The following is a 72089-nucleotide window of genomic DNA, read 5'->3' on the forward strand; positions in this document are numbered from 1 at the left end:
CTGCACAAGGATCTCACATTTAGCAGACCACAGGCCAAGGAATTGTGGCTTTTAACAATAGTAGAGTGCTGGTGTTCTACCGAAACATCAGGTTTCAGGACAAGAAGATCTTCTTTCGTGTAGGTTAAGCGCATAAGGGAGACGGGCAGCAGTTCCAGCCGCCAGCGCGTCCTGTGCGCGAATGGGCGCAAACGGGCTTACCTCTGGCGCACCTCCGGCGCGCCAACGGCGCGCCCGCTGCGCACCAACGCTGCGCACTTGGCCCTCCATTACTATTTATCACCGTAGAGCGCGTCTAGCCCGCCAACCAAGATGGCGCCTAGTCACCGGCCTGTTTTCCCAACTAATCACCCAAGATGGCGGCTAACGCCGCGATGTAAACCTCCCAGGTAGCCCGACTCACTAAATCACACAAATGCGGGTGATTTTCCAATTATTATAGTGCAGGTAAGACTCACTATTCACACACCCCCAAAATGCAGGTGCAACTGCGCAGGTTACAGCACGAGCGCGAACAGGAGCGAGAGCCAAGCTATGGCGAAATAAAATTAGGATTCAATTTAAAAAGCTGGCAAAAGCAGTGACACGCGTGCAGGTTCAAAAGATCTACCTGCCGGTGTAAAAGGATCGCCTTAAATGCAGGATGCGAGGGCAGAGCGTGGGAGACCGCCTATGCGATCGTCTAGCCCGCCAACCAAGATGCCGCCTAGTCACCGGCCCGTGTTCCCAACCACTCACCCAAGATGGCAGCTAACGCCGCGATGTAAGCCTCCCAGGTAGCCCTACTTACTAAATCCCACAAATGCGGATGAGTTTCTAATTATTATAGTCTATCATTGTTGTGGGATATGTCTCAACCTATCATGAAAAGATGCACACAAGCAATAAATATCTCAGCCCATTGTACACAGGCATCTCAATAAAGTCCATCTGCATCATGTTGAAAGACCTCATGAAATTGCTATGTGGCTCAATGTCACTGTTGTTCTTTTCCTTACGTTGTTCAGTTGGCACACAACACATCAGTGGCATAATACTTTCACCATCAATTTGTAATTTGGATTAAACCATGTTTGGCAAAACAATCTTACCATGGTATCCCTTCCTCCAGGAGTTGGACCATGGTAATCTCTAGCCATTGGTGGACTGCCATCCCCTGAAACCCATATTTCATCCTCATCTCTATTAACACAATCTGCATTTACCCAGCTCTGCTGTTCTGCTTCTGACACCTCTTCCTGTAAACTCTTACCTTCCTCCCAAGTGTCAGCTGCTGTGAGTAAATGGTTGTAACTGGCCTCTTAAGTTCCTTTGTTTATATACTCTTCAGGAAATGTACAAGCATTATAAGCACAATAATTAGCAACTTCTGTAGCATATCTATTTCCGGCTGTCATATAGTTATCTCCCTAGCAATGTGCAGGACATTTTACGACTGTGACTTGCGCGGGCAATTGTAACACCTCCTCCTACTGACCGTTATGCCTAGTGGATCCCAATGATGTCATAAATTCCCTCTGAGACCATAACTGTCTGAAGTTGTTCACCACACCAAAGCGGTACTGACTTTCAATATAGTCACCTATAATGAAACTGAAATGCTGCATGTTTAGGTAAGAGCAATCAATTGAGACACTTGTGTGAGGACTACTCCTTGCAGCCAAAACAATTCCACTATTACTGAAGCAGTGCAAACTGCATATGCAGCTCTCAAATTTTCTATGTTATCTCTTAAACACGAGCCATTCACAAACAATACATAATCGGGTTCAGGAAGCGATTTATCTTGTATATCTGGTCTTGGCTTGATGCATAGTTGAGTGATATTGAGAGAGTCATGCTCCACTTCACCATCATCCTTGTCATAGTCAGGAAGCACTAGCAAACTTGCAGGATTCAAAACAAAACATTTCTTTAGGAATACATTCTCAACTGTCAGTGTGATTGCTCATACTTTGTCCAGGGACTGTTCGCAAGGTGCTGTGTCCTCGTTCTTTTAAACAAAATCTCGACAGAGTGAGGAACATACCCGGTAAAAGGATGGCCCATTACTATACTTTAGCACCTTTCGATGCTGATGCCTGTCGTTGCCACCACTTTAAGGCAGCCAGGCAGCATGGCAGCGAGTGTACTTAACTCTTTCACCTTTCTTAATATGGTGAACAAGACATATGACTTCTCTCAAACAGTACTGCAATATATATGGGGTACCTTCAGTTCATTTTCAGCCAACTTGTTGAACAAAGCAATAGTTTCATTTTTGCAAGTTTCCTGTGTATTTGACACAACCAGCAGGTCGTCAATATACTGGACCAGGGCAAAGTTACACGTTATATCCAAAGACGTCAAATTCTTCTCAATGAGCTGATTGTAAATGGAAAGGATCTCTGTGTATCCTTGTGGGAAATGGCACCATTCCAAAACAGGCTTCCTGAGCCTAAATGTAAAGAAGAACTCACTGTCCTCATTCAAGGGTATTTAGAAGAATTCTTGCCAACAATTATCCGATAATTGGATTCGGATTTGCCAATTTATGAGCTATGTCCTAATCATTAGTCTGTAGCTCTATTCCTTTCAGGGTACAATATATAGTGCAATTCTGTTTGCACAACAAATCACATCCTAACAAACTCACAGGACTTGAATCACAAACCACACATTGATGATTATCCTTAAAACTCTACAGGGATATCCCCAGTAATGAGGTTCTTTATTTGTTGAACAGCAACTCCAACAACTTGGATTGTTCTCCCCAAGAGGAGTAAGTTTGGGACTTCCCCTGATCTCACAGTAGAACGGGTAGCACCATTATCAACCAAAAATGATACATTATTGTCATTTACCTCAACCAAGATCAATGCCAAGAGTTTTACTTGTCTCACAGATTGGACATTTCTGGTAAGGATTATGATTCGGGGAAGCATTCTGATTCAAATTCGAAACCTGATTTGAAGAAAATGTGGGTACATTTGCAGCTGGCTGTGGCGTCGTAGGTTGTGAAACCTGCATTCATTGTGGCTTGTGACACATTAAAATTCATAGAACCTAGGTATGAGTATATTTTGTTGCTGTATTGAATTACTTTTCTGTGGTAGTACAAAACATAGATCTTTGACCCTGATCTGCAGGATTTAGACAACCTATTGCATTAGTGGCATAGAATAGACTTCTTCAGCGTTGTGACATTATTTCCAGTACTCGGATCAATAGGGACACCCAGACCTCTACTTTGTGACTGAATTCCATCTCCAGCCGGCATTGCTGAAGCTCCCTTTTGGAAACAAAACAAGTGATGGACCGAATGTGGATCAATGTCACACATTCACCCCAGTCCAAAGATCTGGGCCCAAATCCATCGGTTTTTTTTGCACTCCACACCACCCTGGGTTAGACAATGGCGATATGCAAATCAGCTCTGACCCTGTGCCCCATGGGAACAGTCCATTCCGAACTACAAAAGCCATGTCCTTCCCAGAACGGAATCAAGCATCCGAGGACCAGACCGGTTTCGAGGTAACACCTCTCATCAGCCCGGCTAGCTTGACTCCAGTGGTGTGGAGTGCCTGGGACCCACGTCTGAGCATCCCCAGCGCACTTAGGGCAGAATTGCAAACAAAACAAGTGATGGACCGAATGTGGATCAATGTCACACATTCACCCCAGTCCAAAGATCTGGGCCCAAATCCATCGTGTTTTTGCACTCCACACCACCCTGGGTTAGACAATGGCGATATGCAAATCAGCTCTGACCCTGTGCCCCATGGGAACAGTCCAGTCCGAACTACAAAAGCCATGTCCTTCCCAGAACGGAATCAAGCATCCGAGGACTGGACCGGTTTCGAGGTAACACCTCTCATCAGCCCGGCTAGCTTGACTCCAGTGGTGTGGAGTGCCTGGGACCCACGTCTGAGCATCCCCAGCGCACTTAGGGCGGAATTGCAAACAAAACAAGTGATGGACCGAATGTGGATCAATGTCACACATTCACCCCAGTCCAAAGATCTGGGCCCAAATCCATCGTTTTTTTGCACTCCAAACCACCCTGGGTTAGACAATGGCAATATGCAAATCAGCTCTGACCCTGTGCCCCATGGGAACAGTCCAGTCCGAACTATAAAAGCCATATCCTTCCCAGAACGGAATCAAGCATCCGAGGACCGGACCGGTTTCGAGGTAACACCTCTCATCAGCCCGGCTAGCTTGACTCCAGTGGTGTGGAGTGCCTGGGACCCACGTCTGAGCATCCCCAGTGCACTTAGGGCGGAATTGCAAACAAAACAAGTGATGGACCGAATGTGGATCAATGTCACTCATTCACCCCAGTCCAAAGATCTGGGCCCAAATCCATCGTTTTTTTGCACTCCACACCACCCTGGGTTAGACAATGGCGATATGCAAATCAGCTCTGACCCTGTGCCCCATGGGAACAGTCCAGTCCGAACTACAAAAGCCATGTCCTTCCCAGAACGGAATCAAGCATCCGAGGACTGGACCGGTTTCGAGGTAACACCTCTCATCAGCCCGGCTAGCTTGACTCCAGTGGTGTGGAGTGCCTGGGACCCACGTCTGAGCATCCCCAGCGCACTTAGGGCGGAATTGCAAACAAAACAAGTGATGGACCGAATGTGGATCAATGTAACACATTCACCCCAGTCTAAAGATCTGGGCCCAAATCCATCGTTTTTTTGCACTCCACACCACCCTGGGTTAGACAATGGCGATATGCAAATCAGCTCTGACCCTGTGCCCCATGGGAACAGTCCAGTCCGAACTACAAAAGCCATGTCCTTCCCAGAACGGATTCGGACTGGGTTGAGTGTGTGACATTGATCCACATTTGGTCCATCACCTGTTGTGTTTGCATATTCCGCCCTAAGTGCGCTGGGGATGCCCAGACGTGGTCCCAGGCACTCCACACCACTGGAATCAAGCTAGCCGGGCTGATGAGAGGTGTTACCTCGAAACTGGTCCGGTCCTCGGATGCTTGATTCCGTTCTGGGAAGGACATGGCTTTTGTAGTTCGGACTGGACTGTTCCCATGGGGCACAGGGTCAGAGCTGATTTGCATTTCGCCATAGTCTAACCCAGGGTGGTGTGTAGTGCAAAATAATGATGGATTTGGGCCCAGATCCTTGGACTGTGTTGAGTGTGTGACATTGATCCACATTCGGTCCATCACCTGTTGTGTTTGAAGCTCCCTTTTGGTACACTTGTTGCATTGGGGGGCATGCCCTAAAAACATCTATGAGCAACCTTCATTTGTACCACCAGTAACTTTTCTGCCTCATTTCAATCCCATCATTGCAGTATTTGCCATATCGCAAAATCTCATCAACCAACTTATTCAGCCAACAAAGCAGGTGCTGTTAAATCATCATACTAATTGTAGGCCCCAATGCTGTCACAAACCTGGACAAAAACTGTCTCATATCTGTAGGCCATTCCACTATACTTTTTAAATGCCTGTAACAATCACTCATGCATGAATCATTTTCTTCGATTTTTGTGTTGTTCAGTCAATCTTGACCCAGTCAATATCATGGGGGGGCACCTTAGACTTCAACCACGTCATCACCTGATCATACTTACACATCACTATAGATGAAGGATCATTAGTCACAGGGTCCGTTGTCAGCTCATTTTATGGCTTTTTTACACACCATTCACAATCACTTGAGACCACAATGTCAAACAAGGTATTCAGATCAGTCCACAAAACCTTCTAAAACCTCATAACTTGTTTCTACCACTCCACAGGCTTCTCTCTTAATTTAGGGAATTAATTTGTAAATGATGCATATATGTATACATGATCATGTAAGATGTATATAAGATTATGTATTATTAGCAGTTGACATAACATCTTTGTACACCAGCATAGCCCTTACTGAAGGGTTAAGAGCAATACAGGTCTGCTCAAACATACCCATGAGCTAATGTCTATGGCACAGAGATGCATGGAGGATAATTTGTTCATATCTGAGGGTGAGCTATATCAGCAGCAGTTGGGAACTGCGATGGGCCCCTGTTTTGCCCCTAGTTATGCGTGCTTGAATGTGGGCTATTGGGAGGAACATGTGCCAGGCAGGGAACACACACATGTATTGGAAAACATATAATCATGGAGATAAGGTTCATAGATGATCTGTTTATAATTTGGAGGGGCACCATGGGATCTTTGAAAATCCTAACCCTTTATTGCTTAAAGACTGGGCGGAAAGTAACTTAGAGGTTTCCATGCGCTTGGTCTGCCTTCTAGTGAAATATGACAAAATAGACAGCCAAAAGAATTTGGAAGAGATAGCCCGCATTAATGAGGAGCTGTCGAAAGATGAATACAAAAAGGATAAAGTATTTATAGAGCAAGCAAGAAAGCAAGGAGCGGCTGAAAAAACAAGAGGACTTAATAAAAACGAGAAAGGCGTACAAATTTGCCCGTGATCAGCAGGATTACGAATTAGGGCAAATTTACACCTTCGCCCGAAAAAATGACCACTTGCGCAAACAAAGAGGCACACCGGCAATGAAACCTGCTAACACAGTCCGCACGGCCAAAGCGAATTGACCGCTTCTGGCTCCGACTCTAGCCTGGTCCCCAGCGGAGACAAATCAGATGATAGCTCCACAGGTTCAAAACAAGGGGATATGGGCCAATTAACGCTGGCAGAAGAGATCGAGTACATAAGAATGCAAAGGAAAATGTCATTGCGTCCAAGGAATCCAATCTCTACTCCAAACAGCGGAGGAATGCAAGGAGACGCCAACGCCGAAAACGTGCCCAAACCAAAAGGGAGACAACAAAAGAAAAGGTTTTGGCAGAACAAGAAACAATGAATGAAAATACCATCATCAATCTGACCAATATCGAATTAGATCAAGCAGAAAAACAGTTGCTCTCATTAGGTCTTTCATACTGCCCTGAAAGTAACTTCAACTCCTGCAATACCAGGATTGACGTTTTTAAGTTTATTCATAAAATCAAACTAAAAAAGTACTATGCAATAAAAACAAGTTTGGCAGCAAAAAAAGATATATCAACCAACAAGCCCATGGAAACTAGTGGACTACAAGCCAAAATTAATGAAAGCAATGCATCAACTGCATAGAGATGACGACAATCCAAGGGGCACTCAGGACATTGCTGAGAGTGAAGGAATCAACTTAGGCCAAATATGCAAAAGTCTGTTCAAACTTCCATCAACTTTCGTTCCCAGTATGCCAAGGGACCCGATAGACATAACAGATGACCTTAAAAAGCTCCATTCCAAAACCATGAATGCACGCAAACCACCACAAGAAAAAATGAGGCCATATGAGGCAAATATATAATAACCCATATACACACACATGTAGCTACTCACCAACCCATGCAGCCACTTATACACAAAGTGAAACACTGATACAAACATTTAAATATTTAAACAATACTCGCTAATATATGTATTCACTATGATACACTTAATAAGCCAGTTAACCAATTTTTTTTTTTAAAACATCCATTAAGACACTTATTGAAACATTTATTCTTCCATCGACCTTTACATATACATATATAAAACATGTTTATTTTTCAGAAAGGCACACATTCACTGGATGGTGTCATCAGTGATGTCATGAGTGATGTCACTGACCATGTCATGAGTGATGTAATATGTGATGTCATCAGCAGTGCATTACACGCGCAAGTTATAGTGAGTCCAACTAACTATAACGTGGGAATTTCAATGGTTTTATGTCAGTAAAATTTCCAGGTAACTATAACTGGTGTGAAACCTATGTTTTTTTCAGTGAATTTAATAGGTTTTTTAAATGCTAATTCCTAACTATAACTGGTGTGAAACCTATGGTTTTTTTCAGTGAATTTCATAGGTTTTTTAAATGCTAATTCCTAACTATAACTGGTGTGAAACCTATGTTTTTTTCTGTGAATTTCATAGGTTTTTAACTGCTAATTCCTAACTTTTTATAGGGCCTCATACCTATGTGTTTTTTAGTGAATTTCTAAGGTTATTTTTTGCAAGTATCTAAAGCTCAGAAAGGTATGTTTTTCTAAAAATGAATCCTATATTGTATATTAATATAATATATATTTTTTTAAAGTATATTCATTTTTTTTTTATATTTCACTCTGGAGCGCTCCCAGGGCACGTACCCGTGAGCGCCCCGGTGCGCGTACCGGGGCACGTCCCGTCAGCGCGCCAACAAAAAAAAGAAAAAAAAATAATGAAGGAGTGAGAATGAGGAATGGGGACAAAGAGAGTGGTGTAAAGAGAAAGAGAGCTAGAGGGAGAAACACAGAGGGACTGTGTAATAGATAGTAAAACAGAGAAAGGGTATAGGAGGAAGTAACTTAGAAAAGGAAAATGAATAAGGTAAGGGAGCAAAAGAAGAGAAGAAAGAGGAAGAAAACTAAAGCAGATGTTCTGGGAGAAGGTGAATGGGTGATGAAAGTAAAAGGAAGGAGAGTAAATGATGGGGAATGACAGGTAGTGACGGAACCAGAGAAAAGGAACAGTGGTGACGGAGGGAAAGAAAATAGCAGTGAGTGTAAGTAAAGAGGAATGAAAGAGGGTGGATAAAAGTGAATAAGGGTAAGACATAGGGAGTACAGAAAGAAAGAACAGAGAGAGTAAAGGAAGGAGTGTCAGAAAGGACTAAGTGAACCAGAAAAAAAAGGAAAGTGAGGGAGTGTGGGTGAGCAGGGGCACTGAAAGAAGTTGAATGTGGTAGGAAAGTAAGGAAAAGAGAAGTAAATATGGAGGATAAGAATAAGTGAGGGAAGCAGAGTAAGGAAACAGGGGTGAGGTAGGGTGGGAGAACAGTAGTGAGTTTAAAGCAAAGGGTGATGACAAACTACATTTTGTAGTCACATTTACCATATAATTAATGAAAACTTACTTGCATCTTTAAACTACACTTTGTATCTGTGAAAGACAAAAGAAGAAACAAGTTATAATTAGTAAAATATATATTTTAAAATAGAAGAAACAGGTCAAGAGGTAAAAAATCAAAAAAGTGTACTAAGAAATAAAGCAATAGTGAAGGATACAAAAACAGAAATAAAGTAATGTAGAAAGACAAAAAAAGAGGGAAAAAGAAATAGAAAGAGAACAAATTACTGAAGATAAGTAAGATACTAAAAGAATGTGAGATACCAAAACGAAATCAGGAAAGAGAAGAAAGTAAAAGGTAAATGAGTGAAAAGGAAAGGAGTCTAAATGAGGATCCATTAATAAGAAAGAGGAATGGAAGATGACTGAGAGTGAGTGAAGGGGAGTCACAGAGTGAAGGGATGAAAGGAAAGACGTTAATATAGAATGATAGAGGAAAAAGGAGTGAGAAAGTAAGTACACAGAAAGACAATGGGAAGGACTAAGTGAACTGCAGTACAATGAGTGAGACAGGAAAAAGAGTAAAGGAGCAAAAGAAGGAAAGAGAGGGGAAGAGAACTAAAGCAGTGGTACTGAGAGAATGTGAGAAAGCTGAAAAGTGGTGGAAGGGAGAGAGGAAATGCAGACAGTTGAAATTGGATTGAGGAGTTGTGAAAGAAGTGGAGTAAAGGAACAGCGATGAAACAAAGTGAAAAAGGCAGTGTAAGTGAGTAAAGAGAGCTAAATAAGGGTGGAAAAAGGAAAATGAGTGTGAGACAATGGGAATACAATATAAATTACACAATGCAAACTATAGAATGACTTATACAATATATTACATTGATTATTTTTGCTGTTCTCAGAATATATTGAATTTCACTTAAATTAGTGAGTTCAAACTCTTCATCATATAACAGCGGGAAAAAAACACAATCTAAAAGATCGTGTTTAAAAAAAAACATAAAAACTTACAAATCATATATGTACACTAATCTTTGATTCACTCACTTTTCCTTGAGGCCAAATAGAAGATAGTGAAGGTCCTTTTGGTGGAAAAAAAAGTCTGCTGTTCTCTATAACTCCCATTTCATCGACTTCCTATGAAAAAAGATCTAAGAACATCATACCTTACACTTTCCTTACGGCCAAATCGTGTCAGATATATGAGTATTTTTTACTATGAGATCCACTTACAGTACCTATATGAGATAAATAATTTGAAACATTAGACTAACTAACTAACTAACTTTTATTAACTACTCCCTTCTTCAAAGGCCAATTACCTTTACTAAAACTTTGGTTTTAAAAACACTAGGTAAGAATTTTTAAAGTCATAAAGCAAACGTTGTTTATAAGTCAAATGAGAATCATTGCAGTAACTCCAACCTTGTTGACATTTTAAGTAGCATGTATAATGTCCTGATGTTGTCGAAGGACCGTCATGATAAATAATAGCTACAGTTGTAAAGGTTCTTCCTGAAATTGATAACTGAGAAGCCACAACATTTTTGATACAAGTTGTCAATTTAGTTCCATCAGGTCTACATTGTTGGAAAACTAAAATGATGTACTGACCATAACTTTGTATAAATAATGTGGATAGCATTGGACACTTACATTGGGTACACACCATATTATGATCTGCTGCTTTAACTAGATTTTTAAATGACACTGATTTACAGTCTGGTAAAGTCAAATATATAAATCTTTCAGTGTCTATTCTAATAGTACTTGATGAACTACAGTTGTGGCAGTCATGCTGCCATTGATAAGAAAGGCTAAAAAGATTATCTACATCTACACCTTCATCTTTCAAAACACCAAACATATACATTAAAAATTCCTGACAATCCTGCTGAATGTTCTGTGAAAATTTATCTTGACCAGAACACACATCTAAAATATTTCGAATTTCTGTTACACTTTCTATTTTGCCTCTATCACTGCTACATTTCTCAAACACAGAATTCAATAAACCACACAATCTTTGATCCCGATTTTCTACAATCTGTTCTTGTAAAGTTTGAAGAAAAAAAACAACATTAACCACTACATTAGCATAGCAGTTGACACCAGAACTGTTTTCAAACTGAAATCCAACAACATTTTCATCAGAATCCTTTTTCTTTCTGTTTTGAATAACAGTTTCATCTACTTTTTGTCTTTTTGCTACTACCTCACTGCAATTATTCTCATTTCTTCTTTTTCGGCCTACCACACGTTTTTTAAACAGAGGATATTGAGGCAAATGTGGGGCATACTCTCTTCTTAACCTATTGTATTCTTTAACACAATGTAGATCTGCACAAATCTGTGTCTCATCACACTCAATCAAGTACAATCCTGATAAAGTTCTGACTCGTGATAATGCCACATATGCCATACCCTCTTTAAACACAGATCTTCCAATGGTCACCAAAGCACTATCTACACTTAAACCTTGAGATTTATGAGTTGTCACCGCATATGCCAAACAAACAGGAAACTGTTTTCGGCGAACATATAAGTCTTTTAGAAGCAAAAATCTTGCAGAACAAAGACTAATTTGTTGTACTTTCTCAATACCATCAAATTTTATTTTTAAAAATTCAACTCCATCTCTATTTCTATAATTCACAAAATCAACAACATAATCAAATGCTCCATTTACCAGACCTCTTTCAACATTTAAATTCCTTCTCAAAATGATACGGCAATTTAAAAACACATTCAGAGTCTTTTCAAAACCAGCTGTTTTAGAAATACTTTTCTCTAATGAATCCAATTTTGTTTTCAAATTTTCTGACAAAACAATTGTTGCACCCATATGCTCTATTTTATCTATTGCTTCCAGTTTCCCAATTTCTTCATTTTCTAACTTAAACATTTTGTTGTTGAAGATGGAACATTCTTGCAGAGTTGGCATCAAACATATGCCAGATTTCTTCTCAGTCATTTTTAAAAAATATTCTCTGGAAGAATGTTTTCATTTGGATACAAATTTTTAATTAATCGAGAATGTAAAGCTTCTTTCCCAAGCTCACTTACTTTTCTGATTCTTACATCTTGTAGAATATTTTTATAATCTTCATCCTTTGCCTGTCGCATATTTTGAAGCAGTTCAGCATATTTAAAATGTAACCATATATTAACGTTTCCAATGCTTCCAAGGGACTTCCTGGTATCTTCATGCGTAAGCATTTTAAACACTGGTTGTCCTTTTACTGGAGTCAACTGCAGTAGATCTCCAAAAACAATAATGTGTTTTCCTCCAAATAACACATCATACTCTGTTCTAAGAATGTATTGCATTCTCAAATGCACAAATGCAAGCATTAGATTTGAGACCATGCTTACTTCATCAATGATAAGAAGTTTCATTTTCTTCAAGTCTCTGGAAACTTCAGAACACACATCTCCAGATAGCTTGTTGTAATGCAATTTATTATCATGCTCAACTGGCAGCCTCCGTAAACGATGTAGAGTAATCCCTTTAATGTTATGTGCTGCCAGTCCAGTTGGAGCGGTTACAACACAAGACAGCGGTGATTCAGTCCTTTTCTGCAAATAAGTTGCAATGGCTTTAATTAGAAAACTTTTTCCTGTTCCCGCTTCTCCACTTACGTACAGTCGAACAGGCTTAAATGATGTACATGAGCACACTTTTTTCTCATGTCTGAATCCATGTTCAATCTGTTCTGTAACTTCGTCATATATCTTATTCTGCTCAACGTTTAGTTGCTTTACCAAGTCTTCTAAGTTAACTCCATCCTCTTGAGCTTGTTCCATAGCTCTTTCCACCTCATCCATGCAAGTTGCAGCTTCATTTTGGATAATTGGTCCTCCTAGTGGATCCTGACTCAATGAAGTAGAACTCTGACTGTCTTGAGAAGTGTCTCTAGCAATCTCTTCAGCAATTGTGGTTTCTTGCTCTATTTCTTCGTTCAACATTTGCAGATAATTTGGAAAAACAGGACATTCTATGGTATCCTTGGTTGCATTAAAAGAGTCTTCATAACAGAGAAAATCTCCAAGTAGTTCCTCTTCTATACGCCATGGCTTAAAGAGTTGCAAAAGAGCTAAATAGTAAAATTCTCTTTTGTCTGGAGCTTCGCAACTCAATTTTCGATGATTAATCAAATGGCCTTTTCTCTGCTTCACTAGACATCCTTCATACCCAATGACAGCATATTTTCCATTATTGATATCTTTTGTGATGTTCCTCTTATAACTGTAGTTTTGCAGAACTTCATACAAACAAGTGTTCTCAAGGTGAGTACTTCTATTTGGATAGTATGTATCCAACATATTTGTTTTCAAAATATCTGTACTATTTGGTTCTTTCTCCGCCAAATATTCAATTTCTTGTACAGATTTCAAAACTCGGTTTTGTGTTGCAGCAAGACCTAGACTCACCCAAATGATTGTTCTTGATTTGGCATAGAGACTTGCTGATGATAACCGATCAGAACATTCATATGCTCCATTTTCTCGATGCGACAACATCTTCAGACTGAAACTGTATAATTTCTTGCTTAGACTCTTTTCATGTGAAATGTCCTCCCACATTTCCTTCAGTTCTATCTTTTCTTTTTTTGTGATGTAAGATGTCACACATCGAGCCACAGCAATAGAGTTGTCAGCAACGAACTGAATATCCATGTCAGCATTCCACATGGACAAAATCACTGAGTTGTAGTCGTTGATGTACTTGGACTCTTCGTTTCTTTTTAAATTATATGTATTTTTGGGTGATTTCCTTGTCATAGTATGTCGTAGAGATGATATCAAATTATTTACTCTTCCCTTAGAAATCACTGGTCGTGGAAACACAAAACGACATTTCGTGTAGTACTTTTCCTTGTTTTTGAATTTTCAACGACAGTACTTTCCACAACGATGAGATTGAAAACGTAAAACTTGTTGCCTTAAACTGTTTTCTTCAGTAGTTTTCGGAACAGCACATGTTGAATACTCTTCAATGAAACTCATCACTGTTTCATCCGAATCTGATCCAAATTTGGGTGCATCTTTAATCCATAACAACATATGTATATGAGGAGCACCTCTCGCTTGATATTCCTTCCTCCAAAAGAAATCCAAAACCTCTCAGGGGAGGATTTTTTTTGTTGGTAATAAAAGACATCATAGCTTCAAATCTATGGTTAAAATATCTGCAAACATTCACTGGATCCAAAGAACACAGTTCTCCAGGTGTTTTCAATTCTATATTTTGTATGTTTCCATTTGCCTCTCGTAGAAATTGAAGTAAGTCGTCCCATGCATACTCAGCACAGCTAAGAGTGAGGAACCATGTGGGAGTTCCAAAGTTTCTTAGCATACATTTCAATTCCCCATGACGACGGAACCAATACTCGTTTGTTCCACGCTGACATGCCATGAGATTGATTAGCTGAGATTCGAAAATACTGTCTTGCAGATTGACTTTCTCCATAAAGTCCCTCGCTGAAACATTTTGCAGATGAGCTCCACTTTTCAATATATTATTAACTGCATAAGAAAGCCCAGACAAATCACTTTCATACAGTAGATGAAAGAAATACGGAATGCATTGCCGAAACTTTGGATCTTCAGCATATAATCTTAAAGTCCGGTATTCAGCTGCAGGAATTTGAACTGGTCGATCGTCATATCGTCCTCGCCCTGTTGGAAATAACTGTGGAAAACAACGGGCTTCCAAACTTTCTTCCCATACACTAATAGGACTTCCTTTTGCTGCTTTCATTTGAAACAAGTCAATCGCATTCCCCATTACTTCTTTGGAATGCAAAGGATGAACAGTATAATGTTCATATATTTCTTCACTTCTAGACACATCAACTTTTTCAATTTGGCCAACTGAACAATCACTGTCTTCTTCTGTAGCTGTTTCCTCTGCTCCAACACTTACATCTTTATAGTACTCATTGTTTTTGACCAAATACAACGTTGCCTTTTTGACTTTCTTAACATCCACTAAATCTTGCCAGATTTTCTTACTCTTTGTCGGAACCCCATTAACTAGAATAACCAGAGGATCCTCTTCTATTCTTTCTACACCAATTGTATCAGTATTTTTCTTGACATCTAGAGGCAAATAAACAACTCTTCCCTTTAATCCTCTTTGTAAATCTGTAGGAGGTAATTTCCCTATCTTAGGCTCCATGCGAACAATAGCTTGAAAAGGATGGACACATTGAATCAAAATTGATTCATAAGTATTTAAATCCATCAATTCAGAAGGAATACCTATTAACTGAAGATTATTATGAGCAGCTCTAGCAGGCATTCTATTTTCATTTAATTGTTTTCAAACAATAATTACAAATACGCTGATCAAAACTCAAATCAAAAGAATTCTCAACCAACAAATAACTTACAAAATCCTTCCATTCACTATTATTTTCCAATTCACATTTTGCATATAAATCAAATAACCTAGTCTAAATCTTATAATGAGTCCGTCGACAACACACACAAGTTAAATTAGGCCTTTCACTTGATTTCACCTTAAACTTGGTTTTTTCTCGTCAAACTTTTCTGTACTTGAAATCTGTACATTGTCTTCCACATTACCATCCATTACTATATCCATTTCTACACTGTCCTCTTTGTTCCCAAAATAACAAAACTCAATTTCTTCACAAATAGTCTTCACATCTACTTCAGATCCATGCAAAAGAGCACTGTTTAACTGTTTAAGCTTAAGTGCTGGACTTTTTGCATAATACAACGTTCTCACTAATTTCCTCACCTTATTATGATGCACTGCTAACATCCTAAAATGATGAAAAACAATCTGACATACTTTTCTAGAAAGATAAGCCAGTGAATGCCCATGCAAACCTGTGCTTTCTCTCACTCTGCAAGGATCTAAGTCTTGCAAGATCTTCATTTTTTTGTTTCAGACTTTTCTTACTATATGTACGTAAGAAATTTCGAAGCAAATCGATTGAATCCTGTCGCACACTACAAATACTACTGCACTTCCATGTGTACACTGGACCCTTAGTACGTCTCCCTAAAACTTCATCAGCTAACACCTCTTCTGCATCTCTAGACACAAGTTTCTCTTTTTCCATCACACAACCATCTTTCACCTCATATGCTCGACCACTGGTGTCAACTGCATGCACCAAATCATTTTCCTGACAGTAACTCTCCTCATTAAAAAATGGCTCAGAACTTGAACTATGCATCCATTCTCCAGAAAATACTTCACAAAAATTAGTCCGATTAATTAATATTTTCCATCTACTGTTCGATTTGAAAACATCAATTGCCTTATTAAGTATCCTAATTATATTGATTACTAAAATAAATAATTTTTTCTTAACTTTAAAAGCCTGATCAACAATCTTCTCCACACGTTTTTTTTAATTGTAAAAAGCAGCTCTCTGTTTACCTTTCTTTTCATTTTTTAGCAAAGTTAAAACTACCCTATTGTGAAACATTCGTCTATGAATGTCCCTAAATTGATTTAACCTTCTATTGCTATCCATATTCTTCTCTCCTGCTCCAATAGAGACATTTTTTGAGGGCCTCTCCTTCCTTTTCAAATTTGTTCTCTCCTTCTGGATCTTCACATTACGGTTAACATTTGTTTTTGTTTTACAGATGTTGAGAAAAAAAGACTTAGTTGTCTTACCAGGACCTTTTTGGGTGTTTTTTGAAGTACTTGTTGTAGAGGATTCTTTTACTTCCGTTGCTAATTTTGTAATTTTCCGTATGGTATTTTTTCTTCTTCTTTGCCATGACGTCATTTTTGCTAACTTTTTAAATGTTGATTTCAATCTGTGGTAAAGAAAAAAATAACACATTACAGACCACTATTAGCAAACAACAAAGCAATCACAATAAGCAAACAATATAAACACTAATTTGCAACATATCTAAGTTTATACCACAGCAACTATATAACTAGGAGTAAGACACAAACCAACAGCAAAGAAACTCAAGGCCTTATTTATGAAGGCCTTCCGCCACCGGTACGTCACTTTTTTCCCGTGTTAAAAGTGACGCACCGGCGCCACAAGGCAAACATAAATAAGGCCCAAATGTAAATACCATTAATTGGCCACCAAAATCGTTTTTGGAATAACATTTAAAAAACACAGTGCAAAACCTATGTACAAGCATTCAATTTCACTACTGAAACCTCACTGTTTCACAAAATACAAATCCACTATCTTACAAATGTTCATAGCAAGCATTATCAAAAAGCAAGATACAAACCAACAGCAAAGAAACTTAGGGCCTTATTTATGGAGGCCTTGCACCACTGTTGCGTCACTTTTGTCCCATGTTAAAAGTGACGCACCGGCGCCACAAGGCAATCATGAATAACACCCAAATGTAAATACCATTGATTTGCCCCCAAAATCGTTTTTTGAATAACATTTTAGAAACACAGCGCAGGACCTATGTACAGCATTCAATTTTACTACTGAAACCTCACTGTTTCACAAAATACAAATCCCCTATCTTGCAAATATACATCGCAAGCATTATCAAAAAGCAAGACACAAACCAACAGCAAAGAAACTCAGGGCCTTATTTATGGAGGCCTTGCGCCACCGGTACGTCACTTTTGTCCCATGTTAAAAGTGACGCACCGGCGCCACAAGGCAATCATAAATAACACCCAAATGTAAATACCATTGATTTGCCCCCCAAATCGTTTTTAGAATAACATTTTAGAAACACAGCGCAGGACCTATGTACAAGCATTCAATTTCACTACTGAACCCTCACTGTTTCACAAAATACAAATCCCCTATCTTGCAAATATACATAGCAAGCATTTTCAAAGAACAAGACACAAACCAACAGCTAAGAAACTCAGGGCCAGATTTAAGGAGGCCTTGCACCACCGGTACGTCACTTTTATCCCATGTTAAAAGTGACACGCCGGCGCCACAAGGCAATCATAAATAACACCCACATGTAAATACCATTGATTTGCCCCCAAAATCGTTTTTGGAATAACATTTTAGAAACACAGCGCAGGACCTATGTACAAGCATTCAATTTCACTACTGAAACCTCACTGTTTCACAAAATACAAATCCCCTATCTTGCAAATATACATAGCAAGCATTATCAAAAAGCAAGACACAAACCAACAGCAAAGAAACTCAGGGTCTTATTTATGGAGGCCTTGCGCCACCAGTACGTCACTTTTGTCCCATGTTAAAAGTGACGCACCGGCGCCACAAGGCAATCATAAATAACACCCAAATGTAAATACCATTGATTAGCCCCCAAAATCGTTTTTAGAATAACATTTTAGAAACACAGCGCAGGACCTATGTACAAGCATTCAATTTCACTACTGAAACCTCACTGTTTCACAAAATACAAATCCCCTATCTTGCAAATATACATAGCAAACATTATCAAAAAGCAAGACACAAACCAACAGCAAAGAAAGTCAGGGCCTTATTTACGGAGGCCTTGCGCCACCGGTACGTCACTTTTGTCCCATGTTAAAAGTGACGCACCAGCGCCACAAGGCAATCATAAATAACACCCAAATGTAAATACCATTGATTTGCCCCCCAAATCGTTTTTTGAATAACATTTTAGAAACACAGCGCAGGACCTATGTACAAGCATTCAATTTCACTACTGAAACCTCACTGTTTCACAAAATACAAATCCTCTATCTTGCAAATGTTCATAGCAAGCATTATCAAAAAGCAAGACAGAAATCAACAGCAAAGAAACTCAGGACCTTATTTATGAAGGCCTTCCACCACCGGTGCATCACTTTTTTCCCATGTTAAAAGTGACGTTCCAGCGCCACAACGCAATCATAAATAAGGCCCAAATGTAAATACCATTGATTTGCCACCAAAATCGTTTTTGGAATAACATTTAAAAAACACAGCGCAGGACCTATGTACAAGCATTCAATTTCACTACTGAAACCTCACTGTTTCACAAAATACAAATCCCCTATCTTGCAAATATACATAGCAAGCATTATCAAAAAGCAAGACAGAAACCAATAGCAAAGAAACTCAAGGCCTTACTTATGAAGACCTTGCGCCACCGGTGCATCACTTTTTTCCCATGTTAAAAGTGAAGCACTGGCACCACAAGACAATCATAAATAAGGCCTAAATGTAAATACCATTGATTTGCCCCCAAAATCGTTTTTTTTTTTTTTTTTGATGAACCTTTATTTGTATTACATGTGATTACAGGTATGGGCCTACAACCATCCCGGCCGGCCGCTAGACAAAACTAAAATACTGCAAGCAATTTGCATAATTATAACAGTTCGGAGCCCAGGAGAATAAAATAACAGTACATAGTTTGTAAGCGGACACAATTATTATTATTATAGAATTTTGTACCGCGCACGGTTACCCTTGGGCATCCCAGCGCTTATAGAAACCCAGAGCAGGCTATTAATAGAGAGCAGAGGAGCTACAGTTATTCTGGAAAAAGATGCGTTTTCAGATGTTTCCGGAATCTGAGGAGGTTTGGTTCGGAGCGCAACGAAAATGGGAGGGAGTTCCATGCGCGAGCTGTATGGATAGAGAAACTCCTGCCCCCTGAACGGGCTCTCCTGATTCTCCTTATCTGAAGGAAATGTTTGTTGTCAGAGCGCAAGGCTCTAGTGGGCTTATAGGGGCGAATCATGTCCTTCAGAATAGCTGGTCCTTTCCCCTGTATGCTCTTGTGGGCGATGCACAGGGCCTTAAAGGTAACTCTCTCTTTGACAGGGAGCCAATGGAGTGCTTTTAAAGCAGGCCTGACACAACAGCTTGAATATGGATTTAAGAGGTTCATTTTCAAATAAAGAACTAAGGAGAAGTGTCGTACGGTCGCACACAGTCCCGCGATAGTGTGCAATCAGGATATCTGGAAACAGTAGCAATACGGGGGAGCATCAGGGGATAAATATACAAAACAGGAGAAGTGGAGGCACAACCCCATCATGTAACAAGTCTAACCCCCGCCCCTCAACACCAAACATACCGCAAGGAGCATAAGCGACGACAACACTAAAAGAGAAGAAAGACTAAAGGGCCATAGAAACAAATACTGATCTAACACCCATCCCGCAACCCCCCACCCTGCACACCCGCAGAAGGCCATGGCCTACCCCCCGCCGCGTACCTGTCGCCCTAATAGAACCCGAAATATAGAAGATAGGGGGAAAGAAGAAAAGAAGAGAAGATAAGCGGAGGAGGGCCCTCATTGTGCCGCCCGACCCCGCCCTTCACCCCTACACCACGGAAATCCCAAAAAGGAAATAATACCATAATGAAGAAGAACAAATCTCGAACACAATAACGATGAAATATCAATCGAATGTACCCACTGCACCGTCTGCCAGTAATAAAGCCAATAGACCACAAGCCACCTCATCCCTGACCCTGTCTGGCAGTAGTACCGCCAGAAGTCCTCTCGTTAATCAATGTAAAGCACAGTCCTGAGGGTCCAAACAGTATGGATGGGCCCGGACTGGGCGTAGCCATAAAAGAGCATAGTAATCCAAATCCATCCAAATATAAACAGCAAAGATCAGGCAACATCAACGCCGGTCCCATGAACCTCCCAAAGCTGACAGTTAATAACACCATCCAGGAGAGGAGAGTCACACAGTCCGGCCACCGCCGCGACACAACCAGGCCAGTCCAAAAGGAAAACAGTGCTCCACCCCCAGCCGCCAGTCGGACATGTGTCCCAAGGATGCATCCACACGAGCAATCAAATCGGCCCGCGCGGGCACGGGAGCAGGGTCCTCAAGCGGCCCTCTGTGTCCCCGGGGTGCCGAAACCTCCTCCATGGACTCAGCAGCAAGTTCATCGGCAGACCCCTGGAATAGGACGGTGGTCGCCATAGATGGCGAAACAGCAATAGCGTCCATCCTTGCACCCAGGTCTCGGACATGGCAATCCATGGTCTCGTGCAAAACTGTTAGGGCAGCCAACACGTCCCAGGATGTGAACTCCTTCATGCGTTGCGAACATCTCGGCCCCATCCGTGCAACAGTCGGCTGACCTGGACGTGGGCCGTGAAGAAGGACACCAGCCGCCATCTTAATCCAGTCGGCCCGGCCCTCTTCACCATATTCAGGGACCAGGCCTTACTGTGAGGGCGCCGCGGGATGCGTCCCCAGGCCAAACAAACTGTGGGGCAGGGTCCAGAAAGGAGAGCCACCAAAAGGCTAAAGACCCGCCGGGCCCCGGGAGTCTCCCGCCTATGTCGGGGGTAGTCCTTGGCTATGCCCGGGCAACAAAATTTGGGGAGGGGGCAGGAGTCATGCGCCCCCTCCGATCCTGTGCCACCACACTGCCCCTCAGGGGTCACCGACAAGCGTATCGGGTCTTCACCGCTAGCAGCGGTCCTTCATATCATCGGCACCCATCAGCAGGCTCCCCACCGCCATCAACGGCCATTGGTGCTGCAGCTGTAGCCGGAGGCCCCGCCCTCATCATCGCGTGGGCCGCAGAGCAGTCGGAGATAGTTCCCGGGATCGGCTACACGCAGGAGCTCCGGGAGCAAACGGTAGGTGCTCGTTTTCTTTCCTCTATCAAAGTATGCCTTCGTGGCTCAGGATAGTCGTCAGGATAGACATGTGGGGCGAAAGGGCTTACGGAGCCGAGCGACTATGCGGCCATTTCGAATCCCTGCTTGGCTCCTCCCCCCCAAAATCGTTTTGTGAATAACATTTTAGAAACACAGCGCCGGACCTATGTACAAGCATTCAATTTCACTACTGAAACCTCACTGTTTCACAAAATACAAATCCTCTATCTTGCAAATCTTGATAGCAAGCATTATCAAAAAGCAAGACACAAACCAACAGCAAAGAAACTCAGGACCTTTTTTATAAAGGCCTTCCACCACCGGTGCATCACTTTTTTCCCATGTTAAAAGTGACGCTCCAGCGCCACAACGCAATCATAAATAAGGCCCAAATGTAGATACCATTGATTTGCCACCAAAATCGTTTTTGGAATAACATTTAAAAAACACAGCGCAGGACCTATGTACAAGCATTCAATTTCACTACTGAAACCTCACTGTTTCACAAAATACAAATCCCCTAACTTACAAATGTTCATAGCAAGCATTATCAAAAAGCAAGACACAAACCAACAGCAAAGAAACTCAGGGCCTTATTTATGAAGGTCTTGCACCACCGGTAAGTCACTTTTTTCCCATGATAAAAGTGACGCACCGGCGCCACAAGGCAATCATAAATAACACCCAAATGTAAATACCATTGATTTGCCCCCAAAATCGTTTTTTGAATAACATTTTACAAACACAGCGCAGGTCCTATGTACAAGCATTTCATTTCACTACTGAAACCTCACTGTTTCACAAAAGACAATTCCTCTATCTTGCATATTTTAATATCAAGCATTTCCAAAAAACATGCCACAAACCAACAAGAAAAAATCTCAATCTGCTTCCTAATTTGAGGTAACGCAGGTGACAGAATTCTAAAACATTCAAATATATTTCTTTACAGAGGCAGACACTATTAATTGCTTCTCAAAAAAATAAAAGCCACTCTTATACCCCAAAATCGTTTTTTAAATAACTTCTTACACACACAGCACAAGTCCTATGTACAAGCATTCAATTTTACTACAGAAACTTTAGTATTTGCTTCCAAATCTTCTCCGTATAGCAAATAAGTCTCTATCTATGAATCATTACTTACCTTTACAAATGCTTTGGGAGATTAAGAACAGTGTCAGACACACCTACACACACACACCATTTTTTCTTTAGCAGAGCAAAAGGTGTGCGCTCAATACACTGAAACCAAGACTAGCATAGAAAACCTCTAATTCTACACACATATGCCTCATTTCAAAACTCTTCCCTCACTTTTTTCAAACCAACACCCTACCCCCTCTCAGACCTTTCTATCTGTTATTTATTTATTTAGTGTGTCTTTTATAGCGCGCGGCTACCCCAACGGGGTGTCCCGGCGCTTCTGAGAGTGTAAATAAGTCTTACTCCTGAAGGGATCAGCAGAAAAGGAAAAAGCATTTCCAGACCAACCCCAGTCATAGTGCCCAAGTCATTTCCTCCACAGTGCACTATTAAGAGGTCAGGGTTTGGCAGATGCAAAAAGGTTTTCACCAATTCTATCAATTGATGACATCTCAATCCTCTCTGGCCAATCCACTTAATTTCCACATTTGATAAATCGAGGTTGTGATAATTTCTGCTTGCTGCATACCTTTGAGCCCAGTGGATGTAGCTATGTCGAATAATCCATACAGAATACATGATGTGAGAAGGTTCTGGTGCAGTCAGATGAAGTGTGGGAATGAATTGGCAGTTGGAACAGTAGGAGTTTACAAAAAAATAATTGTGGAGTTTCCCTGCTGTTGAATCACAAGCAATGATTGGTGGATTCAGTTAGTTGAAAACAGAAAGTTAGGGTGCATGGTTGTGTTGTGTGTAAGAAGCAATTTGAATGGTTAAGAAAAAGTCACTAAAAGCAATAATGCCCTGGATAAGCTGGTGTATTGAGAGGTCAAACATCCTTGCTGACTTAATTTGCAACATTGTAGAATAAACTTTTGAACCTGAGAGTTCAGTTTTGAGGGAGTTGCTATGGTAACAGATAGAAAGGTCTGAGAGGGGGAAGGATGTTGGTTTGAAAATAGTGAGGGAAGACTTTTGATTGGTTGAAATAAGGCATATGTGTGTAAAGTTAGAGATTTTCTATGCCTGTCTTGGTTTCAGTGTATTGAGTGCACACCTTTTGCTCTGCTAAAGAAAAATTGGTGTGTGTGTCTTACACTGTTTTCAATCTCCCAAAGCATTTGTAAAGGTAAGTAATGATTTATTTAATTTAGATAGAGACTTGTTTGCTCTATGGAGAATATTTGGAAGCAGATAGTTATGTTTCAGTAGTGAAATTGTATGCTTGTACATAGGTCCTGTGTTGTGTTTCTAAAATGTTATTCAAAAAACGATTTTGGGTGCAAATCAATGGTATTTTCATTTGGCCCTTATTTATGATTGCCTTGTGCAGCCAGTGCATCACTTTTAACATGGGAAATAAGTGACGCTCTTGTGGCGCAAGGCCTTCATAAATAAGGCCCTGATTTTTTTTTGTTGTTGGTTTGTGTTTTTGCTTTTTGATAATACTAGCTATGAACATTTGCAAAATAGAGGATTTGTATTTTGGGAAACAGTGAGGTTTCAAAAGTGATATTGAGTGGTTGTACATAGGTTCTGTGCAGTTTTTCTAAAATGTTATTAAAAAAAGGGGAGCGCTAACGAACCTACCGGATTGCCGCCACCGCCACGAGAGTCAGTAAGCAGCCAGCAGGCGCAGGGGAACGTCGCCATCTCCGCCGCCACCGCCAAGAGTCCCAGGACACCGGACTCCGCGCCGCCGCTCCGGGAGACCACAAATCCCGGCAGGCCTCGCGGCGGCGCGTTTGCAGTGACGCGGGTCGCGCTGCTGAGGGCGACAGAGCCCTACAAAGGGAGGAGAGCCCCGGCAGAGCGGGGGGAGCGCTAACGAACCTACCGGATTGCCGCCACCGCCACGAGAGTCAGTAAGCAGCCAGCAGGCGCAGGGGAACGTCGCCATCTCCGCCGCCACCGCCAAGAGTCCCAGGACACCGGACTCCGCGCCGCCGCTCCGGGAGACCACAAATCCCGGCAGGCCTCGCGGCGGCGCGTTTGCAGTGACGCGGGTCGCGCTGCTGAGGGCGACAGAGCCCTACAAAGGGAGGAGAGCCCCGGCAGAGCGGGGGGAGCGCTAACGAACCTACCGGATTGCCGCCACCGCCACGAGAGTCAGTAAGCAGCCAGCAGGCGCAGGGGAACGTCGCCATCTCCGCCGCCACCGCCAAGAGTCCCAGGACACCGGACTCCGCGCCGCCGCTCCGGGAGACCACAAATCCCGGCAGGCCTCGCGGCGGCGCGTTTGCAGTGACGCGGGTCGCGCTGCTGAGGGCGACAGAGCCCTACAAAGGGAGGAGAGCCCCGGCAGAGCGGGGGGAGCGCTAACGAACCTACCGGATTGCCGCCACCGCCACGAGAGTCAGTAAGTAGCCAGCAGGCGCAGGGGAACGTCGCCATCTCCGCCGCCACCGCCAAGAGTCCCAGGACACCGGACTCCGCGCCGCCGCTCCGGGAGACCACAAATCCCGGCAGGCCTCGCGGCGGCGCGTTTGCAGTGACGCGGGTCGCGCTGCTGAGGGCGACAGAGCCCTACAAAGGGAGGAGAGCCCCGGCAGAGCGGGGGGAGCGCTAACGAACCTACCGGATTGCCGCCACCGCCACGAGAGTCAGTAAGCAGCCAGCAGGCGCAGGGGAACGTCGCCATCTCTGCCGCCACCGCCAAGAGTCCCTGGACACCGGACTCCGCGCCGCCGCTCTGGGAGACCACAAATCCCGGCAGGCCTCGCGGCGGCGCGTTTGCAGTGACGCGGGTCGCGCTGCTGAGGGCGACAGAGCCCTACAAAGGGAGGAAAGCCCCCGCGTCGCGGGACGCGAGCGGGACGCCCGGGGCGAAGCCCGGGCAAAGGGCGGGCCCTCTGAGGCCCTCAGAGGTCAACAGTGGTCGGGCGGGCCACCCCACCAACATTTCTCTATAAGGTTAGTCCCCTAATAGGTTTTCTACAATGGTTGATTGCACCGCTACAAGTAACAATGTTGACATCCTTACCCAGGACGCAGAGTCCCCTGTAACATTGCTAACGTCGTTTGAGGCATTGATAGACACCGCATTCAATGAGATTGTTGAGACTGAAAGAAGATTTTCTATGGGTCCTATGAGCATTCATCAACCACAGGCCATGAGCAGTCTCAATGGTAATACCCATATAAACCCTGAAGTAACTGTGGTAAAATCCTCACATCCCGCTGTTGATGTACCAATTGTCTTAGACGATGATGACACTGTTACGTACATAGCACCAGAAGTGGCTCTTGGCCATGCCCCTGTAATAACATCTACAGAGGCCATTAATAAGGTACCTGATAAAGTTGTAGCCAAGAGAAAGAGGGGCCCTGCTAAAATAACCCACAACAAACGGAAGCAGCCACCAAGGACTGTAAATCAACCTACCCCACAAAGTATGTGGAATAAGGGGAAGAGACAGAAGCTGGTCCAACATACAGTACCTATACAGGAACAACCGCATCTGGGTGACGTCGTTGTCATAAACAACGAGGGGTCAAATTACATATCTATCTCCACCCAGACTGAATCCCCCTACGGAACTGACAAACCCAGTCATTATTCCAAGTCAGAGGGGAACCTTATTGAGACTATTGCAGATACTATTTTTAATAATTTGGAAGGTCAAATGATCAAACAATTTAATAATATTTTTAAAAGACTTGACAAATTGGAGAATCTAATTAAAAACGAGGATGCAAAGAGGAAAGGTATAGCGAACCTGGACAAGATGAGAGTAGAACGTCTGCTTAAAGACCTTGAATCCACTACCCGTGTCTCCACTACTGGTGACCATGGCATCATTAGGGCTGTGGAACAACAAGCTACTATTAATCTAATGCAGCCTGTTACACCTAAGGTGACTAAAAATAAAGGCACGACAGGCAGTAATCCGCCTGACCATTTAACTAACACCCCCTTACTCCCACGCAATCCTACACATGGACCTGTTACTTCATCCAAACCCTCTGTTTCTGCTAATGCTGTAAGCGGGTCATCAATTAATTCTATTAAAAAGAGCAACACAGCGATGCAGTCCACCTTAGCACAGAAGGGCCTTGCTAACTCCAGCCAGCACGACAAAAAGACCACGCATGAGGACAACAGGCCTATCAAACATCAAGGCCCTGCCCTACACCTTCCACCTGAGGCTTGTCCGTATGTTCTCGTTCTGGCTGGAATCCCACCGCTTAGGGAAGGGCAAGGAGAATCATGGGTTCAATTGCACAATAAGTGTATAGATTGGTTAACAAAACACAAGGGGGTGGGTTATGATATTTCAAAAGAGATCATAACCACACGGCGAGTAACTTGGGTCGGTCCCCTTTACAAAAACATCAATGGGGACTGTATTGTAATTAACTTTAGAAACCCGGGCACTGCAAAATTCTTGTTGAACTACAACTCTGGTCGACACGGCCCATCTACTGTGGTGACCCCTCTACCGTTAAAATATTTCTACCGTCCTCCCCACAAGATGATGCAACCCCCTCCAGTTTTTCCATTACAGAATAGGTTTGGAATATTCCAGGACCTGGACACATTGGACTGACTGCCCTCTGAAAGCACCGAACGGCCTTCTGTGTGCTTTGAGGCAGTCCAGCTAGTGGAATTATCTCCAGAGGCGGGCCCGGCAACATTGGAGATCTCTCCACCTAGTACACTATGCGATCAACAGGGGCATGTTACAACTAAATCCGCCTCAAGAATTAACCAGGGTCCCTGTTTGAGGAATAATATCAACTATAACCTAATAATCCTCAGTTGGAACATTGCGGGCCTGAAGTCCAAGATGGGAATTCCTTCATGGAGGGATTGTGTCAATTGTTACGACATATTAATGTTTCAAGAAACTTGGTGTGTTGAGGACCTGTTGTTCGAGGGGTATAGTTGCCACAACAGGACTGTTTCGGCCCCTCTGTCTGGTCGTCCTAGTGGTGGTTTATCCATTTGGATAAAAATTTCTGCAGAAGCAAAAATTGACGAACTACAAACTAATTGTCCTAGTTTCATGGCACTCTCATATACCCAGAGGATAAAACTGTGTTTAATCAACTTCTATAACAATGATTTTTTGTCCCAACCTAACCCAAATTTTATTCTCTTATTTGATTTTATTAATGAAATTATGGATGGACAGGTACACGGGAAATTTGATGGCATTTGTTTAGGGGGGGATTTTAACGCACATGTACATTCAAGAAATCCCCCATGTAAAAGAGGTATAGAACTGTTAGATCTTCTTGCTACTAGTGAACTTGTTAATTGCATGGAACACGCAGGTATGGAAAACCGCGTATCTCCATTTCCCACCTTTATTGGACATGGGGGAGGTACAACAATCGATTATGTTTTCGTTTCACACGCTGTTGCAAAGGCATTAATAAGGGCAGAAGTAGTATGTGAAATTTACAGCGATCATTACCCAATTGCCATCCACTTATCGCTGCCGAGGGGTAAGTGTCCAAGACATGAAATAGGCGCAAGGGGTCTGGAAGTCTCGACAGACAAGTTGAGGGTAATCTGGAAGGGAGCAGACAATAAGGGAATCCTGGCAGGAATTTGTAAAAAATACCCAATTTTGATCAAAGATTGTCTTACCACCGAGGACCATGGGGCTAACGTGATAAAATCTTTTTCCGAACTTTGTACCGTTATCAAAGGTGAGATTTCCAGACCAGCCTCTAGTAAGGCTGAGGAAATGCCTAGATGGTTTGATGCCCCATGCTCAAAAGCAAATAGGATGCTTAGAGCTGCCTTAAAAGCTGAACCGAGGGATATATCACGAGTAAGGCTGCTCAGAGCAGAGTACAAGCGTGCTTTACGCACCAGATCAAATGACTTACTTAAAACCCACTGGGATTCCCTGGCACGATCTGCGGACCTGAAAGATACCACTGGGTTCTGGAAGGAGGTAAAGGAAATAAGATCTATTGGTTCTAACTTGACCGAAATCAATTGTAACATCACTGGTCCTACCTGGGTTGCACATTTTGGAAAAATCTATGCAACACCAGATAATCCTCCTTTGTTGTTACCCCCCCTACACCCACTGTCTATTTCTATATTGGAGGTATTTGATGCCATTTTAGAAAGCGCCGGAAACAAAGCGCCCGGATCCGATGGGCTCTCTATAGACCAGTTAAAATGTGAGCCCGATTTCTGGGCCCCATTGCTATGCAATGTTTTTAACAACTTAACTGACGGGCAAATCCCGGAAACATGGTCACGTAGCATTATTGTTCCCATTTTTAAAAAGGGCGACAGGCTGGACCCTGGGTGTTACCGCCCAATTTCCTTAATAGATAACACCTTGAAAGTTTTGGGACGGATCGTATTTAAAAGGATTAGAACCTGGACCGACGAGAACAACATCCTACACCCTAGCCAGCTTGGGTTCCGCAGCAGTGTCGGAACGGTGGAACAATGCTTGAATTTGAATTTGATCATGGCAAAATATAACATCGCTAAGAAATCCCCTTTATACTTTGGTTTTATGGATTTGAGCTCGGCTTTTGATTTTGTTAATCGCTCCCGCCTCTGGTCTACCCTTCTTGAATACGGCTTAGATGAGCATCTGGTAAATTTTTTAGCTTTTTTACATCGTGACCTTAAGGCATGTGTACGTGTGAATCAATCGGGTGAAGTCTCTGATGATATTAGCATTGGTAGGGGGGTCAGACAAGGGTGTGTGCTGGCCCCTCTCCTGTTTATTTTGTATATCAATAAGCTAAGTGGCTCTCTGAGTACCCTAACTAGTGATGTGCCTCACATTAATGGAGTCCCTATACCCACCCTCCTTTATGCAGACGATGCGGTCCTGATGGGCCGCACTCCTAAGGCACTCCGTATTTTAATCTCAGGTTTTGTCCTTTTTATGGCCGATTTAGGCCTAACAACTAATTTTAAAAAATCACTGATCATGAGTTGTGGTCCAAAAAATCATAAAATCCCCCAGATCAATTCAGGGTCAAATGTTTTAAAAAGCACCAGCACTTTTCCCTACCTAGGGCTGCTATTTTCAAACAGTGGTACGTGGCATGCACATGTATCTTATGCCAGGAATAAGTTGGGCAAGGCCATTAACTGTGTAACTTCCTTGAGACAACCCAACCAAGCTGATGTAATAACTCCCCTGGTTAAGATATATCAAACCCAATGTATGCCAACTGGCACTTACGGCGCTGAAGTTTGGGGTTATAACAACTGTTCCCATCTTCAAATAGAAGAAAATAGATTTTGTCGTAAGGTATTGGGGGGGGTTATCTGTTCTCCTAACCATGTATGTCATAACGAATTGAATATTCCTTACATAGAGGATTTTGTGAGATCCAGACCAGCATTATTCTGGATAAAGATATGGAACAACTCGGCTGCTACCCTGACCCGTGAAATTATCTTAGACTGCCTAAAGTGTGATAGGGGACACCATATACCATGGTTGAAAGCAGTAAAAGAGTGCCTTGTAAGTGTGGGGTTGGGTTCTCTGTTTACATCACCAAACCTAATCAATCGCTCCCACAAGACCATCATTTTAAGGGCATTGTATGACTTATACAGCGAAGAGCGTGATAGAAAGAACCTGGTTAAATGCACGGTTGTAAAATATTTGGCCTATTCTGAACCACACACTAAATAACCTGGCCCACCGTACAGATATCTACGCTTGCATCTCGGTAGATTGGTTAGGGGTTTACTGTTTCGTTTCCGAGATGGGAGTATAGTTAATTTACTGAACTTCCCGCTGGGATATAACAAACACCTCGAAACTTTAAATTGCCCTTGTAACCCTGACATGAAGCAAAATCTTATGCATTTCTTGTTCTTTTGTGGTTTCTACAAAAAGCTCACTGGACATTATCTTATGCCCTATTGTAGGAAAAACGGATTGACTAATTTTAAATTAGCACTTCGGTCCTTCCTAGTATTGGGATCAGATGAAGTCATTTTTAGAATGAGTTGTTTTCTCAAAGCTGCTGTCAGATCGAGAATCACTCTTAACATTGAGGCATAATCATCGCACACTGCACTTTTTATTCAGCATTTTCTAGAGTAATTTTTCTATCTGTCTTATCTCTTTTTTGTGATAAAGAATTTTATGTGTATACAGATAAAATTATGACAATGTGCTGCCCATCCTTTTTAACAATGGTTTTTAAAATAGTGTTTTAAACAGTGTTTTTAAACAGCTTCTTTTAAATAGTGCTGTAAAAAATTCTCTTCTTTAAAAATTTTTTAAATCTATCTCCATGAAGGGACAAAATTTTTGTATTGTGGTGAAATTGCAAATGGATTTTGATCATGCTCGTTTGTCCTCGGACTATTCTCCAACTGTCATTATTGAATTGAATGTTTTTAAAATGTATTTTGTCTGTACTTTTATGGATGTTTTTTTATTCCGAATAAAGATCTTTTGACTTGACTTGACGTTATTCAAAAAACGATTTTGGGTGCAAATCAATGGTATTTTCATTTGGCCCTTATTTATGATTGCCTTGTGCAGCCGGTGCATCACTTTAAACATGGGAAATAAGTGACGCTCTTGTGGCGCAAGGCATTCATAAATAACAGCCTGATTTTTTTTGTTGTTTGTTTGTGTCTTGCTTTTGGATAATACTTGCTATGAACATTTGCAAAATAGAGGATTTGTATTTTGGGAAACAGTGAGGTTTCAAAAGTGATAATCAGTGGTTGTACATAGGTTCTGCGCAGTGTTTCTAAAACGTTATTCAAAAAACGATTTTGGGGGCAAATCAATGGTATTTTCATTTGGCCCTTATTTATGATTGCCTTGTGCAGCCGGTGCATCACTTAAACATGGGAAATAAGTGACGCTCTTGTGGCGCAAGGCCTTCATAAATAAGGCCCTGAGTTTGTTGGCTGTTGATTTGTTTTTTGCTTTTTGATAATACTTATTATGAGCATTTGCAAGATAGTGGATTTGTATTTTGAGAAACAGTGAGGTTTCAAAAGTGATATTGAGTGGTTGTACATAGGCTCTGAGCAGTGTTTCTAAAATGTTATTCAAATAACGATTTTGGATGCAAATCAATGGTATTTTCATTTGGACCTTATTTATGATTGCCTTGTGCAGCCGGTGCATCCCTTTAAACATGGGAAATAAGTGACACTCTTGTAGCGCAAGGCCTTCATAAATAAGGCCCTGATTTTTTTTGTTGTTGGTTTGTGTTTTTACTTTTTGATAATACTAGCTATGAACATTTGCAAAATAGAGGATTTGTATTTTGGGAAACAGTGAGGTTTCAAAAGTGATAATCAGTGGTTGTACATAGGTTCTGCGCAGTTTATCTAAAATGTTATTTAAAAAAGATTTTAGGTGCAAATGAATGGTATTTTCATTTGGCCCTTACTTATGATTGCCTTGTGCAGCCAGTGCATCACTTTAAACATGGGAAATAAGTGACGCTCTTGTGGCACAAGGTCTTCATAAATAAGACCCTGAGTTTGTTGGCTGTTGATTTGTTTTTTGCTTTTTGATAATACTTATTATGAACATTTGCAAGATAGAGGATTTGTATTTTGGGAAACAGTGAGGTTTCAAAAGTGATATTGAGTGGTTGTACATAGGTTCTGCGCAGTTTTTCTAAAATGTTATTCAAAAAACGATTTTGGGTGCAAATGAATGGTATTTTAATTTGGCCCTTATTTATGATTGCCTTGTGCAGCCGGTGCTTACCTTTAAACATGGGAAATAAGTGACGCTCTTGTGGCGCAAGGCCTTCATAAATAAGGCCCTGATTTTTGTTGTTGTTGGTTTGTGTCTTGATTTTTGATAATACTTGCTATGAACATTTGCAAAATAGAGGATTTGTATTTTGAGTAACAGTGAGGTTTCAAAAGTGATAATCAGTGGTTGTACATAGGTTCTGCGCAGTGTTTCTAAAATGTTATTCAAAAAACGATTTGGGGGGCAAATCAATGGTGTTTTCATTTGGCCCTTATTTATGATTGCCTTGTGCAGCCGGTGCATCACTTTAAACATGGGAAATAAGTAACCCTCGTGTGGCGCAAGGCCTTCATAAATAAGGCCCTGAGTTTGTTGGCTGTTGATTTGTTTTTTGCTTTTTGATAATACTTATTATGAACATTTGCAAGATAGTGGATTTGTATTTCGAGAAACAGTGAGGTTTCAAAAGTTATATTGAGTGGTTGTACATAGGTTCTGCGCAGTGTTTCTAATATGTTATTCAAATAACGATTTTGGGTGCGAATGAATGGTATTTTCATCTGGCCCTTATTTATGATTGCCTTGTGCAGCCGGTGCATCACTTTAAACATGGGAAATAAGTGACGCTCTTGTAGCGCAAGGCCTTTATAAATAAGGCCCTGATTTTTTTTGTTGTTGGTTTGTGTTTTTACTTTTTGATAATACTAGCTATGAACATTTGCAAAATAGAGGATTTGTATTTTGGGAAACAGTGAGGTTTCAAAAGTGATAATCAGTGGTTGTACATAGGTTCTGCGCAGTTTTTCTAAAATGTTATTCAAAAAACGATTTTGGGTGCAAATGAATGGTATTTTCATTTGGCCCTTATTTATGATTGCCTTGTGCAGCCAGTGCATCACTTTAAACATGGGAAATAAGTGACGCTCTTGTGGCGCAAGGCCTTCATAAATAAGGCCCTGAGTTTGTTGGCTGTTGATTTGTTTTTTGCTTTTTGATAATACTTATTATGAACATTTGCAAGATAGTGGATTTGTATTTTGAGAAACAGTGAGGTTTCAAAAGTTATATTGAGTGGTTGTACATAGGTTCTGCGCAGTGTTTCTAATATGTTATTCAAATAACGATTTTGGGTGCGAATGAATGGTATTTTCATCTGGCCCTTATTTATGATTGCCTTGTGCAGCCGGTGCATCACTTTAAACATGGGAAATAAGTGACGCTCTTGTAGCGCAAGGCCTTTATAAATAAGGCCCTGATTTTTTTTGTTGTTGGTTTGTGTTTTTACTTTTTGATAATACTAGCTATGAACATTTGCAAAATAGAGGATTTGTATTTTGGGAAACAGTGAGGTTTCAAAAGTGATAATCAGTGGTTGTACATAGGTTCTGCGCAGTTTTTCTAAAATGTTATTCAAAAAACGATTTTGGGTGCAAATGAATGGTATTTTCATTTGTGCCCTTATTTATGATTGCCTTGTGCAGCCAGTGCATCACTTTAAACATGGGAAATAAGTGACGCTCTTGTGGCGCAAGGCCTTCATAAATAAGGCCCTGAGTTTGTTGGCTGTTGATTTGTTTTTTGCTTTTTGATAATACTTATTATGAACATTTGCAAGATAGAGGATTTGTATTTTGGGAAACAGTGAGGTTTCAAAAGTGATATTGAGTGGTTGTACATAGGTTCTGCGCAGTTTTTCTAAAATGTTATTCAAAAAACGATTTTGGGTGCAAATGAATGGTATTTTAATTTGGCCCTTATTTATGATTGCCTTGTGCAGCCGGTGCATCACTTTAAACAGGGGAAAAAAGTGACGCTCTTGTGGCGCAAGGCCTTCATAAATAAGGCCCTGATTTTTTTTGTTGATGGTTTGTGTCTTGATTTTTGATAATACTTGCTATGAACATTTGCAAAATAGAGGTTTCGTATTTTGGGTAACAGTGAGGTTTCAAAAGTGATAATCAGCGGTTGTACATAGGTTCTGCGCAGTGTTTCTAAAATGTTATTCAAAAAACGAATTTTTGTTGTTGTTGGTTTGTGTCTTGCTTTTTGATAATGCTTGATATCAACATTTGCAAGATAGAGGATTTGTATTTTGTGAAATAGTGAGGGTTCATTAGTGAAAATGAGTGCTTGTACATAGGATCTTTGCTGTGTTTCTAAGATGTTATTCCAAAAACGATTTTGGGTGCAAATCAATGGTATTTTCATTTGGCCTTTATTTATGATTGCCTTGTGCAGCCGGTGCATCACTTTAAACATGGGAAATAAGTTACGCTCTTGTGGCGCAAGTTCTTCATAAATAAGGCCCTGAGTTTGTTGGCTGTTGATTTGTTTTTTGCTTTTTGATAATACTTATTATGAACATTTACAAGATAGAGGATTTCTATTTTGTGAAATAGTGAGGGTTCAGTAGTGAAATTGAGTGCTTGTATATAGGGTCTTTGCTGGGTTTCTAAAATGTTATTCAAAAAACGATTTTGGGTGCAAATCAATGGTATTTTCATTTGGCCTTTATTTATGATTGCCTTGTGCAGCCGGTGCATCACTTTAAACATGGGAAATAAGTGACGCTCTTGTGGCGCAAGGCCTTCATAAATAAAGCCCTTAGTTTGTTTCCTGTTGGTTTGTTTTTTGCTTTTTGATAATACTTGCTATCAACATTTGCAAGATAAAGGATTTGTATTTTGGGAAACAGTGAGGTTCCCAAAGTGATATTGAGTAGTTGTACATAGGTTCTGCACAGTGTTCCTTAAATGTTATTCAAAAAACGATTTTGGGGGAAAATCAATGGTATTTACATTTGGTCCTTATTTATGACTGCCTTGTGGCACAGGTGCGTCTCTTTTAACATGGGATGCACTGTGGCGCAAGGCCTTTATAAATAAGGCCCTGAGTTGCTGTGGTATAAACTTTAATATGTTGCAAATTAGTGTGTATATTGTTTTCTTTTTGTCATTACTTTGTTGTTTGCTAATAGTGGTCTTTTATATGTTATTTTTTTCAGAACCACAGATTGAAATCAACATTTTAAAAGCAAGCAAAAATGCCATCAAGGCAAAGGAATAGAAAAAATACCATACGTAAAAAATCAAAATCATCACAGGAAATACAAGAATCTTCTACAACAAGTACTTCAAAAAACACCAGAAAAGCGCCTGGTAAGACAATTAAGTCTTTTCTTCACAATTTATGTAGATCAAAAAGTAATGTTAATGGTCATAAGAAGATCCAGAAGCAGACAACAAATTTAAAAAGGAAGGAGAGGCCCTCAAAAAATGTCTCTATTGGAGCAGGAGATAAGACTATGGATAGCAATAGAAGGTTAAATCAATTTAGGGACATTCGTAGACAAATGTTTCGCAATAGGGTAGTTTTAAATTTGCTAAAAAATGAACAGAAATGTAAACACGGAGCTGCTTTTTACAAGAAAAAGAAAAGTGTAGAGAAGATTGTTGATCAGGCTTTTGAAGTTAAGAAAAAATTATTTATTTTAGTAATCAATAGAATTAGAATACTTAATAAGGCAATTGATGTTTTCAAATCGAACAGTAGATGGAAAAGAATTATTAATCGGACTAATTTTTGTGAAGTATTTTCTGGAGAATGGATGCATAGTTCAAGTTCTGAGCCATTTTTTAATGAGGAGAGTTACTTTCAGGAAAATGATTTGGTGCATGCAGTTGACACCAGTAGTCGAGCATATGAGGTGAAAGACGGTTGTCCGATGGAAAAAGAGAAACTTATGTCTAGAGATGCAGAAGAGGTGTTAGGTGATGAAGTTTTAGGGAGATGTACTAAGCGTCCAGTGTACACATGGAAATGCAGTAGTATTTGTAGTGTGCGACAGGATTCAATCGATTTGCTTCGAAATTTCTTACGTACATATAGTAAGAAAAGTCTAAAACAAAAAATGAAGATCTTGCAAGAGTTAGATCCTTGCAGAGTGAGAGAAAGCACAGGTTTGCATGGGCATTCACTGGCTTGTCTTTCTAGAAAAGTATGTCAGAGTGTTTTTTATCATTTTAGGATGTTAGCAGTGCATCATAATAAGGTGAGGAAATTAGTGAGAAGGTTGTATCATGCAAAAAGTCCAGCATTAAGCTTAAACAGTTAAACAGTGCTCTTTTGCATCGATCTGAAGTGGATGTGAAGACTATTTGTGAAGAAATTGAGTTTTGTTATTTTGGGAACAAAGAGGACAGAAATGGATATAGTATTGGATTTTAATGTGGAAGACAATGTACAGATTTCAAGTACAGAAAAGTTTGACGAGGTAATTACCAAGTTTAAGGTGAAATCAAGTGAAAGGCCTAATTTAACTTGTGTGTGTTGTCGACTGACTCATTATAAGATTCAGACTAGGTTCGTTGATTTATATGCAAAACGTGAATTGGAAAATAATAGTGAACGGCAGGATTTTGTAAGTTATTTGTTGGTGGAGAATTCTTTTGATTTGAGTTTTGATCAGTGTATTTGTAATTATTGTTTGAAAAAATTAAATGAAAATAGAATGCCTGCTAGAGCTGCTCATAATAATCTTCAGTTGATAGAAATTCCTTCTGAATTTATGGATTTAAATACTTATGAATCAATTTTGATTCAATATGTCTATCCTTTTCAAGCTATTGTTCGCATGGAGCCTAAGATAGGGAAATTACCTCCTACAGATTTACAAAGAAGATTAAAGGGAAGAGTTGTTTTTTTGCCTCTAGATATCAAGAAAAATATTGATACAATTGGTGTAGAAAGAGTAGAAGAGGATCCTCTGGTTATTCTAGTTAATGGGGTTCCGACAAAGAGTAAGAAAGACTGGCAAGATTTAGTGGATGTTAGGAAAGTCAAAAAGGCAACGTTGTATTTGGTCAAAAACAATGAGTACTATAAAGATGTAAGTGTTGGAGCAGAGGAAACAGCTGCAGAAGAAGACAGTGATTGTTCAGTTGGCCAAAGTGAAAAAGTTGATGTGTCTAGAAGTGAAGAAATATATGAACATTATACTGTTCATCCTTTGCATTCCAAAGAAGTAATGGGGAATGCAATTGACTTGTTTCAATTGAAAGCAGCAAAAGGAAGTCCCTTTAGTGTATGGGAAGAAAGTTTGGAAGCTCGTTGTTTTCCACAGTTATTTCCAAAAGGTCGTGGTGGATGATATGACGAGCGACCAGTTCAAATTCCTGCAGCTGAATACCGGACTTTAAGATTTTTTGCTGAAGATCCAAGGTTTCGGCAATGCATTCCGTATTTGTTTCATCTACTGTATGAAAGTGATTTGTCTGGGCTTTCTTATGCAGTTAATCATATATTGAAAAGTGGACCTCATCTGCAAAATGTTTCAGCAAGGGACTTTATGGAGAAAGTCAATGTGCAAGACAGTATTTTGGAATCTCAGCTAATCAATCTCATGGCATGTCAGCGTGGAACAAATGAGTATTGGTTCCGTCATCATGGGGAATTGAAATGTATGCTAAGAAACTTAGGAACTCATACATGGTTCCTTACTCTTAGCTGTGCTGAGTATGCATGGGACGACTTACTTCAAATTCTACGAGAGGCAAATGGAAACCTACAAAATATAGAATTGAAAACACCTGGAGAACTGTGTTCTTTGAATCCAGTGAATGTTTGCAGATATTATAATCATAGATTTGAAGCTGTGCTGTCTTTTATTACCAACAAAAAAAATCCTCCCCTTGGAGAGGTTTTGGATTTCATTTGGAGGAAGGAATATCAAGCGAGAGGTGCTCCTCATATACATATGCTGTTATGGATTAAAGATGCACCCAAATTTGGATTAGATTCGGATGAAACAGTGATGAGTTTCATTGAACAGTATTCAACATGTGCTGTTCCAAAAACTACTGAAGAAAACAGTTTAAGGCAACAAGTTTTACGTTTTCAATCTCATCGTTGTGGAAAGTACTGCCGTCGAAAATTTAAAAACAAGGAAAAGTACTATACGAAATGTCGTTTTGCGTTTCCACAACCAGTGATTTCTAAGGGAAGAGTAAATAATTTGATGTCATCTCTACGACATACTGTGACGAGGAAATCTCCCAAGAATACATATAATTTAAAAAGAAACGAAGAGTCCAAGTACATCAACGACTACAACCTAGTGATTTTGTCCATGTGGAATGCTAACATGGATATTCAGTTCGTTGCTGACAACTCTATTGCTGTGGCTCGATATGTGACATCTTACATCACAAAAAAAGAAACGACAGAACTGAAGGAAATGTGGGAGGACATTTCACATGAAAAGAGTCTAAGCAAGAAATTATACAGTTTCAGTCTGAAGATGTTGTCGCATCGAGACATTGGAGCATATGAATGTTCTGATCGGTTATCATCAGCAAGTCTCTATGCCAAATCAAGAACAATCATTTGGGTGAGTCTAGGTGTTGCTGCAACACGAAACTGAATATTTGGCGGAGAGAAACCAAACAGTACAGATATTTTGAAGACAAATATGTTGGATACATACTATCCAAATAGAAGTACTCACCTTGAGAACACTTGTTTATATGAAGTTCTGCAAAACTACAGTTATAAGAGGAACATCACAGAAGATATCAATAATGGAAAACATGCTGTCATTGGGTATGAAGGATGTCTAGTGAAGCAGAGAAAAGGCCATTTGATTAATCTTCGAAAATTGAGTTGCAAAGCTGAAGACAAAAGAGAATTTTACTATTTAGCTCTTTTGCAACTCTTTAAGTCATGGCGTACAAAAGAGGAACTACTTGGAGATTTTCTGTGTTATGAAGACTCTTTTAATGCTATTAAGGATACCATAGAATGTCCTGTTTTTCCAAATTATCTGCAAATGTTGAACGAAGAAATAGAGCAAGAAACCACAATTGCTGAAGAGATTGCTAGAGACAGTTCTCAAGACAGTCAGAGTTCTACTTCATTGAGCCAGGATCCACTAGGAGGACCAATTATCCAAAATGATGCTGCAACTGTCATGGATGAGGTGGAAAGAGCTATGGAAAAAGCTCAAGAGGATGGAGTTAACTTAGAAGATTTGGTAAAGCAACTAAACGTTGAGCAGAAAAAGATATATGATGAAGTCACAGAACAGATTGAACATGGATTCAGACATGAGAAAAAAGAGTGCTCATGCACATCATTTGAGCCTGTCCGACTGTACGTAAGTGGAGAAGCGGGGACAGAAAAAAGTTTTCTGATTAAAGCCATTTCAAGTTATCTGCAGAAAAGAACTGATTCACCGCTGTCTTGTGTTGTAACTGCTCCAACTGGTCTGGCAGCACATAACATTAAAGGGATTACTCTACATCGTTTATTGATGCTGCCAGTTGAGCATGATAATAAATTGCATTACAACAAGTTATCTTGAGATGCGTGTTATGAAGTTTCAAGAGTCTTGAAGAAAATAAAACTTCTTATCATTGATGAAGTAAGCATGGTCTCAAATCTAATGCTTGCTTTTGTGCATTTGAGAATGCAAGAAATTCTTAGAACAGAGTATGATGTGTTATTTGGAGGAAAACACAATATTGTTTTTGGAGATCTATTGCAGTTGACTCCAGTAAAAGGACATCCAGTGTTTAAAATGCTCACGCATGAAGATACCAGGAAGTCCCTTGGAAGCATTGGAAACGTTAATATATGGTTACATTTTAAATATGCTGAACTGCTTCAAAATATACGACAGGCAAAGGATGAAGATTATAAAAATATTCTACAAGATGTAAGAATTGGAAAAGTAAGTGAGCTTGGGAAAGAAGCTTTACATTCTCGATTAATTTCAAATTTGTATCCAAATGAAAACATTCTTCCAGAGAATATTTTTCAAAAAATTACTGAGAAGAAATCTGGGATATGTTTGATGCCAACTCTGCAAGAATGTTCCATCTTCAACAACAAAATGTTAGAGTTAGAAAATGAAGAGATTGTGAAACTGGAAGCAATAGATAAAATAGAGCATATGGGTGCAACAATTGTTTTGTCCGAAAATTTGAAAACCAAATGGGATTCATTAGAGAAAAGTATTTCTAAAACAGCTGGTTCTGAAAAGACTCTGAATGTGTGTTTAAATTGTTGTATCATTTTGAGAAGGAATTTAAATGTTGAAAGAGGTCTGGTAAATGGAGCAATGGGTTATGCTGTTGATTTTGTGAATTATAGAAATAGAGATGGAATTTAATTTTTAAAAATAAAATTTGATGGTATTCAGCAAGTACAACAAATCAGTTGTTGTTCTGCGAGATTTTTACTTGTAAAAGACTTATATGTTCGCCGAAAACAGTTTCCTGTTTGTTTGGCATATGCAGTAACAATTCATAAATCTCAAGGTTTAAGTGTAGATAATGCTTTAGTGAACATTGGAAGATTTGTGTTTAAAGAGGGTATGGCATATGTAGCATTATCCCGAGTCAGAACTTTATCAGGATTGTACTTGATTGAGTGTGATGAGACAAAAATGTGTGCAGATCTAGATTGTGTTAAAGAATACAATAGGTTAAGAAGAGAGTATGCTCCACATTTGCCGTAATATCCTCTGTTTGAAAAACTTGTGGTAGGCCGAAAAAGAAGAAATGAGGATAATTGCAGTGAGGTAGTAGCAAAAAGACAAAAAGTAGATGAAACTGTAATTAAAAACAGAAAGAAAAAGGATTGTGATGAAAATGTTGTTGGATTTTAGTTTGAAAATAGTTCTGGTGTCAACTGCTATGCTAATGTAGTGGTTAATGTTGTTTTTTTTCTTCAAACTTTACAAGAACAGATTGTTGAAAATCGGGATCAAAGATTGTGTGGTTTATTGAATTCTGGTTTTGAGTAATGTAGCAGTGATAGAGCAAAAATAGAAAGTGTAACAGAAATTCGAAATATTTTAGATATGTGTTCTGGTCAAGATAAATTTTCACAGAACATTCAGCAGGATTGTCAGGATTTTTTAATGTATATGTTTGGTGTTTTGGAAGATGAAGGTGTAGATGTAGATAATACTTTCAGCCTTTCTTATCAATGGCAGCATGACTGCCACAATTGTAGTTCATCAAGTAATACTAGAATAGACACTGAAAGATTTATATATTTGACTTTACCAGACTGTACATCAGTGTCATTTAAAAATCTAGTTAAAGCAGCAGATCATAATATGGTGTGTACCCAATGTAACTGTCCAATGCTATCCACATTATTTATACAAAGTTATGGTCAGTATATCATTTTAGTTTTCCAACGATGTAGACCTGATGGAACTAAATTGACAACTTCTATCAAAAGTTTTGTGGCTTCTCAGTTATCAATGTCAGTAAGAACCTTTACAACTGAAGCTATTATTTATCATGACGGTCCTTCGACAACTTCAGGACATTAGACATGCTACTTAAAATGTGAAAAAGGATGGAGTTACTGCAATGATTCTCATTTGACTTATAAACAACGTTTGCCTTATGTCTCTACAAATTCTTACCAAGTGTTTTTAAAACCAAAGTTTTAGTAAAGGGAATTGGCCTTTGAAGATGGGAATAGATAATAAAAGTTAGTTAGTTAATCTAATGTTTTAAATTATTTATCTCATATAGGTACTGTAAGTGGATCTCAAAGTAAAAAATACTCATATATCAGACACGATTTGGCCGTAAGGAAAGTGTAAGTTATGATGTTCTTAGATTTTTTTTCATAGGAAGTCGATGAAATGGAAGTTATAGAGAACAGCAGACTTTTTTTCCACTAAAAGGACCTTCACTATCTTCTATTTGGCCTCACGGAAAAGTAAGTGAATTAAAGATTAGTGTACTTATATGAGTTGTAAGTTTTTATGGGTATTTTTTAAACACAATCTTTTAGATTGTGTTTTTTTTCCCGCTGTTATATGATGAAGAGTTTGAACTCACTAATTTAAGTGAAATTCAATATATTCTGAGAACAGCAAAAAAACTGTGTAACATGTTTTATAAGTTATTCTATAGTTTGCATTGTGTAATTTATATTGTATTCCCAATGTCTCACACTCAGTTTCCTTTTTCCACCCTTATTTAGCTCTCTTTACTCACTTACACTGCCTTTCTTTCACTTTGTTTCATCACTGTTCCTTTACTCCACTTCATTCACAACTCCTCAATCCAATTTCAACTGTCTGCATTTCCTCTCTCCCTTCCAACACTTTTCATCTTTCTCACATTCTCTCCATACCACTGCTTTAGTTCTCTTCCCCTCTATTTCCTTCTTTTGCTCCTTTACTCTTTTTGCAATCTTCACTCATTGTACTGCAGTTCACTCAGTACTTCTCTTGCGTACTTACTTCCTCACTCCTTTTTCCTCTATCGTTCTATATTAACCTCATTCCTTTCATCCCTTCACTCTGTGACTCCCCTTCACACACTCTCAGTCACCTTCCATTCCTGTTTCTTATTAATGGATCATCATTTAGACTCCTTTCCCTTTCCCTCATTTTCCTTTTACTTACTTCTCTTTCCTGATTTCGTTTTGATATCTCACATTATTTTAGTATTTTACTTATCTTCAGTTATTTGTTCTCCTTCTATTTCTTTTTCCCTCTTTTTTGTCTTTCTACATTACTTTATTTCTGTTTCTGTATCCTTCACTCTTGCTTTATTTCTTAGTATACTTTTTTAGTTTTTTTTCCTCTTGACCTGTTTCTTCTATTTTAAAATATAGATTTTACTAATTATAACTTTTTTTTCTTTTGTCTTTCACAGATACAAAGTGTAGCTTTAACATGGAGTAATGTTTTCAATAATTATATGGTAAGTGGGATTAAAAAAAGTAGTTTATCATCACCCTGTGCTTTAACTTCACTACTTTTCCCTCACCCTATTTCACCCCTAATTCCTTACTGTGCTTCCCTCTCTTATTCTTCTCCTCCATGTTTACTTCTCTTTTCCTTACTACATTCAACTTCTTTCAGTGTCCCTGCTCATTTGAACTCCTTCACTTACCTTTTTTTTCGGATTCACTTAGTCCCTTTCTGACACTCCTTCCTTTACTCTCTCTGTTCTTTCTCTCTATCACTGCCCATGTCTTACCCTTATTCACTTGTATCCACCCTCTTTCACTCCTCTTTACTTACATTCACTGCTATTTTGTTTCCCTCTGTCACCGCTGTTCCTTTTCTCTAGTTCTGTCACTACCTGTCATTTCCCATCCTTTACTCTCCTTCCTTTTACTTTCATCACCCATTCACATTCTCCCAGAACTTCAACTTTAGTCTTCTTCCTCTTTCTTCTCTTCTTTTGCTCCCTTATTCATTTTCCTTCTTCATTATTTTTTATTTTCTTTTTTTTTAAAAAGTGCGCTGACGGAACGCGCCCCGGTACGCGAACGGGGGCGCTCACCGGTACGCGCACCGGAAGCGCACCAAAGTGAAATTGTTTAAAAAAATGAATATACTTTAAAAAATATATATTATATTAATATACAATATAGGATTCATTTTTATAAAAACATAACTTTCTCAGCTATAGACATTTGCGAAAAAATAACCTTCGAAATTCACTAAAAAGTACATAGGTATGAAGCCCTATAAAAAGTTAAGAATTAGCAGTTAAAAAACCTATGAAATTCACAGAAAAAAACAAAGGTTTCACACCAGTTATAGTTAGGAATTAGCAGTTAAAAAACCTTTGAAATTCACTGAAAAAAACATAGGTTTCACACCAGTTATAGTTAGGAATTAGCATTTAAAAAACCTATCAAATTCACTGAAAAAACCATAGGTTTCACACCAGTTATAGTTACCTGGAAATTTTACTGACATAAAACCATTGAAATTCCTACGTTATAGTTAGTTGGACTCACTATACCTTGCGCGTGTAATGCACTGCTGATAAAATCACATATTACATCACTCATGACATGATGAAGTTGGCAGCGTTCGTGACCATTTCAAAAAATTGGAGAAGCTGATGAAAAGGGAACTCTCCAAGTGGTGGGAGCACCGTTCACTGAGTCGCTATTTGGAAGTTAATAGGATACCGCGTGGTCTGCGGGTCATGCTGGCTCCAAGTTACGAGGATCCAGACCCGGAAATGCTCCGTGAATGGGCCGACTGCAATTTAGAATCATCACGTAAACTAGTCCAAATTCTGGTTCGTTACGCGGAGAGTGACCGGCTCAAGACGCAGGCAAAGATTGAGGAGCTTAATCTGGTCATTGAAGGAGCCAGTGTGGACTGTCCCAATGAGTGCACTAAACTCAGAGGCGATATGATGGCGAGGATACAAAAGGAAGAAGAATCCATCAGCAAAAGGAAAGCCTGGAAATTCCAACGTGACAAGTCAGACTATGCGGAAGGCCGCATTTTCACTTTTGCGAAGAAGTATGACGCTATCAAAGCCTCACGGGGCCAAAAAATTGCAGCCACTGCGGATCGCTCAAATCAAGCACACGGAACAGCACAGCAGGATGACTCCTCGGAGTCTAACTTCAGTTCAAGTATGAATAGCGACTCAGACTCCAATTCTGCACAATCAGGAAGGCAATTGGGGTTTACAAAGCTCACGCCGGCAGAGGAATTGGACTGTGTAAGGAAAGACTGGCGAGGGACCCTACGCCCGAGAACGCAGTCGCGCTCAGGAACAAAAAAAATCAACGCCAAACGCTACCAACGTCGCAAGGCCAGATCCAGAGGAAGAGCCAAATCAGCAGAAAAGGAAGAAAAAGAGTGCAAAGAGATGGAACAGGAAGTGAACTTGCAATCTGGAGCTAAAGACGTTGCCACCTCCATTATCAACCTGACCGACATGATTTTGTCTGAGTCTGAGCTGTGCATCCTGTCTAAAGGTCTCACATTTTGTCCTCCATGCGATCTGAATTATGCGGACACAAGAATTGATCTTTACAAATTTGTCCGCAAAAATAAATTACAGAAACACTTTGCTGGAGGAAAAACCCGCAGCAGTGTGACACGGGTTGAAGCAGGAGATGAGGGACTACAAGCCAGTGATATGCCAGGTTTAGAGGCCCTAGAATCTCTTAGATTGGAGCAGTCATCGTCCCAAGCTACATCTGGAGGTGAGCCCAGCAGGGTGGGAGGGCTAACGTCTTTTAAACCACGCTCCACGTTCACACCTGTCATGATCTATGATAATCTCGATATCTTCCACGATGCAGTGGTCAAAGACATTAAGTCATTACACTCTAAGGTGCTCAATTCCAAACGGAAAAAATTCACACAAAATGATCAATATATGCGACTCATCCAAAAAATACAGGCCAATGAAAATGTTATTGTTAGACAGTCTGACAAGGAAGGGAACATAGTTTTGTGGCCACGAAAACTATACCTGGAAGAAGCCCTCTCCCAACTAAATGATTTGAACTGCTACAGACACAGTGACATTTCATTGGTCAAAAAAGCTCAGGAAGATTTCCACTCGTTGCTCATGGGGTGGAGGTCCTTTGGCCTACTGAGCATGGATGAGCTTAAATATCTAAAGAACAACCATCCTGTCATGCCAGTCCTATACCTAATCCCGAAGATCCACAAGAATCCAAATAAACCCCCGGGAAGACCGATAATTGCAGTGTGTGGGGGTTTATTAGAGAAAACAACAGTGTATGTGGACTCTTTCTTGCAGGAATTTGTTCAGGAGTTACCATCTTATGTGCAAGATTCCAATGATTTTGTAAGAAAGATACAGGATATAGAGTGGGGTGCGGATCTGTGGCTCATTACATTAGATGTCACGTCTTTATATACTAGTATTAATCACCAAGACGGATTGAGAGCCATAGAATTCTACCTAGGACTGAGACCAATAATCATGGCTGATCATAATCGCATGCTACTCTCGATGATTTCATTTTGTTTACACCACAATTTTTTCTTGTTTAACAATAGATATTACCAGCAGGTCAGGGGTGTGGCCATGGGGGCCTGTTTCTCTCCCAGTTATGCCTGTCTTCACATGGGCTACTGGGAGAGACAGGTCCTCTATGGCACGCACGCTAACATTTCCAGACAATCTATTGTTAGGTGGTATCGTTATATAGACGATGTGTTCCTAGTCTGGAAGGGCACCCGCCAAGAGGTTGAGCACTTTGTTGACCTTATCAATAGGAATGATTACAACCTGAACTTTACCTCTACCATCAGCAGGGATCAGGTGCGTTTCCTTGACATGACAGTCACACCAGGAGCAGCAAATCTAGAAACGAGGTTGTATCGCAAGGAGACGGCTGGAAATACAATTCTCCACGCCAGCAGCCATCATCCAGCTCACCTTATACGCAGCATTCCGTATGGCGAAATGCTGCGTATAAGACGATTGAGCAGTACAGAAGCCCAGTGCAATCTTGCTCAGCAAGCCAGCAGGACTAGATTCCTGGCAAGGGGGTATAAGGCCGCAATAGTGGATAAGGCCATAACTAAAGCTAATGCCATTCCACGCAACCATGCCCTTCAGCCCAAAGTCCGCAAAAAGTCCACCACCACTAATGATCAACCAGTCAGATTGATTTGGGCCTTTAATAGGCAACATGGAGCGCTGGGGAAAATAGTTTCCAAACATTGGAATTTGGTGAAATGTGACCCAGTGATAGGGGACAGAATATCTAATACCCCATCCATCACATACAGACGAGCATATTCCATGCAGAATGCCCTAGTTAAATCTAGCCCAGAAGTCCTTACCAGTAAAAATTGGCTAGGTAAGAGTAAGGGCTTTAGGAAGTGTTCATCCTGCAAGGCTTGCCAGCATGGATTGAACAAAACTGAATATGCTATCCCCTTCACCTCCGTTGCACGCAAGATTAAAAAACAGCTTACGTGTAAAAGTGAGTATGTGGTGTATGTGCTGGAGTGTCCGTGTGCCTTGCGTTATGTTGGCAGTACCAAATTGCAGGTGCACAAGAGGATACTCCAGCACATCAGGGCCATCAACACAAGTGATCCAGCATACCCGGTGGCCCGCCACTTTAAGGAACACCACAACAATGACAGTTCCCTGTTGCGCTACTATGCTATTGACTGTGTAGGTCCTCTCAGGAGAGGAGGAGATAGAGATGGGGCTTTGAGAAAATTAGAGACCAGGTATATACTGGAAATGGATTGCCGAGCTCCGGGGGGATTGAATTCCACGGAAGACTTCTATACGTGTCTATGACAACAACATACTGTCGTACACTGTTATCTGCTTCCCCTGTTGAGCAGTCTTATGCTCTCAAATATACAATGTTGGTGTATCTGTCTGTCTTGGCATCGAGAGATTTTTTGTCTTAACAGCATATAGCTTAGAGGTTCGGATGGTTTGAAAGTGGAGTGTAGCCTAGGCTTAGGTTGCACTTGGATGTACTAAGAGCTTTTTCACTTTTGAAGGAACGAGCCAGTAAGCTCTATAGAGAAAAAGTTGGAGAAAACAATATCACATATTCACAAAAAAACTTAAAAACTTTCACATAAAAAAAGTGCACAGTTTAGTTCTCTTATTTCTCACTAGTCACGTAGGTACATCCGGGTTTAGGTATGGCCGAACCAGGCAATTCGTGAGCACAGTGGAAGGTTCGCAGGGCGGAGGCTGCGATAGTTTCCCCTCCTCCGGTGGGGTCAATATCTCCTCTGCCCGCGAACTTTCCAGCTCAGTGTATACACATGTGCAAACAAATTTGTGCATGAACATGGGGATGCTGCGATCTTAGTGCTAGGGTTAACGCATTTATGCTATGATATTATTCATATCCACTATAGATCTCATCCCGCATCAATGGTGTTGTGTTCATATGTATATTTATTTGCAATATACTGTGCAGTCATGGTTTTAACATATATATTTATATATTTATGATACATTATTTATGAATTTATATTTTGTATATATTGGTTCAGAAATTGGGTATTATACATGACTTTGTACAAGATGTATGTTGTATATAGTGTATATATTGAGTATGATCCTCATAACACAAATTGCACTTTGCACAATGATTGATTTTCACATTTGGATTTATCCAGTGATCTTTGTCGAATATTGTTTACATATATGTAATTGCATTTGCACTTTAATAATATTGAGTGGACCGTTGCAATATGGCGCTAACTCAGGGATTATCCCAGGATGTCTGTAGTTCATAATCTGTTGTCCATGTCTATGATGGTGTGCAACACGTGGCCAAAACCTACCAATCGGAATGTAATCCCACTAAGCACTAGCACTTTAAAAATTGCCTCTTCCCCAGCGTGCGTCGTGTGATCAAGGCCTCTGTGTAGGCCGAAACGTCATGCTGTGGTGTGCCGCTTCCTCAAGGGTACAATAAAGGAATATTGCTCACTGCACCTGAGGTCTCCTCTCTTCTTCCTGCGCAGCGGTTTCCAGCACTGGGCTCCGGGCGAGAGGCAGCAGGGATTGTTTCATATATATATATATATATATATATATATATATATATATATATATATATATATATATATATATATATAAACAATATTTTTCTCCTTCGATAAAGGCGCACTCAAACTGCAGATACAATTCCATCAAAACCGGCAATTAGTATCCAAGGTAACATTTATTGCTCCTGACGCATTTCGGAGATACAGGCTCCTTGTTCACAGGCATTTTCCCTCTGTCCTTGCTGAAACGCTGACGAAATCACATGTCCTCATTAATTACAATTGAAATTTATAGCCCCCTGGTGAACATTCACAGTGAATATTCTTAAACTGATCTCTGGGATATGTAGTTTACCTAAGCCAATTCTTCCCCTCTCGTGGAGTCTGTGAAGACAACATTTGTTTAGGAGTATAATTTAAACCCTCCAGTGGTCCTCTCGATAACCATTTGCACAGTACTTTTTATTTCATCTGCAGTCCCGTATTCAGTTTTTCAAAAGGTTCCAAACTGATGGACTCTCCCATTTCTCTATGAGTGGTGCAGCCTTCCCTGGCAGACGAGGCCGGAATAACATCTCAACAATGCTTTTCTCCTTCGCTTAAAGGCGCACTCATACTGCAGGCCCAATTCCACACAAAACCAGCAATTAATATCCAAAGTAAAATTTATTGCGCCTGATGTGTACCAGAGCTACAAGCTCCTTGTTCACTGGCATTTTCCCTCCATCCTTGCAGAAACCCAGAAGAAATTACATGTCCTCGTTAATTACAATTGAAATGTATTGCCTCCAGGTGGCTGTTCACAGGGAATGTTCTTGAACTGCTCTCTGGTACATGTAGTTTACTTTAGCCAATTCTTCCCCTTTCGTGGGATCTGCGAAGACAAAGTTTGTTTAGGAGTTTAATTTAAACCCTCCAGTGGGCCTACGGACAACCATTTGCACAGTACTTTTTATTCCACCTGCAGTCCCACATTCAGTTGTTGAAAAGGTTCCAAACTGATGGCCTCTCTCATTTCTCTATGAGTGGTGCAGCCTTCTCCGGTAGAAGAGGCTGGAATAACACCTCAACAATGCCTTTCTCCTTTGCTTAAAGGCACATTCATACTGCAGGCACAATTCCATCAAAACCTGCAATTAGTATCCAAAGTAAAATGTATTGTGGCTGGGGGGGCGCTAGGTCGCGCACTAGCGAGATGGCCGCAGTGGAGTGAAGTTCCCGCAGCCCAGTGAAATAATCCTATAATTATCCTGCTTATTGACCCTAAAATCCACTACAACTGCAATCAGCTGGAAGAGAACCACCACACACAGGCTCGGGGAAAATCTGGTGAGAATCGAGCTTAAGCTGATCGAGATATGCCGAGTTGAAGAGGGGACCGAGTACAGACATGGAAGTCCTGAGGTGAGCAGGCCAGGACAGGCGAACTACTAAAGACCACGTCTGCACTGGAGACTTGTAGGCCTGCTGGCGGGAGTAACGTGTGAGGAGCGGAGGAGGGGAAGGGAGGTTGTTTGGGTGAAATGTTGTTTAACATGTTGAAAACAGACAGAGGATCTTAGGAGAGATGCGAATTTCACAGCTAAGTTGTTTCACAGTAATCAGAAGAGTATTCCAGGTTTTTGCTATGACGGTACAGGTGGTACAAGTGACATACACTGTAGTTTGAATCGACCAAGGCGAGACTCCTAGAAGTAAGGCTAATGGGAATTCTGAGACACTGAATATTATCACATGGAATGTTAGAGGCCTGGGTGTCCCAAGGACAAAAAGGCATATATTGTCCTACTTAGACAAACATCGAGCGCATATAGCGCTGACACAGGAAACACATTTTGCAACACAGATCTACCAATTTTGCCAGTAAATGGGCGCATCAGAGGCTCTTCTCCTTTTACTCATCTTACGCGAGAGGGATGGCGATCCTGGTGAAGAGGGGGGTGCCATTTCATTTGGCAGGTACTGCAGGGGATCCGCAGGGCCGCTATTGCTTAATGTGGGGGAAACTGGAGACTGAATCCATCAGCTGCTATGGCCCGAACACTGATGACCCAGGCTATTTCATCTTGCTGTGAGCCAAGATTTTTAAGTGGGGTCTACCCATATAATATGGGGAGGTGACTTTAATGTCACACTGAACCCCAGCATGGACAGATCGCATCCTGCACCACATAACTACACCAAAGCACGTACGGTGCGGAATGACACCATAGACACCCATCAACTGATTGATACATGGAGATACAATCACCCCAATACACAAGAGGGCACACACTACACTGCCACGCAGCATCATGGGCACGGCTCGACTATTGGCTGGTATCTCGGGACTAGCCACTGCAGTACTAAAAACGCAGCAGTTAGCCAGAACATACTCTGATCATGCCCCAGTTTTGCTCACGCTCTCCGGGGATTTTACTACGCCGCAAAAAAGTTGGCCGCTCAATGCTTCTATCGTATTAGAAACTGTTTTCCAGGAGGAAATGTGTGAAGAAATACAGGAGTTTTTTTCACGCAAAAAGGGGTCGGTGAACAATGTTGAGACGATCTGGGAGGCATTTAAAGTTACAATTTGTGGGTACTGCATATCGAAAGGTGCAGGGGTCCTTGAAGACATAATTAACTCCATATGGAAGTTGGAGCTAGAGCTCAAAGCTCTGGAAAGGGAACTGGGGGCAGGCCCGAACAGAATATATGGATAGGGCACAAATTGAGATTTCGGGGCAGATACTGGGTAGCCAGAAGTTATGGAGAAGGTGAAAGACCAGGCAAAGCACTGGCGCAAATAGTAGGGAAGCCCCACTGTGCTAGTTATGTCCTAGAAAGTGAGGATCTCGATGGGAAGGTCTATAGAGATACGACCAATATTCTAAATGCATTTACGAGCCATTACCAGCGGCTATACACCACGAATAGGGAAGATGAATTGGATCTTGAACTTTTTTGGGGGGGGGCGTGGCACTGTGGTGGCTTAGCGATGTACAGAGGATATTTCTATGTGCCCCATTTGAATTGGATGAAGTCAGAGAAACAATCATGGGCATGCAATCCGGGAAGGCCACAGGGACTGATGGAATTCCGGTGGAATTTTACACAACATATATAGACGTAATGGCCCCCATACTATGAGAGGTGTATGAGGAATCGCTACAGGTGGGTATCCTCCCTGCCTCTATGAGGGAAGCCCTTATAATTTCACTGTTGAAACCAGGTAAACCGCCACAACATTGTGACTCCTACAGGCCATTATCTCTCCTTAATTGTGACACAAAAATATTGGCGAAAATAATTGCCACCCGACTGAGCCTGCTAATGGAAACACTGGTCCTTCCTGATCAGTCGGGCAATTGTGCCAGAGAGAGCCGCCACCCATAATCTGAGGACACTTTTTACCATCTTGAATAATGTCTCCCAGGAACTGCTACTGGCAGCAGTGTTTTTAGAAGCCACTAAGGCCTTCGATTCTATTGAGTGGGCCTACATATTTGGTGTTATGCTCAGGATGGGCTCCCCCCCATTCTCTTGTGGATCCAGCATCTATATCATCAGCCAGGAGCTAAGGTGCTGATAAATGGGGATACTTTGCCATAATTTAAGATCACTAGAGGCACCCGTCAAGGATGCCAGCTTTCCGCATTGCTCTTCGCAATCGCAGTGGAGCCGCTGGCGGCAAAGCTGCAACAGCACCATACTTATATCCCTATATGCCGATGACATCTCTCTCTACATTCGAGACCCGCAGCAGAATCTAAACCCAGTGCTGAGGGAATTTATAGTGTTTGGGAAGCTATCGGGAATTCAAATTAATTGGCGGGAAATCAAACATTTTCCCACAGACGACGGCCATGGTTCGATTTCCACTTGACTATCTGTTAGAATGGTGTGATGATGAGTTGAAATATCTAGGGGTATGAGTCTCTAAGGACAGGGGGGAACTATTGAGATTTAATTATGGTACGGCCATGACCCGAATAACGGACTGTGTTACAAGATGGATTGCTTTGCCGCTCTCAATGGCGGGCAGAGCGTCATTAATTAAAAGGATAAGGCTTCCACAATTGCTATATCTCTTTCTAAATATCCCATTTTATCCCGGAGCTTTCTTCTTCAAGACATTGATGTCTGAACTGACGAGACTCATATGGGGTGGCAAGCAGCCGCGACTACAGTGGAGTGTGCTGACCACCCTTACATATACAATTTCAGCATGGCAGCACATAGGGTAAATGCTGGACACACCCATGCTCTACTCTCCATTGCTCCCTCTTACCTACCACCCGAGCATGCCGCTCCTGCAGGAAGGCATTTTCCATAATTTTAAAAAACGTACACACATTTTCAACTGGGGGGACTTGTACCATAATGGCCAGTTTCGAACCCTGGAACAAATGCTCCAAAACACACAACAGACCCCAATGGATACCTTTTTGTATATCCGGCTTAATTAGGGGATACGAGCTTTGACACAGGATTTCCCTGCCGAACCACAAGCCTTGACACCACTACAGTTGATGCTACAATGCGGGACAGCTAGACATCTAGTGTCTTTAATATACCGTACAGTGCATGCACAAAGGGTAGTCCCGGACGCTGTGACCCGTTTGAAGTGGGGGGAGGAGCTAGGCTTTGACCTGACTGATGAACAGTGGGAATTCTGTTGCATGCAAAGCGAACAGGTATCAGCCAGTAGCAGGCTATGTTTAATTCATTATAAGTTCCTACACAGATTGTATTACACACCTGCCAGAATGCACAGATTTGGGCAGAGGGACTCAGACAGATGTGATAGGTGCCGGGACAAAGGTGCAGACTTTCTCCATCTGGCGTTGGAGTGCCCAGGGGTGAATGAGTACTGAGAAAGGATCTTACAAGCTTTAGAGGAGATGATACACATGCATGTTGGCCCTACCCCATTGATGGCACTATTAGGCTATGTTAAACGTGTACGTGGGGAGCACCGTAGGTTTGTGGTTATGGCATTGCTTATGGCTAAGAGGAGGGTGGCATGACGCTGGGGGAGGGGGCGAGTGCCTAAGTTTAAGAACTGGATTGATGATGTGGTGACTTGCCAAGAAAGGCTCATAACATACGCAGAACTGCTGCCTGTCGCCACCAGGCCCAGGGACATATGGGGCTCGCTGACATGCTACCTGATCGCACACCTACGAGACCCCACATAAACCGCCTTTACTATACCAATACAACAGTGAGACAGGAGACTGCGGAATTGAGGGGTGGAGATACAAAGGTCAGCCATAAGAGGAGAGGTTAAGATTGATATGCTTTATGTATGACGGCGGAAACTGTACTCAATTAGTTGCTTAAAGTGCTAGGGGATAAATGGGCTGATGGAATAAGGAATACACGGCATATTGATTATATGTATATCTCGTAAGGTGCTGCAGGGAACCCATGGGGCAAATATTGTTGCAGGTATACAGTGCTTGAATTGACCTGACATGAAAGGAATCCAAGACTTTGTACCAAGAAACTAATAACTGTACCAATGTACCAAATATATGGACTGCAAAACGTAATAATAATTGTGTGATTGAACTATGATTAAAATAACAATAAAAAGAGTTTCAAAAAAACAAAATGTATTGCTGCTGATGCGTTTCAGAGCTACAAGCTATATGTTCACAGGCATTTTCCCTCCGACCTTGCAGAAACGCTGAATAAATCACATGCCCTAGTTAATTACAATTGAAATGTATAGCTTCCTGTTGGCAGTGATAAGTAGGGACCTACTACTAGTAATACAGCCACAAATACAGTAAAATATTCAGTCAAGCTCTCAATAAATTATTCCCTGCTAAACTCTTGGTAGCTGGCAACGAGCAGCCAGGCTCAACTTAAGAGACAGATTTGTAAGACATTTAAAAACACAATACATGAAATAAGTAAGAAACAGCACAATAAAAATTCAACACACATTTATACACAATAGGTTATATTTTTATGAACAAATAGACACCAAAACAACAAAAGTCAAATATAGGGAACCAGAGGTATGCATTTGCAAAAAATAAACACTTTCTGTTGCCTAAAAGCCCAAAGCACTGCTTTGGGACATCTGGTCCTGGTTAATTGGGACACATTCAAAGTTTGAGGCCGACCGCGGTGGAGCCCTCGTCGGATACACTAAGGCCTCCGTGAAATTCTGGAAGGCTTGAGATCCAGAGTTTTCAGCTGGACAAACCCGAAATCTAGGCCGGGTCACCATTCGACATCGCCAACTTGACTCTCATTGGTGGGCCGGTCACCTTATGGAGCTTTTTGACAAAAATTCTCCAAATCTCTGGATCTCTTTCCAAAAGGTTCTTTTAGGACTAAAAAGTGTCCACAACACTAATCCAAGGGTCTGGAAGCTCTAAGATGGTCCCTGGGAAGTGGGACTACATTTCCCAGAATGCTCCTGGCCAGATCCTTAAACGTCCCCTGGATGCCTTCCAGCTGGGATCTTCTTGGTGGAGATGGTGCAGGTGGAGCTCTTTTAAAATTTTGCTTTCAGGGAGTCTACTGCTTCACTTCTTGAAGCAATGCAAAGTCCTCATGGTTGTAGTTCCAAGTGTGTTGCAGGTCAACTAATTCAGAGTGCAATCTTTTGGGGAGCAGGTCAGGGTTCCAGCACGGTAGTCTTTCTTCTCCCTTTAGTTTAAGGTAGGTATCTCAGTTGCTGGTCAACACTTCCATTTGTATTCACAGTTCCTGGGTGACAAGCAGGGAGGCACACCTGACCAATGAGGTACAGGGCGCTACCCTCAGGTATGACTTCTTCCTCCAAGAAATGGCATATTCTTGACCCAGAAAGCATTTTTCTTCCAATATTCAAAATGGAGAAACTCTCTCCTGGAGTTAGGATCTGGCTAAACTATCCCACTGGTATTACTACATTTTCTTAACTTTCCCATTCCAGCCCCTCTGCTAATCGAATTACTGTGGCTCCTGTCTGGCTGATGGTATAGGATGTGGGGGTGAACATGTTCTGCCCTAAACTGTGATTCCCTTTTTGAAGACTAGTTTGGCTACTCTACCCCATCTCGCCTTTTGCTCTGAAACTTGGTGTTGCTTAATTTCCCTAACACTCCCCTTCCAGCCTCTGTGCTAATGTAATTTCTTGGCTCCTGTCCAGCTGGTGGTACAGGATGTGGGGATGAGCCTGTGCTTCCCTAATCTGTCATTCCCTCTTTGAAAACTAGTTTGACTACTTCTCCCCCATCCTGCCTTTTGCTCTGAAGCTTGTAGTTCTCCTCCTACAGGTAATACCTTATCTGTAGTCAGGACATTTACAGAAAATAAAGTTCTATAACTTCTATTCTGTGATAATTTTAATAAATCTAACAATGGCAAGTTGTTGGATTTTTTCTAACTATCATTGTGATACTTTGAAGTAAATTTGTAGCTCGTTTCTTTCAATAGTTACACTTTACTGAAGTATTCCCATATTATCCTGTGGAGCCATTTTGCTACAAAAAGGGAAAATGAAATAGGCAGTTTATCCTTCACCAGGGCATATACATTTTTTTATAATGTCCCTGCTTATAGTTACAAGTCACCCTATACCTGGGACACCCAGGGGAGTCCTTAGGGGTGACGTACATGTGAAAATAATGTAGTTTGAGACTTTGGAAGTACTGTTAAATCCAAAGACAAATTTGAACATAAATGTAATTTAAAGGGAGCCTGCAAAGCAGGATTACCTTTAAAATGACAGCAGGCACCACACAAGTGCACCCTTAAGTGCATTAGGTCCACTGGGCCTTCAAACCTACATTTCTTATATTATACTAGGGACTTACATTTACCATGTACCTTTTAATCAGAGCATTGGCCCTGGGTCTGGTAATCAGAGTCTAGGGCACTATCTGAGTCAGTTGCCACCAGTATCAATCAATAAATGGGGTTATCAGGGCAAAAGACTGTGACTTTTTCACACTTCCATACTCCTACTTTCATTTGATGTAGCATTAAGAGCTTTCAAAAGGCGTTTACCAGGTGAGTAAATTCAGATCTGGTAACTCCAGAAATCACCTTAAAGGTGCAAACCCAGTTCGATGCATAGATGGGTCTGTACTTGCACTACAAGAACTTTCATTGATCGGACCTAAAGGAAAACATTCTGCTACTCTCTGTCTCGTGGGTAGAATTTCTGATGCATGTTGTTGAGAGGAAACAGCTGTGTTTCACCCGTAACCAGGTTTATATTAGAAATCACTGGTCCAATGGTAATAGGAACTCTAACGGCAACTGGGACTGTACAACCAGTGGAGATCCCAGGATCATATGTCCATGAATTTCCTCCAATCATGTTTTGATTCACTTTAATTGTCCACATTAAACTCTGGCCCTGCTGCAAAGGAAAATTCCCTATCATACCAGGACTCGTACTTAGTGGTGCATTCGGCAATCAGTTTTCCCACCTGCAGCCTCGCTCCCACCTCCCTCTGTTTGAATATCATTATACAGAGGTAGTAGCTCAGACATTAATACATCTTACGGCTATCACTAGTATCACTATAACTGTTTTCATCTTCGTGCTGGAACATTTTTGCAGGTGAATGCGACCGTGAACGAAGCTCTCGAGGTCTCTACATCATTTCCCTAATCAAATATTTAATGAAGATGGGCATCAGATAATCAACATGTAATCAGAGCCTACTTTAATCTTTGAGTGATACAGTATATTTTATCAAGTCTCCGATTTGAATTATTGATCCAGCCATTGAATTATTGTGAATGAAGGAAGTTATTATAATAGAACAGTTTTTAGGTAACTCAAGCTCTCTGATTCCTCCATAAAGGTTTTGGATGATGATCTGAACTACTATTTTGAAGATAGAGGTATATAACATCTTGCGATCTGAATTGTGAAGGACATGCATGTGGTTAATCTGAGTAACTATCATCATACAATTAGGACCGGTTGTTCATTCAAAAATTTGCAACAAATAAACTGAATGGAGTAACCACTGGTATAAAAACCCTGAAGAAGGCTTTGCCGAAAAACGTTGGTAGTTAACAAATGTAACCAGTGTTTTTCGAAAGCGGCATTCATGTTGTGTCTTGTTTGACAGATCTTTGCAGATTGGTTTTGATTGGTCTGCTTATACCAACTGGAGATACATATGCCTTTCAGGTCATATCATACAATGCAATAATCTGTGGTTCAATGATGTATAAGAGTATCTAGAATGTCTGTTTTATGAGAAGAATAACTTATAATGTAATAAATGTACTTATAAAGGTTTTCCAATTCTGAAATATTTTGAATGAAATGAAATATATTTTTTTATATATCATTTGCATTTCTGCATATTTTGGGTTGTTGGTCTAGAGTTTAAATTGCTTTTCTTAGCCTTATCCAGCACTGTGCCCGTTCAGAATATTTTCCCAAAAAATTCATCTTTCCCACCAGATTCTCTTGATCTATCCTTCTTTTTCTTTGGATCCCCTTTTCCACTTCTCTGGTTTGCAATAATGGGTATTTATTCACTCCCTCTATCTTGTCTGCTCTCCACCTTTCCTGCTCTGCATTTCCACCTCACATCTGCATAAATACGAACTGCCTTTTTCACTCTTTTCTGATGTCTCTATTTTTCTCTTGCATCCGCCACTTACTCCCAAGCATTAGGCACTTCGAATTGTCTAAGTCTAGGTTGTGGTTCCATCCCATATAAAAGACTCTTCAAATTTTCAATAATTGTCAAATGTACCATAGTGTGGAAACCCCAGTACACATTCTTTCTCAAAGAAGATCTTGTGCTATTGTCCTAGCTAGATACAGGTGTGTAACCCTACATTTCTTGCCATCTAATGACCTGGAGTTTCTTCAGGCAGGGCTTCTTCCTGCCCTCAAAGAGGTATCTGAACATCTCCTTTAAACAAATCTTATACAACTTTAAACATTGTATTTTCAATTAAAATGTGTTATTTTCAACATAGGAAGCAATATTTTGCCTAAATTCTCAATCCAACTCATCAACCAGTAACAGCACAGCACCCCGTGACATAGACAATCAATACCAATACAACTTCACATCAAATGACCTATTCCAGGGCAGTATGCTGTGTTGACAATCTCACTCCTTGCAGCAGTTCACCATCCTTTACAATTTACAGGCATGCGCTCTTTACAGCAACATGCTTGCAACTAAATTCAATGCAATAACAACAAATAACAATTGTCTGCTTTACTAAAGGATCAATAGAAATCATTCATGCAAAGTACAACAAACTGCATTCAAATGCAACCTCATACTGCCGGAAATCAATCTGATATGTGCAGCTTTCCTCTGTGCAAAGGTTCATCACGCTATTTGTACCTCACTTTCACACAAAAGATAAACGTCCCTATGTCACTTGGGCTGGAGACTGCGTCTCATGACCAACCTCACAAAACCTCAGCAGACAATTACAATACAGTGTCTTTTACACTTTTTATCATCATCTGGGGGTCAGACTCGATAACAACTTCTCCCCCACAGGCCCTACACTCACACAGTCAGATACAACATTACCACATCACATCATGCCCTCCCTGCGAGACCCCACACAATTGCCACAAACACTGCAAGCTAAGCATACGCTGTTTTCACACAACCCTATTGATACTCAGTCCTCCACTGTTACAATTTACTTTCGAACCACTGGAACATCACAGATACCAATTCTCCAAGTTGAAATATGGGCACTTGGGGACTGTGATTAGATCTAGACTAATCTCAAGTAACAATTTTCTTACCCCTCTACTTCAGATACTAACCATCTTCGATATGCTAACATCTGAGAATGCCCTGGGATGCTTCATCCAATTCAACTCTTGTCAATATACCTTTTCAGTACCCTGTGATGAAGACGGATTAATGACAATTTCAATCTAAAAGTACAGTGTGATCATTAGGACCACACAATAAAAGTCAGAATCAATAACTTGAAGTCAAAAAGGTCTATTACAAAATCAAAGCCCGACTTTCAAATCAATCTCAAAAACATAGTATAAAATCATAAAATAACCAAAGGGAGACTCAAGCATCTTACAATATTGTCCCTTAACAGCAAAGAACATATAAGGATCTCATGAACTGCAATAGAGTAAATAAAGAAAATAATGTGATGACTTGTCTAATAGTTTTGATCCTCCTCCAATACATGGAACAGATCTGCAACAGCTACACAACCCTACACTAGCCTAAGGATAGGAGAAACCCATTAAAGCAAGGTAGCAAGAAAGGCGTCAGCATCAGAACCTCTGTAAAAATCATATATTGCATGAAACCACACAATCAGCGATGTCAAGCAAGGTCTGTACCTCTCCAAGTCTAAAGGGAATCTGACTAAACCCAAGGTGGATTCACTTTTTAAAGCGCTCAAAGAACATTCGCGAAAACATGACCTAATACTCATCATAACATGCTTTATGGTTCCCTGAAAAGATCTTGCACCTTGGAGACTACCCCCAGATTCCAGTGTCCGCTTCCAAAGCATCCTTGAATTCTCCTTTCATTTGATAGTTGCAACTGGTAACACTCCCTTTGTTCTTCATTTAAATCATTTGATCTTGACAGCTCTTTCTCACCTAAATATCTCTGAAATACAATGTGCCAATGTGCTTTTCAGTAACTAAGGAATGCCTTTTTCCTGTACCTGCAAAGAAGGAAAACATGCACAAAACACAACTTCCACATCAATGTTAAATATCTCTGCTGCAAGCTCAAGGCCCATAATTGTGCTAACTTAAGATGTCTCCTTATATGTGCAAAAAGAACAATTCATGGACAGAATGCAGAACAATGTCATACATTCACCCCAGTAAAGAGATCTTGCCCCAAATCCATCGTTTTTTACGTGACACAATATACCAATAAATTTTTAAGCAAAGATTACAACAGGTCACAATTTATATGGAAGCATTAAACACACATATGATTCATTCTCACAAATCCCCGACGAATGCTCTGCATTAAATGTATTTTAACGCACCACCTTACAAACTAAACCCATTATAATCTTTCCTTTTTCCTTAAGAACATGATAGCTATCAGGCTCAAAGTTAAACACAAGTCAAACGTACCTACCATTCCCATGGATTCAGTGAGGCCTAAGAACGTTTAGCAAAACTAGACCCTGGGGAAACCAGCAGGTGGGAGAATAGAAACACTCCGGAAACAGGTATGCCTCTGGAACTGAGGAACTTTAAGGAGAAATACAAACAAGGGATTTCTTGAAGTATAGCATATGAAAACATTACCAGGAACCTCATATTCGATTCTTACATTCACAACCTTTTTTAGTTATTGGCAATTAGGTGTTTGGGTAGATGGTACAAGTGAAGAAGCACTTGAGGTGTCCCGAAGAATGAAGTAATTCACAGGATAGATAGAGCAATTATCAGAGGGGAACTTCTGGAGCAATGCAGTGAAATAGTGCATAGAGAAAAAGGGGGAACAGAAAAAAGAAATGGGGAAACAAAATCGCACTCAAGGGAAACTGCAGGTGCAAACTGGTTGAGCAAACGGGTGCCGTCCAACTTGATGCTGCCAGGTTGACTGTCTGCATCAGATCACTGACAGAATATCGAGGAGGAAAATATCGACCTGCCAAAATATCGTGGACAAAATATAGAATGCCAAAATATTGAATTCCTATCTACAAACAGGTAACTACAAAAATATTGAATCCAAAATATCGTTGTATATAATATAGTTTGTTAAAATATTGAATTTTTTAAATGTATTAAAAGTAATGTAAAATTAATAAAATAATAAATATAATTAAATAAAACATACTTAAAATACTGTAATTACCTAAAATTAATAAATGATTAATGTAAGTAAAAAAAGAAATACACATGCATTTTTATTTTTTAATACATATATATTAACTCAATATTTAAAAAACATATATAATAATTTTAGCATAGGGTAGCAGAAGGGTAAAATGTACTATTCCCACTTCATTGAGTGCATCAGTAGGGAAAGCGTTGGATAGCGTAGGGGTAAAAATTACTATTCCCACTCCAGAGAGTGCAATAGTAGGGAAATCGTTGTATAGTGTAGGGGTCAAAATTACTATGCTCACTCCAGTGAGTGCAACAGTAGGGAAAGCGTTGGATAGCGTAGGGGTAAAAATTACTATTCCCACTCCAGAGTGTGCAATAGCAGGGAAAGCATTGGATAGCGTAGGGGGAAAAATTACTATTCCCACTCCAGAGACTGCAACAGTAGAGAAAGCGTTGGATAGTGGGAGGATACAAATTACTCTTCCTACTCCAGAGAGTGCAACAGTAGGGAAAGCGTTGGACAGCATAGGGGTAAAAATTACTATTCCCACTCAAGAGAGTGCAACAGTAGGGAAAGCGTGTGATAGTGTAGGGGTAATAATTACTATTCCCACTGCAGTGAGTGCAACAGTAGGAACAGTTATGATGTAATATTTAAATACAAATTAATTAATTATTGAGACCAATAGAAAATGTAATTAAAATCAATTACCAATTAAAAATATTTCATAAATAATTAATTATAAATACCAATAAATAGTAATTATTGAAAATTAATTACCTATTACTAATTAATTACAAACAAATTAATTTTAAATACCAAAAATGTAATAAGTAATAAAAAAATACCAATTACTAAGTAATTAACAATAAATTATCAATACACAAAAATAATTTCAATAATTACATATTTTGTATTTGAGCTTGTAAAGCGCACTGCTACCAGTAGGTTTCCTGGTGCTGTATAACACTGGGGAACCCGTCCTGGCTTTCCCTGTGGGATGGTCCCTGCTGGGAGTCCCCAAGGTGGAGCCAGGCATCCCCGGCATTGATGGGCCATTGTGGAGATTAGGCAAGCTAATGCCCAGAGTTGCCGAGTTGGACCCCTGAATAGAGTAGGCAGCGAAGCGAGAATTATCAAGTCCGCTGACCCAGGTCCACGACCCTGCCACGTCGGGAATTGAACCCTGGTCCCGGGCTGACTTCTGCTCCTGGGTCTGCCACCTCTAACCAGTGAGCCACACCACACCACTGTACAATTAAATTACTTTCCACCCTATTCCCCTAAAAACACACAACCTGCCCTGAATAAATCAATAATACAATTAACATAACTATCAATTAATCAATTAATAAAAATTAACTATCTATTAATAATTAATTAACAATACATTAATTATCAGGATATGAGATTAATGCAGCCAAGACTGAAATGCTTGTATGGAATGATGAGGACTCCGTAACAGAACTTCAAGCAGGCATTTCAATGTAATACCTAGGCTTGACGATAGTGAAGGACATTAATAAACTTGTCCAAGTCAACTTATCTACAGTTGTCAAAGATTCTGTATAAGCTTCTCCAATCATGGTCGCATTTGCCCCTCTCATTACTAGGTAGAGCCAATCTCATTAAAATGTCTATCCTTCCTAAAATGTCTTTTGTATTTAATACCATTCCTTTATACTTTGATCAAAATACTTTAGCCAAGTTCCAGTCTAATATCTCATCCTTTATCTGGAATAACCATCTTCCACGGATCGCTTGGAAAAAAATAAGACGGCGACGTGATAAAGGTGGCCTGGCGGCTCCAGATCTAAAGATCTATGCTTGGGCCTTCCAATTATCCCATTCACGAATGCTGTTGAAGGGTCGCTTAGTCTCGGGGGTGGGTCCTATGTATACAGCTATGTTGGATGGGGAAATAATTAATTGTTCGGGTTTTCTTTTTAAATTTGGTAATCATAAGTTTAAAAAAAAATTAAACTGAAGACTCTACAAGGTCTTGCAAGAACTTGGTCTGAAGTCATGAAATCCATCAAATTAAATTACTTTTGTGAAAAAACTCCGCTGTGAGGGTTGCCTGAAAATCCTGCCTGGCTTGAAGACAGTCTAGCTATCCCCTTGAGAGAGGCAGGCCTGGAAGTTTGGGGAGACCTCTTTTATGAGGGGGATTTACTCTCGTGTGAACATCTGCAAGCTAAGGTTGGCCCCAATCTTTCACAATTTAAATACTTACAGATTCTCAGATGGACTGTAGCCTATAAAACCTCTCCCGCTAACAGAAATAAATTCAAACTTGGAGGGCATAGCCCATTTTCTCTGATTTAGTAATCTTGGGTCCAGTTAAAAAAGAAGTGTCCAAGTGGTATAATCTCATTCTGGAGGAGTCGGATGGGGACTTTGTTCTGCCGGAGTCGTTATGGGGCTCTGTTTTGATGGACCAGAATCTACAAGATCTTTGGATGACTTCTTTTGAACTTTTGTGGAACATTGTTAAGCCGTCCTGGCTTCGCAGAAATCATATCTTTACCCTGCATAGGGCATACTATTCCCCTCTTAGGTTATCCAAATTTGCCGGAGGAGAGTCAGTGTCTTGTGCTAAATGTGGGTTGATTGCTGCATCAGATACACATATGTTCTTTGAATGCCCACAGTTAGCCACATTTTGGGAGGATATCAGTAATTCCCTCACAGAGTCATTGGGAAGACTTGTCACCATAGATCTGCCCCTAGTAGTATTTGGTGTTCTAGAAGGCGTACAAAACCCAGCCAGATGTCTAGTCTTTTATGCAATCCTGCTTGCAAGAAGGGAGATCTGCAGGAAATGGAAAGACTCTTCACCTCCTACTTTTAGAGATTGGCAAACTTCAGTCTTGCAGACCTCATGTACGGATCTCGTTAGATCTGGTAATCAGAGTAAAAGGGCGTTCTGGTATCTACTATCTTGGCTTCATTGATTCATCTGGGGTTTTTTTTTTCTACTTTTCCCCGGGTCCAATGATTGATCTCCTACGCTGCTTCTAAATCTTTCACCTGTGGAACAGCCGTTATCCGGTTCATGCCCGGCCCCATTTGGCTACTAAACTACCCCAAGGTTTGCCGCAGATTGGTAAATCACGGACTCTGTGCCTTCCTGGAAGTCAGTTGACAGCTGAGGATAGATAGCCCCCACAAGATTTGTGTCCCTTCCAGTTTTCCAGATAAACTGAGACAGCTGCTCTCTGTACATTCCTTTTGGTACTCTGTCTATATAGTGGCTATGAGGACAAAAAAAAACCAACAAAAAAAAACAATAAATTAATTATCAATACGAATACATAAAAATACATATTTACTTAATTACAATTCAATTACTTCCCACCTAATTCCCCTATAGACCCACAACCGGTTACAGAACTAAAACACAAAATTAATTTAAAAATAATTCATAATTCCTAAAAATTATGATTTAATTTACTATAAATAAATTACTTCCCACCCTATTCTTCTATAAATGCACAACCCACTACAGAATTAAATTACGCAAAAATTAAATAACATAAAATGTGTAACTTTATCAAAATTAAACATACATTACAAACATAATTTACACTTTTAACACATATACTAACATACAACACACTTATTTTTTTCGATAATATTAAAAATTCGATACATTTTAATGCCTATATTATGTACTTCAATATTTTGACAATCGATATTACCTAGCCGCATTTCGATATTAATAATCACTATATTACATCCATTCGATATTATGTCCATTCTATATTTTAAATTCGATATGTTTTCCATTCTATATATTTTTTCCGACATTTTGTCTAGTTACCGTCTGCATCACTATCTGCCTATTAAGCAACACTACTCCAAATGGTCAAGAAACAGACACCTTCCCTGACCTCTATAGACTTCATTCACTTCTTGCACATGGAGAAAACATGACTTCACTGCAGAACCTTACGCATGCCAATCCCATCATGCCTAAGAGCTGCAGGCTGCTTCTCTAACTGATTAGTCCTGAGAGTAACTCAATTTACTCATCCACTCCTGATTATCCTAAATGTTGTTGTATGTACTTTATTCGATACATTTTTTTTATCATAAAAGCATGTACATCAACATTCGTGTTTTTAAAAGAATCACAATACAATACAACAGGATAAATAAGTCCAACTAAACATCATACAACTGTATTAAAAATACATAGGAGGGGATCATTAAAAAAACGATTAGTTTGCCATTAAAACTAAACGTCAAGGGACAAACATGGGCACTACCTGCCTGCTACTTTTCACTAGAAGCTTTGATCTTGATAGCCATGCGCAGCCCAAATATTTTGCTACGCCACAGACCGAGGTGAGGGAGGAGGTGTCAGTTTTAAAAAAACGTAGTGCCACCTCATATTTCTTAGAACCAAGTTTTTTGCAAACGGGTTTAAGCCATTTAGTTCTAGCCTTTCTGTATGCTGGGCACGCGAAAAGGAAATGGGCAATAGACTAATGTGAAGCTGAGCAGCCTGGACAAGAAGCAGATGATGAATTGCGCCGGTTCCAGGCTGCTGTCACTTCGTTTAGCAGAAGGGTCCCAATTCTCAACTTCATATAGAGCACCCTGTCCCTAAAAGTTTGGATGAAATCAAGAAAGGGTTCTAGTTTACGGACAGGTTTGTGTTCCAGGAACCGCTCAGTGAATTTCCCCAAGTTTGGATTGCACATCTCATCTACCTGTGCCCATTTCCAGTAGGCACTTTTTAAGTCATGCTTGGATGGCGTGATCTGATTGACCCAAGCCTCTCCAAACCCTATATCAGATAAAAGCTGCCTAAGATTAGAGAACCATTTAATCTTATTTCCTGTATCTGCTGCTAATAATTCACTAAGGGTGGCAGCATAATTGGCCAGCTCAGGAGTCCTTCTTATGCGTGCCAAGAATAGTAGAGGGCAAAGGCGTGCAATGTCCTTGATAGAGCATCTTCCCATGTCCTGATATAGTGGCTTCAATGATGTAGAGGTTGGCAGTGAAACCAAGCCTCTAAAGGAACTTATTTTCAGATCTTACAAGTTCGATGGTACTCTCGAAGCCCCATAGTTCAGACCCATATAAGGCCGAGGGTAGTGATTTGCCATCATAAACCGCGAGGGCCGGGGCCACTGGCCTACTTATGGAAAGTTGTTGTTCTCTTATGATGGCCCAGACACCCGCTTATGATTGAGGAGCATCTTGGTCATATGGGAACTCCACTTTATGCAGTTGGTTAGCCAGATTCCCAAATAGTCAAAAGACTCAACGGTGTCAAGTGGGGTATCATTAAGGGTGATGCCATTTCTAAAGTGTTTCTACGGGCTTATTTTCATTAGTTTTGTTTTGCTGGTGTTAATTGACAGCCCCCAAGATTCCCAAAAGAGGCTAAACCTGTTTTGGAGTTTTTGCAGGCCACCCGGAGTTTTAGAAATCAGAAAGGTGTCGTCAGCAAATAGGAGGGTTGGAGTTTTCATATCTGCCAAATAGAGGTGTCAGTTGGATCCTCTCTTAGATGGTCTAGCACCCCATTCGCAAAGAGAGAGAACAGGGTCGGGCCAGCACGCAGCCCTGGCGTACCCCCCTATTCACCACGACCATCTCCGTCAGCCACCCCTGTGAGTCCCACCTTTTCTGACATAGTTATCCACATGGAGGCATTTAATAAAATCAAGGATCAAAGGAGGGATGCCCAGTTCGTAAAGGACCTGCCAGAGCTTAGCGTGTGGGATGAGGTCAAATGCGGTCTTCAGGTCTATGAAGGTCAGATATAAGCTGCCTTTCCCAATCACCACTGTTTTCCAGTGGATCATGAAAAATCTGAAGACCTGATCCATCGTACCCACCTTCTGTCTAAAGCCTGCTTGATAGTGTGAGAGGATGTTCCCATCCTCCATCCAGGACCTTATCCTCATAAAGAGCACCCTGCCAACCACCTTCTGTATCACATCAAATAAACTAATCGGCCTGTAGTTGGCAAGGTCCTCCTTATTCCCCTTTTTATAAATTGTTACTACCTCCGCACCCTTCCATCAATCAGGAACATCATGTCCCCTGACAATAAGATTCATCAACAGCAGACTGAAATGAGCCCATGGTCTCGGATCATGCAGAAGCAAATCTCCAGGAAGACCATTGTGTCCGCAGCCTTTCCAGGAGATATACTCTCTATTGCTATATCTACCTCATGTATATCAAAAGAATCAGATGGTATGAGAGCCCCGGTATTAGATATGCAAGTCTCCTAAATGTGTCTTTCAAGAGTCTCCAACATATCCGCTGTCTCTAGTGCCCCTTTCATTGTGACTCATGGACATGACAAACTCACCGCAAATATTATAGTCAGTTTAAGGTCAACTATTCTGCCTTGTTTATTGTTCCCAAACATGTTGTCTACAGTTATTCTGCTGTTGCTCCTTAGGGAGAAATGATGGAGCAAGGATTCGCACGTAATGAGACATGCTTGTATCTAGTCCCCTCGACATAACGTTAATGTACTAAACAACATGTTTGCCCTATTAATATTTAATTACATGACATCTAAGTGAAGCTTACATATGTGCTTTTACTAACGATAATCCACTTAAATTAATATGGCCGCTGCTACACTGGATTTCTTACTGCGCATGCGTCTGTCGCACTGCTTTTGGAGGTAATCTTCTGCTTCTGCGCACTAGAACTAAGATGGCCTCTCTGTGTTACAGCAAAAATGAAGCTTGCACTGCTGCTTTTGCTAAGCTGTCCGTTCTGCTTAACTCTAATGCAATAGTTAAAAATAAAGTAATGGGAATAGAGTAGAGATAAGTGGTATACCGTGCATTTAGTTTTTCTGTGTTCTAAAACTGTTTCTTTCTATTTTTTCATGTAACGATAATCTTGGGCCTGGGAGGTGCTATTACTCCATCTTGAAAACCCACACTGCGCATGTCAAACTCCAGAAGGAGATTAAGTTATTTGTCATTGAATCACAGCCAAGCGTACAGTACACTAGAAGATGCGCCTGGGAACCCGACCTACTGACCTTAAGCGCAAGAAAATATTGTTAACATTGTATTTTTATAAGAACATCCATTGTTGGGTGGAATAAAGATGCATGGTAAAATAAAATTTGATGGGTGGGAACGTTAATAGAATATTCAAAAGTAAAAGTTTCATTTTAGTATGGTGTGATGACCTCTCCCCGTCTCTTGTCCAATCAAAATTAGGAATCCTTACACTTACAACATTGGGGGGTGGTACATTGACCTGAAAATAGTATAACTAGGGTAGGCTTAGCTAGTTATATAGTCCGACTTGTCCGAATAGCTGACCTGTCGCTGACCCAACGCACTCAATAGGTGATCGGGAACAGAGGTGCTGGTGGAGCCCTCTGTCAGAAGGTTCAAAACCCAGATTGGGGTTTAAAAGCTGAAGTGCTGGCGAAGCACTTTGTCTTAGAGATTTATAACTCTTACCGGGCTCTGGCTGTTAGCTGCAGAGAGGGAGTAACACAGGTGTTGCAACTTTAACTGCGGGTGCCGGTCTTAGCCTGTGGTGGTCCTGTCCTGATCCAATTTGGCTTTACCTGTCCTGATTCTGATCTGCACCTGCTTGCCTTTATGGTGTCTGCACTTTAGGAGTTCTGTCCTTTAAACTGACCTGTGGCCAGGGTTTGTTCTTCGCGCCATATTAGGTAAATATTCAATGTGGGTATGTCATCGTACTGTTTCCTTCTCTCTTCTCACCCTAATGTTAAATGCGTAAAGTTTGCTTTATAAAATCTCTGCATATTTTCATTCTTTTAAGTTCAAAAAAAGTTGTATTTGATATTAAAATGAGAAAAGAAAGGTGTCAATGCAAAGTACAATAGAATATAAAACAATGAGAATTATGATAAATAAGCTAAGCATAAAGTAGCAAATAGTGTCAAAAAGGAAAAAAGGAAAACTGGGCATTAGAATGAGAAAAGGAAAAAGCATATAAACATTAATCACAAAAGCAATAAAGAACCTGAAATAAAAGCAAAAGTGATACAATGAGAAGAAGAAAAATGGAATGCAGTGAACATTTAAGGAGGTTTGAGGACTTCTTGTTGCGAAGGCAGTGGGTGGAAAGAACGGTTAGCACAAGTATCCAAATAAAGCGTGATAGGGAGCCATAAGTCCAAACGCTTTGCAGCCATGTGAGCCGGAAAAACAAAAGCAGTGTCAAGTCTGTGGTTATGGCAAACATTAAATCACCACGCCTTAAAGGAAATATTAGAGGAGTTCTTCCAGTTTACTGTTATCTGTTGGAATGCAGCGGCTAGTAGCAGGTCAATAATCTGAGGTTTTAGTTCAACATTATCCCAGCAAGGAGAAAGGCTGCCCAAGAAGACGTTTATGCGAGAAAAAGGGATACATGTGTGAAAAATCAAGTTAATTTGAGCCCAGACCTGTAACCAAAAAGCATGAACAGAGGTACATAAGAACAACATATGAAACAAAGTTGCCTGTGGGGTTGAGCAAGACCAGCATGTTTGAGGGGTGTTTGGGAAGCGCTCATGGAGGTCGAAAGGTGTATAGAGGAGTCTATTATAAATAAAAAATAGGGACTGTGTCAGGGTTGCCGATCTAGAGGATTTACGAATCTTAATCCAAACTTTGTCCCATAGTGAAATTGGCCAGGACGTGGAGAGGTCATGTTCCCAACATTCCTCTACTTTGGATTTGGGCCTAGGAGAGTGAGTAGTATGAAGGTATTTATAAATAGAAGAGGCCTTTGGAGTCTTGCGTAAAAAGGAGTGAAGTAAAGAAGTGGGAGTGGGAGAAGCAGGAGTTGAATGTAGCTGAGAGAGCTGACTATAGGTTGTCAGTACAGCCTCCCTAAGTAAATGATAGTTACGAGTGAAGGAGGTTGGTAGGTCATAGAGGGAACGGAGAGTGGTAAAAGACAAGAAAGAGGATTGAGAAAAGAGTTGAGAGACCCAGATCAACCCTCTATGATGCCATGCTTTCCAAAAGAAAGGTTTGCCACGAATAAGGAGGGCGGTGTTATGCCAAATGGTGGAGGAAAGGAAATCAGCAATGGTTGTAGGAGGGGAATGTGAAGAAGATAGGAGCAGTTTCGTAGTAAACTTATGAATGGGAGTGGAAATGGAAGAAGGTGTACGGGAGAAGGAAAGATATTCAGCAAAGGAAAAAGGAGAGAGAAGAAGACGTTCAAATGTAGCCCATAAAGGGCAAGTGATGCTAGGGTCTCGCAGCCAGAAAGAAGCTTGCCGTAATAGGAAAGCCTTATAGTAAGCAGGAAAATTTGGAAAGTTAACTCCACCCTCTGTCTTAGGACAAACCAATCGAGCAAGAGACATTCTAGGCTTTTTCTTATTCCAAAGGAAGTATAGAGGACTATGGGAGACAACATCATTTTAATAGTGTCAAGGCGGCCCCACCAGGACAAATAAAGAGGATGCCACTTGGACGTTAGATCTACACATTTTTGGATGCATTTGGATAGACAGAGGGAAACAGTATCTGGGATGGCAGATGTAATATACAGGCCAAGGTATTTAATATGAGAGGATTTCCATGTGAAGTTGGAGGCAGTAAAATCGGGTTTATATGTGAATTTCGTTAAAGGTAGAATCTCACATTTATCATTATTGAGTTTGTAGCCAGATATTTGGGAGTATTCATGCACTTCAGCAAGGAAGGCAGGAATCGACTCAGTGGGGTTAGAAATGAAAAGAAGGATGTCATCCGCGCATGCGGCTAACTTGATTTGAGAATCTGATATTTGAAAGCCTTGAATTGTTGGGTTCTGACGGAGTTTGGATAGAAAGGGTTCTAAGGCTAAATTAAAAAGAAAAGGAGATAGGGGGCACCCTTGACGGACACCTCTTCCCAAATCAAAAAAGGAGGATATTTGACCATTAGCACAAACAGCTGCACGTGGATTGGAGTAAAGTAAGGAGATCAGAGAAATAAATTTGGGACCGAAACCAAACCGATGAAGGGTGTGAAAAAGATAGGTCCATTCAACTCTTTCGAATGCCTTTTCAGCATCCAGGGCAATGGCCGCAAGGGAATGGGGCAAATGACGGGACTTAGATAAAACATTAAATAGTAGTCTGGTGTTATCGGTGATAAAGCGTCCCTTGACAAAGCCTGACTGTTCCTCACCCAGAAGATCCGGGAGAAGAAGATCAAGACGTGCTGCAAGAGACTTCGCAAATATTTTATAATCAATGTTAACCAAGGAGATTGGCCTATAGTTCTTACAATGTTGAGCATCTTTTCCCTCCTTGGGTATGAGACAGATGTGTGCATCAGAGAAAGAGCCTGAGGAAGAACCCAGGGTGAGGAAAGCATCAATGAGGGAGTGTAGTTTGGGGATGAGAAGTTTTGAAAAGTGAAGGAAAAATTCAACAGAGTAGTACACATCACCCACCCAACTTCTTTTCAACTTATTAGATTCTTCAGCAGATAAATGAGTTTCTTGCAAAAAAGCAATATCAACATTTAAGCGTGCAAGGTGTGACAAAACTCTCTGTCGCTTGATGGGAGAATTAATGCCCTTAACATTCCATGTAACTATTTTTAACGACATATCATGAAAATGAATAAGAAAGTAGCAATAAAGAAAGAAGAATAATAAGTGCCCAAAATAGTAAATTGAGTAAAGAGAATATGAGAGTCGATAAGAGGTAAGATAACAGGGAGTTGAAAAATAGCAAAATGAAAGTGCAGGTGAATAAGCAGGAAGAGTGCTAGAAGAATGAGAAAAA

Source organism: Lissotriton vulgaris, chromosome 6, assembly GCF_964263255.1.
Source record: "Lissotriton vulgaris chromosome 6, aLisVul1.2, whole genome shotgun sequence".
Taxonomy (NCBI): domain Eukaryota; kingdom Metazoa; phylum Chordata; class Amphibia; order Caudata; family Salamandridae; genus Lissotriton; species Lissotriton vulgaris.